General features: G+C 45.5%; 2 protein-coding genes and 1 non-coding gene across 3 annotated transcripts; 1 reads left to right on the top strand and 2 right to left on the bottom strand.

Annotated features, from left to right (window-relative positions):
* The first annotated feature begins 3,248 nt into the window (after positions 1 to 3,248).
* AHCY (adenosylhomocysteinase) lies at positions 3,249 to 19,032 on the top strand. The gene is made up of 10 exons (XM_052650649.1): positions 3,249 to 3,358; positions 8,745 to 8,935; positions 10,055 to 10,130; positions 11,817 to 11,966; positions 12,764 to 12,876; positions 13,299 to 13,506; positions 13,598 to 13,685; positions 13,792 to 13,909; positions 14,949 to 15,143; positions 18,174 to 19,032. Exons 1-10 carry the CDS (start codon positions 3,331 to 3,333, stop codon positions 18,303 to 18,305), a joined length of 1,299 nt encoding a protein of 432 aa, XP_052506609.1. The 5' UTR covers positions 3,249 to 3,330; the 3' UTR covers positions 18,306 to 19,032.
* A 14,396-nt stretch (positions 19,033 to 33,428) lies between these two features.
* Positions 33,429 to 38,641, bottom strand: ASIP (agouti signaling protein). Its single transcript, XM_052651243.1, has 3 exons — positions 38,479 to 38,641; positions 37,093 to 37,157; positions 33,429 to 33,605 (listed from the first exon to the last, which is right to left on the bottom strand). Exons 1-3 carry the CDS (start codon positions 38,636 to 38,638, stop codon positions 33,429 to 33,431), a joined length of 402 nt encoding a protein of 133 aa, XP_052507203.1. The 5' UTR covers positions 38,639 to 38,641.
* A 7,416-nt stretch (positions 38,642 to 46,057) lies between these two features.
* On the bottom strand, positions 46,058 to 46,257 carry LOC128058981 (small nucleolar RNA SNORA73 family). The gene has a single exon (XR_008200569.1). It is a non-coding gene; the product is annotated as a small nucleolar RNA SNORA73 family (small nucleolar RNA).
* Positions 46,258 to 70,954: the final 24,697 nt, after the last annotated feature.

The following is a 70,954-nucleotide window of genomic DNA, read 5'->3' as shown; positions in this document are numbered from 1 at the left end:
CAACAGACTGATTCCAAATAGGAAAAGGAGTACATCAAGGCTATATATTGTCACCCTGCTTATCTAATTTCTATGCAGAGTATATCACGAGAAACGTTGGACTGGAAGAAGTACAAGCTGGAATCAAGATTGCCGGGAGAAATATCAATAACCTCAGATATGCAGATGACACTACCCTTATGGCAGAAAGTGAAGAGGAACTAAAAAGCCTGTTGATAAAAGTGAAAGAGGAGAGTGAAAAAGCTGGCTTAAAGGCTCAACATTCAGAAACTAATGTTAGGTAGTTAGAATAGGGAAAAGGAGTCCAAAATGGTGGTGGCTAAAAGACAAGGAAGAGAAAAGCCCATGAAAATAGAACAGAGGAAAGTCAAAGGAAGGTCCGAGGACCAGAGTGAGGACTTCAGGTAGAACAGCACTCCTGACTAAGCCCAATTTGCATAGGGCAGGCCCAGGGGGGAAAAAAAAACATATAAAAAGAGGAGCCAAAGGGCTCCCCCCCACCCATCCCCCCCACCCCACCATGTGCGCTGGGGCGCTCTTCTCTTTGCATCTTTGGATCGACGTGCCCTCACGCCTCGAAGATGGATTTTCCTGCTATCTTCTAAATAAAATAGAGCTGTTACACTGAGCTGTAACACTGATTTGTCTAAGAGCTATAACACACTCCGTTCAAGACCTGAGAGCTATAACACACTCTGTCCAAGATCCGAGAGCCGTGACACACCGAGAGGGCTTTAATATCCATCACTCCAAATCTTTGTTGTGATGAGACAAAAACGGAGGAGCATACACTCGCCTGACACTAAGAATTTCTGGAACTTCCCTGACAGTCCAGTGGTTAAGACTCTGCACTTCCACCGCAGGTGTGTGATCCCTGGCTGGGGAACTAAGATGCCACATTCGGAGAAGCACGGCAAAACAAACTCAAAACTCTTAAGATTTTCTAGTTATCAAAAAAACAACAGAGAGAGGGTGAGAACACAAACCACAAATCTGGAGAAGATATCTGCAGCACATATAATTAGCAAAGGACTAATACCCAGAATATGTAAAGAATTTCTATTAGTTGAAAAGAAAAACAAACCACCTAGTTTTAAACAGGCAAAGACATGAACGGAACTTTTACAAAGAAAGACTCTCAGATGGGTTATAACATATGAATAGATGCTCAACCTCATTTGTCATGGTAGTCAAAGAAATGCAAATTAAAACCACAATGAGATATCACTTCATACCTGCCAAATAGGCAAAATAAAAAATAGTAGGCTGATAAGGGTATAAAACAACAGCATTTATCCACTGCTGGTGGGAGTACAGACTGATGCAACCACTTTAGGAAACAGTTTAACATTACTTTGTTAAGTTGAACCTGAGCATATTTGTTTAAGAAATTTGACTCCCAAATTATATCTATATTTATCTACACACACAAGAATATTAAAGCAGTATTCTTTGCAATAGCAAAAAAACTGAAACAACCCAATATCCATCAACAATAGAATGAATAAATAAGTGGATTAAACAGAAATGAAAATAAGTGAACCAGAGCTATAATATCTACATGAATGACCCTCAAAAGCAATGTTGAAAGAGAAAGTAAGTTGCAAAAGAATACACACATTGTATGATTTCATTTATACAAAGACAAAACACAGTCAAAACTAAATAATGTGTTGTTTAGGATAGTCATATAAGTTGTAAAACCCATTTTAAAAAAGCAAGAGAATGATAAAGACATTAATCACTGCGGTGGTGACTCCAGGGATGGGGAGAAAGGGCATTGATAATGGAGAAGGGTAACAGGCCACTTTTGGGGTAAGGCAGTGTTTTATTCCATGTATACTTGGATTACCTGGATAAGGGTGGTCACAACAAGTTAAGTGTGGGTGAGATGGGGCTGGAAGATGGAGCCAAATAAGAGAAAAAAGGAACATTAATACTTGGAGAAAAGGAGAGGAAGTTGCTTAGACCAGAGAAGGCACCCTGCGGAAAGTGAGTGTGGAGTCAGGAAAGTGAAAGCCAAGGGCACATTGTGTGCAGCAAGGAGGTGGGTTGGGATGCAGGCTGAGGCACGTTGGTCTGGCTTCCCTACTGACCTGGCTGGAGCAGTTTCAGCAGAGACCTGGGGGTGGAGACCAGACAACTGAGGACTGAGTGGGAGGTGAGAAAGCACAGACTCAGAATGGGTCAATTCTGAAAAAAGTATGAGAGAGCAGCTGGGTGGAAGTTGGGGAAGGGGGTTCCTATAAAGATGATAAGGGGTCTTCACATGGCCATTAAATCCACAAGGAGAGTTTCACAGCCCTCAATTTGATAAAAATTTTTGTCAGTCTGACAAGTGGTGACAGGGATGTGACAAGCCCTGTCAGACACTGTGGTGAGGGGATAAATTACTTTACAAAACAGTTTGGCAAGACCCAGGAAAGTTAAAAACATGCCTTTAACTCAGAAACTTCATCCCTAAGTACATTTATGACTCAGACACCTACTCAGGTACACTAAAAGACAATGTTTATTTTTCCATTTATGCAATAATGGCAAAATGGCACACAAACTGAATGTCAGCAAATAGGAGAACAGATAAATTAATCATGGGATGTAGACAAAGAAATACTATGCAACAGCAAAAATGAATACATTCTAAGTCTATGCATTACTCTTACAAATATAATATCAACAGAAAAAAGCAAATTGCTGAAGGGTAAGTCCAGTACGTTACCATTTACATGAAGGTTTTAAACACAGGAACAATTCTAAGAAGCATTTAATGATTTCTACATATGTAGTAAAAGTATAAATACATATACAAATTTAACTAAATTCAGGATAGCGGCAGGAGGGTGGAAGGCCTACGATGTGCTAGAAATTTGACATGTTGCAGCTTTACTTATAATCTGTATGGCAGGTATCATTCTGCCCAGTTTACAGAAGAAACTGAGGTTCAGGAAAGAGAGCTGGTTGGAATTTCAGTTTCATCCGGTTTTGACATGGGTTTCACTGGTTGAACGAAGGAAAGAATGGAGTTTGTTCTTAGGCCTCTCTCCGAGATCCCTTTGCTACCCAGTGCGGGAGGTGGAAGGACCGCTTGGAATAAAAACTGCTCTCAGCAGGGACCAAAGTCCATTCCGGTCCCGCCCCTGTGCGTTAGACCCCGCCCCGACGGCTCAGCTCGCTCGGGACTCATGAATATGCAAGACCGGGGGAGATATTTAAAGGCGTCGGCGCCAGGCGCAGGTCCCTACCCGGCGCCGCCCAGCCCGCGCCTCTTCCCATCCCTAGGCCCGGCCCCTTTCGCCTGCGTGCATCAGTCCGTGCGGAAACGCTGCCAGCATGTCGGACAAGCTGCCTTACAAAGTCGGTGAGTTACAAGACGTGCAGCCAGCCGCATCTGCTCCGCACCTGCTGGGGACCTGTTGGGGCTGCGGCCGCGGGGCCGACCTGGGGCGCTCAGAGGACCCTCTTGAATCACTGGCACAGCGCGGTCTTGGCCCCGCGTGGCCGCCTGGGGGTTGGAGTTCCCCCGCCGCAGCTAGCGTGTCTTGGCGTGAGGCCGCGAACTACAAGTTCCGGCGTGCCCCGCGAGGCAGGGTGCAGTGGCGCGGGCTGCGGAGCGGCGGCGTGGGCTGCGGAGCGGCGGCGTGTTCCGCGCAGAGTCGCCTGGGGCAGGGGTCAGCGCGCACCTGGCCACGGCCTGGGACCAATGGCACCTGCCGGGACCAACGCTAGGGAGCCTGGATCCTGCCTCCTGGGCCTGGACCGGCTCCTTGACCAACTGGATGGCCCCGGGCAAGTGCCCACCCCTCGTTGAGCCTCCTACGGGGAAGGCGAGGGTACTGGGGCCCCGAAGGGCGCGTGGGGGAGAGGCCTGGAGACTGAGCCTGAGGCCAGGCAGGTCCACTCACCGGGGACCTTCGGCTTGTTACTCAACCTCGGGTCACTCACTTGCCCAGCAAGAACAGTCCTACATAGACTCTCGAACTTTTGGGGTGGTTAGAAAAATCCTTCCTGCTGTCCTATGTATTGAAGCTGATACACTGATCCTTAACGTTTACTGCGCGTTTACTGTGGCATGGGCACCACTTCTTACCTTTCTTATAGATTAATTCATTTTATTCTAATGACTTTTTAGGGTAGGGACTGTTACTTTCTCATTTTATGGATTTACTGAGACAAGGAAAAAAAGGTAACTTGCCCACACTCTTACAACTGGGAGGTGCTGGAGTAGATGCACCCAGGCCGTGCTCATCTTTTCACCACTGTGTATAAGTGAACACATTTGGAGTAATCTAATGACCTTTCAGCAGAAACCGGTTCAGGCTGGCTAGCAATTTTGAAAGTAAATCCAGCACACCATTCAACCTGAAGAAAAGCATCAACATTTATGGAGCACTTCCTATGTATCTGGGGATTTGCATTCGTTTACAGAATGATCTTTAGGGGTGGACTTTATCCCATTATACAGAGGAAGAAACTGAAGCCCTAAAAGGAAATAACTTCCAAAAACTCTCTGGAAAATAGTAACTTACCAATAGTAGTTTATCATGTAGCGGGCCAGAGTAGGTTATTGTCCCTGTTGTGTGGATGAAACTGAAGCCCAGAAAGATTAAGCAAGGTCCAGTGGCTGAGCTGGAAAAGAGGCTTGTTATTACTATGGAGAGATGTGTGGGTTAAGGGTTGAGGGCTTTGCGTTGTGTGGGAGGAGATAAGGCTACATTCAGAAGTAGAGGGACTTGGCTAAGCAGGGTTGAAAGGAAACCTCCATCAGGGAGGGCTGTGCCAGACATTGCCCATATGGCATCTTTAATCCTTGGGCTCAAGGAAGGTTAGGATTATTCCCACTTCACAGATGAAGAAACAGACTCAGGGTTTTGCTGCTTTTCTTGGCTTGTCCTAGGACAGGTGTTTCTGCAGCCTCTGCAAGTCCTCAGCTCTCTGGGCACCAAAACCCCCAGAGCTTAGAGTGCCAGACCCTCCTGTGTTCCTGGAGTTGAGGGACCCGTGAAAACACCAGGGCTGGCACAGCTGTATCCCGAGGGCAGGGAAAGAGTTCTTTTCGCTAGAGGGACGGGGTGGCAGAGGGAGTGGAGCTTAGGATAGTACAGGAACCACTGTCCACTACTGGGCCCCTCCCAGGAGCCTCTGGCTCTACCAGCTCTGCCTGGCCACCAGTCCCACCCCTACTCTTGACTGGCTGTCAAGCCTGGGGCAAACACTTCTCTGAGCCTTTCCGCATTGGTAAATATTGAGAGTTGGGCTAGGTTCAGATTTTTTTTTTTTTGGTGACCCGTCTACTGCCCGCCCCTTTCGTGGACCTTCTCTCATTCAGTCTTAACAAGGATGATCAGTAAACATGGCCGACCCCTACTCTGTGCCCAACCCAGCTGAGTACTAGAGATACAATCTGTTCTGTAAGTGAGGAGACCTGCCCACTTCTCTGACTCCACAGCCACCACCCCAGTCCTGGGCTCCCTCCTCACAGGTCTCCATGAGTCTCTTGCTTCGTAGATACTTGCAGCAACCAAAGAAGCCTTCTCAAAAGACAAGTCTGGTCATGGGACTCCCCTTAAAACTCTACAGGAATAAAAGGCTGACTCATCATCTTACTCCCTCTACTAGTCACCCTGGCATGCTCTCAGTTCCTCCAGCAGCAGTATACCAAGTTATTCATTCTTTCCGAAGCACCTACTGTGTGCCAGGTACTGTATCAGGTGCTGGGGAGGAGCCTTCCAGGCTGAGAGAGCTGCCTAGGTTAAAGCCCTGAGGCTGGAATATGAAGACAGTAAGGAGGTTCGCATGGTTGAGCAACTAGTGAGGGGGAGAAAAGGGTGGAGAGGTGGGCAAGAAGGGTGAGCAGACACCTGGGTACGGCACTGTGGCCATATGAAGAGTTGGTTAGGGGAAGCCATTGGAGGCTGGGATGCTTTTACACTTTAGCAGAAGAATGGAGGTGATACATTTTAAAATTTAAATTTGTTTCTCTGACTTTTGTGGGGTATTGTTTGGTTTTTTAAAGATCTAACTCTTATTAGGTGATTCTTGAATCAGGCAGCATCCCAACTAGCCACTTGAAGAGCTCGCCTGTGGGGTGTTTTACTTTAAAATTTTAGGTTCAAAGGATTCATTAACAAAAAAATCCACTTGTTATACACAAACAATTAGACAGTTGTTAAAAGCAAAGAAATAGAAACAATAGAGAGGGGTAATACCAACATCACCAAATTGGGCTGACAACCTACATCCAAACTTGAACAGTGCTGGGACATCCCGAGTACCAGCAATCTGGACTCTCAGTTGGGAAAAGGGTCCTGGGCAGTGGTCCACCCCACGGGTGAGACTTGAGATTGCAGTTTTGGGGGCTCCTGCTGGTAATCCCAGGCTGCAAGCTTCATATCGTCAGTTTGCATGCAAAAATGCAGCTCTTGTTTTCCCTTAACTTTTACAATGCTCCTTGTTACCGCTTGTGAAACAAGGGCCCCGGGGTGGGAGTCGGGGTTTGGCCAGGCCTCCAGGGGCTCAGGAAATTCCAAGACCCACTCCTTCTCTTAACCTAAGGTGTGGCTTGACTTGCTGGTAACCAAAGCAGGCACATAGTCCACACAGGGTCAGAAGTCAGTCAGAGGGCTGCTCTCCTGCTTCTGAAGCCTGAACAAGACGACCTCCATCTTCATTTCCCTAACATGGGGAGAATAGCAGGGAGACCAGTGAGGCGGCTGCCTCAGTGATCCAAGGTGGTGAGATGCTGTTGGATTGCTCATATTTGGGATGTTGAGACAACAGTGCTGATGGGTAGGAAGAGGGTGAAAGGGGAAAAGAGGAATCAAGAAATCATAAGTTTAAAAAAAAAAAAAAGAAATCATAAGTTTTTGGCTAGAGCAGCTGGTTGAATGGTGGTTTCACTTCCTAAAATGAGGAGACTGGGGGTGTAACAAGTTTGGGGGTGAGAAAAAGGAGTCGTGAGGGCTCAAACTTGACACATTATCTAGATGGGCAACCAAGATGCTGAGTAGGCAGTTGAATTGAGTTGAACCTGAGTCTCAGGTTCAGGGGAGAAGTTTGGGCTGGAGATGAACAGGTGGGAGACACTGCTGTAGAAAAGGTATTTCAAGCCATAAAGTGGGATGAGCTCATCTGGTAGGAAAGACGAGGGAGATGATGGAGCCGTGAGGGCCTCCAAACTTTGAGAGTCTGTTACAGGAAGAGGAACCAGGAAGGTGGAAGAGAAACCACAGAAAGACAGGCCAAGCAAAAAAAGGGATTCAGAAGAAGAGCGCTGTTGGTGCTGCAGGGAGAAACATAAACATAGATAATTGACCAATAGCTATGGGGCCTTACGGAGACCTTAGGGAGAGCAGTTTCAGTGGAGTAGTGAAGTCATCAAAGAGGTAAGAGGATATGGGATACTGAGTAATTTCATGGAGCATATAGGATTCCCTGGTGGCTCAGCAGTAAAGAATCCACCTGCCAATGCAGGAGATGTGGGTTTGACCCCTGGGATGGGAAGATCCTGGAGAAGGCAATGGCAACCTACTCTAGTATTCTTGCCTGGGAAATCCCATGGACAGAGGAGCCTAGTGGGCTACAGTCCATGGGGTCGCAAGAGTTGGACACGACTTAGTGACTGAACCACCACCACCATGCCATTTTATATAAGGCAATTGAGCATCTGAGAATTTTGGTATCCATAGAGGTTCCCAGAACCAGTCCCCTGTAGGTATCAAGGGATAACTAATAGCATCCATTGAAGCCTGAAGATACAGACTAGTGTCAAAATCCAATGATCATGCTAACCAAACCCCCAAATTGAGCAGTTAACCTGCCAGTTAGAGGCAAGGTGGGTTTGGGTAGATCTCTGTGGAAGAATGTGCTCCCTGCAGGCAGGTTGTTTGTTGCTTGCTTGTGAAAGAGGGGAGACCTGACCTGTGCATGCCCAGTTTTTTCCTTCTAAGTTTACTAATTAAACAGGTCACTCCACCTCCCATGGGGCAGACAGAGACCAAAAGCTGTTAGTTACACAGATGAGTTCCCTCCAGGTGGGAAGAAATGACAGGGGTGGAGAAACATTTCTCTGTCTTTGAGGAGATCAAAGAATGGTGCTGAGTCCAAGGTGTTAGCTTGAGTGTTGAAGTCACCAAGAGTGGTGATTAGGAAGATGGAGAACCAGGAGCTAAAATCTTTAGGGAATGAGGAGGTTGGTAGGTGGCAAGCAGAAAGGGTAGTGAGAGGCATGTATAAGCTGACAGCTATTTATCTTTCAAGGGAGCACTTACCTGTGTTGTAATCGTGTTCCTCTGTGTTTGTCTTAGTCACTCCATTGTGTCCGACTCTTTGCCACGCCATGGACTGTAACCAGCCAGGCTCCTCTATCCATGGGATTCTCCAGGCAAGAATACTGGAGTGGATTGCCATTCCCTTCTCCAGGAGATCTTCCCAACCCAGGGATTGACCTGGGTCTCCTGCATTGCAGGCAGATTATTTACCACCTGAGTCACCAGAGAGGTCCTTATGTTCCTGTGGGATTCTTTAATTAAATGTGTTCTCCCACAAGGCTATAAGTAGGCTGCGGTTAGGCGGGGACCATGTCTTTCTTTTTTGACTGCCCTGGATCCAGGAAATCCTTGTGGAATCAGTGAGACTGCAGCCAGCCTAGTGTTTCGAGTCCACAGGGGATGAGTGTGGAGTGGCGGGTGCTTCATGGTTCATGGGATGAGGTAGCTCATAAACTTCCGTCCATCTTGCCCCTGCAGCTGACATCAGCCTGGCCGCTTGGGGACGCAAGGCCCTGGACCTGGCAGAGAATGAGATGCCGGGCCTGATGCACATGCGAGAAATGTACTCGGCCTCCAAGCCTCTGAAGGGCGCCCGCATTGCCGGCTGCCTGCACATGACCGTGGAGACCGCCGTCCTCATTGAGACCCTCGTTGCCCTGGGTGCTGAGGTGAGGCCTGAAGCAGTTCTTGCGGAGCCTGGAACTCTATAGTCTTGTGTCCCCTCAGGCCCAGGAGGGGCTCCAGCTCCAGCCTTGTCACTGGCGCCCCTCACTGCCATTTGTGGTGACTGTTCTGCTGATTTGCTCTCACTGGGAAGATAGCGTCTGGTTACCCTCACATTCTGCTGACTGGGGAAGCTCTAGCAGGAAAGACTCAAGCCCAGAGCCCTATTGAATCATCTAAGGGTCTGGCTCCCATAGGCCCTCATGGGGTCACGTGCCTGCCCTTGGCCAATCATGGCTGCTGGAAAGATGGTGCTCTCTGATTGGTTCAGCCTGGGTCATGTGTACCAATGATTGCAGTTCTTCCAAGTTCTCTGAAGATGTTTTACAGTGGGCGGGGTTGGTGGTGGTGCAGGGCAGCCAGAACCAACTAGTGAGTCCAACAGGGCTCAGTCCTTGGCCTACTTCTTTCTTTTCTACACTCCCTCTCTTCAGTGGTCTGATTTTATGGTTTTAAATATTGTTTATGTGGTTATGTCATAACATAAACGATATATGATATGGTACATCGTATCCAGCAACTGATGTACCATCTCCACTTGGAGATCTGATTGACATTGCAACCTCAACATGTCTAAAGAAACTCATGATTTCCTACACTTCTTGGTGTCTTTCCCATGTAAGTAATTACAGGCTTCAGCCTTAGAGATTCTCTCTGTTCAAAAACCTGGGGTCATCCCCGACTTCTCTTTTTCTCTCTTACTTCAACAAACTAATCCTCCCAACAAATCCTGTCAGCTCAGCCTTCAGAATAATATTTATCCCCTCCACTGCTATAGCTGCATATCTTGTCTTAACACTAACAACAGCTTCTTCACTTGTCTCCTTGCTTCCTTGTGGAGCCCTTCCCCTTCCACAGGGCAGAGCCATGTTTTCACATAAGTTAGGCCTTGTCACTGCTCTGGCTCCCATCTACTCACCAGGGTCCCCAGCCTGTGGTTGCAGAACCAGTTGGATGTAGATCCCAGGCCTCTCATCACTAGATTCAGGGCCTTTTCTTACCCATCTAGTGACCCTGGTCTTCCCACCTGGCTGTGACCAGCCCTCTCTTGCTGGCTCTTTCAGGTGCGGTGGTCCAGCTGCAACATCTTCTCCACCCAGGACCATGCAGCAGCTGCCATTGCCAAGGCTGGCATTCCAGGTGAGTCCTTCTTGGGGGATACAGGAATTCAGGAAGGGGCTCGATTTTCTCCGTTTTCTCTGTTTGCTTCACTTCACTTTTACTGCTGCAGACCTCCCTACAGCATGGGAGAGGAGTCATGGCCACAGAATCCTAGCCAAGAGACCCATTGGAAAGAGTCGTTTTGTCCAGCCGTCATCTCAGATCCTATTGAAAGCACTTACTTGCGCTAGTCAAGTCAGTGATTGGGAATCACATGGTGTTGAAGAGGGGGAAGTTCCTTAAAAGGAGGATGTGGATCTGTTTCCGAAAGAATCAGGGAGGGCTACTGGGCAGAAAGAGTCCCAGAGACCCACTGTGTAGTATCTGGTAGTCTAGGGTACTGGGGAAGGACCACAGCCAAAGAGGAAGGACTTTCTCACACGCTGCTGGAGAAACAGAAACAAATCTGCTCGGGCTTGGGGAGGGAAGTGGTTCGGTCTGACGATGATAAAATAGGACATTCATTCACAGTTCCTTCTAACCAGCTGCGGGTGGAAGGTAAAGAATTGGGAAAGACCTGTCCAGCGACTGACCAAGGGTCGGCATGTCCCCAACTCCTCAGCCTAGTTTGGACTCCATGGCCCCTTTCTGGAAAGGCCTTGTTTTCAAGGCCATTATCTGCCCCAGTTTGAGGGAGGGGAAGCTGGCCTTGCTTGGCAGGTGTCCTTTGCTCACAGGAGGTTCCTGGGAGCCCCGCACCTGTGTCGCAGTTGTACCAAATGATGGGAGGAGCCTGGGCTGGCAGTCAGGAGCACTGGACTCTGTTGCTTGCTCAGCAGTGCTGTGCTGGGGCTTCTCTGGTGGCCCACTGGTTAAGACTTGGGGCTTCTAGTGCAGGGGGCATGGATTTGATCCCTGGTTGGGGAACTAGGATCCCACATGCTGTGCGGCCAAAAACAGCAACAGCAGAGTGTCATGATGAGTGACCTGGGCACATCTCAGCCCCTCTCTGGGCACATCTCAGCCGCTTCTCTGGGCATCTGTAGGTGATGATGATGGTAATGCCAGCCTCACAAGGTTTCTGTGAGGACAAATGAGATGGGGGCAAAAAGCAGTTAGAGTAATGCCTGACACAGAGAAAGTGCTCCATATACGGTAGCTGCTGTTAATAGATTTTGGCCAGACGTTGCCTAGGATAATGTACTACGGAGACTGTGGGCCCATCAGGTCCTTTCAGTGCAGGATGAACCCTGGATCTTGTCTCTTGAGTCCACCTAATGTGGCTCCCTTCTCCCATCACACCTCCCTCCCAGTAGTAGGCACTGTGGGAAGGATCCCCGGTCACTGTGAGCTGGGGGCCCAGACAGACGAGGGTAGGAAAAGAAAGAAAAGAGTAAGAAAGGAAAGAATTTTTTCCAGATACTTATATATAGGGGTCTATGTTTGGCTTCTGTCTCACTTAATCTATACTACTATCCACAATGAAAGTGAGACTCAGAGGTGAAGTGATTTGCCGAAAGTCACACAGCTGGTCAGTGCAGAACCAGGATTCACACTGATACCTCTGGCTCCAAGTTGTGTCCTTAGCACTGCTGAGCCCTCAGAGAGGCTGGAGGTGGCTGGGGATGGAAATTAGGAAGGAGATAGTCTTGAGTCTCCCTAGGTGGGTCCCTGGAGCAGGTGCCACAGTGGAGGGCCAGCCCTGACATGCCGCTCACTCTCCAGTGTACGCCTGGAAGGGCGAAACGGACGAGGAGTACCTGTGGTGCATTGAACAGACGCTGTACTTCAAGGACGGGCCCCTCAACATGATTCTGGACGACGGTGGTGACCTCACCAACCTCATCCACACCAAGTACCCGCAGCTCCTGTCAGGTGAGTAGGGCAGGTCGGTGGGCTGGGTGCTGGTGGTCTAAATGGGTCTTGCTTGTCCACATGAGAGTGGCAGGCCTGGCAGGACTCCTGGTGCCTCAGACAGCAGATTTTGTGGAAGATGGGATATCCGCAGGCTCCTGTAAGCGTGCTGGGGCTCATCTTCTGGGCTGGGGAAGGCTGGCTGAGATGATGGCCCGAGGGCAAGCATGAGGCCAGGGCTGAGAACAGCTGGGAAGCTTTGTTAAAAGCAGGGTGGGCAGGGAAGTAGGGAATGTTATAGTGAGTGCAAAGGCCCTGAGGTAGGAAAGGATGACCTTTCAGGAAACAGAAAGTTAGCCAGCATGGCAGCTTCCTTCACTGGAGCCTTAGTGAAGATCAGATGTGTAAAGACTTTATAATAAACTCGGCAAGAGTTGGGCTTGATGTTGAGGGCAAAGGGAAGTAATTGAATGTATTGAAAAGACGTCTCTGAAAATATACATGTTAAGTGTGGCTGTTGTGTAGAGGATGTGCTGTGGCAGGGATGCGGGCAGTGGGGACGGACAGTCTGTGAGTTGTTGGGAGGTAGAATCATGAGGCCTAGTGAAGGTGGCGACTCCTCCCTCGTGTTGGCCCAGGTGATTAGGTGGACTGTGGTATAGGTTCCAGAGATGGGAACCCTGAAAGAGGAGCATCTTTAGAAGGCAAAGGTGAGGCATTCAGGTGAGTTCAGCTGTGGGCTCTCTCAGGCTCTTGGAGTCCCATCCCAGAGGCCACTGCTTCCTGGCCTGAAATCTGTCCCCTCCCCTCTCGTTCAGGCATCCGAGGCATCTCTGAAGAGACCACAACAGGGGTCCACAACCTGTACAAGATGATGGCCAACGGGATCCTGAAGGTGCCGGCCATCAACGTCAACGACTCTGTCACCAAGGTGAGCCTGGGGAGCAGCTCAGGAGCAGGCCCTGAGGAAGGCCCCCGGGGAGGCTGCCAATGAGGAATTTAGCCCTCACTTGGTGGGGAAAGGGGATGTAGGCAGAGTGATGAGTGCATTAAAGAGACAAAGGATTACGCAGTGATCCTCAGAGCTGGGCATCGGGAGGTTTAAAGTGAAGCAGATGCTTTGGGTGGTTTCTCATAGTTGATCCTCAGGAAGCCTTCTGGACTGGCTGAGAAAGACTGGGGAGAAAGTCGTGGGGCCGAGCAGGGGCAAGGGGCACATGAACACACTAGCTGGTGGGGAGAAGTCCCAGGAGGTGATCAGCACAAGGCCCAGCAGGCTGAGATATTGAGAGTGGGTCTGAGGCTCCGGGGCTTTGCCCGCCCCCATCTCCACCTTGCCCCCTCTCCTCACAGAGCAAGTTTGACAACCTCTATGGCTGCCGGGAGTCCCTCATAGATGGCATCAAACGGGCCACAGACGTCATGATTGCGGGCAAGGTGGCAGTGGTTGCGGGCTATGGCGACGTGGGCAAGGGCTGTGCCCAGGCCTTGAGGGGATTCGGGGCCCGCGTCATCATCACGGAGATTGACCCCATCAACGCACTTCAGGCTGCCATGGAGGGTATGATAGAGTGGGGGTTGGCCGTCAGCTGCTGGGGCCAGAGGAGGGGCGTGGCCACACTGGCTGACCCGCGGGGGCTGTCTCTACACAGGCTATGAGGTGACCACCATGGATGAGGCCTGTCAGGAGGGCAACATCTTTGTCACCACCACGGGCTGTATCGACATCATCGTTGGCGAGTAGGTGCCGGTGTGGTGGTGGGGGTCCTAGGGAGTGAAGGAGGGGGCAGGCGTGGGGCTGCCCTTGGTCGCTGACCCTCTCTCACGGACTGAGGCTCCCCCACAGGCACTTTGAACAGATGAAAGATGATGCCATCGTGTGTAACATCGGGCACTTTGACGTGGAGATCGATGTCAAGTGGCTGAACGAGAACGCTGTGGAGAAGGTGAACATCAAGCCCCAGGTGAGGAGCCCCAGCCCTGCCAGCAGGCTCGGCAGATGGAGCGCCGAGGAGGGCATGCCCATGGGCTGGCCGCCGAGGAGGACAGATGACGAGGCTCTGGCGACCTGGGCAGTGGGATGGGAGGAAGAGGTTTCAGGCTGTTAAATTGGAATCTTGGAGGGAGGCCACGGGTCCTCCTTTTTTAAAGCTCCCTGGAGGATTCTGATGTGCATCCGAGGCTGAGTACCACCACATCTGTCTTGCTGATTGATTTTATTTTTGGCTACTCTGTACACAGGCTTCTCGTGGTGGTGGCTTCTCTTGTGGACCATGGCCTCTCGAGCGCAGGCTCAGTAGTTGTGGCATGCACGCTTAGCTGCTCTGAGGCATGTGGGATCTTCCTGGACCAGGGATCAAACCCGTGTCCCCTGCATTGACAGGCAGATTCTTACCTACTGGACCACCAGGGAAATTCCACATTTAGCTTTTTACTAAGTATGGTGATTGAGAGCCTGGGATCTGTCCTCAGACTGTCCAGGCTCAAATTACAGCCACTTTGTAATATCTGGCTCTGGGCAAGGAACTTAACCCTTTAAACTGCAGTTTCTGTATCTGTGAAATGGGGATAATACCAGTACTTAATTTAAAGGATTGTTAGTAGAATTAAATGTAATTTTTATATATTGTATACACACACACACACACAGTTACGTGTGTGTTCTTAGCCCAGGTCCTGTGCCAGTAATAATATTAACAATACCATTAGCTAATATGTAGTACTTAAACTAAGTGCCTTGCACATGTGAGCTCTTTAAATTCTCACAGTAGATGTATGAGATCTGTAGCTCAGAGTTGTTTAATAAATACTGGCTTTTATTATTAACTGTGTGTCCTAGTCCCTATGCTGGAGGTTGTTTTAGGGCAGTCTAGGCCCTTTGTGGGCACTGCTGGAAGCAGGGAGGCCTGCTGGGCAGGAGGATGGGATGAGGATGGGATGAGGATGGGGTGGACACTGGGAGCAGCGCCTGCCAGTCCTTACCACTGCTCTGCCCGCTTGCAGGTGGACCGCTACTTGTTGAAGAACGGGCGCCGCATCATCCTGCTGGCCGAGGGCCGTCTGGTCAACCTGGGCTGTGCCATGGGCCACCCTAGCTTTGTGATGAGCAACTCCTTCACCAACCAGGTGCTGGCGCAGATCGAGCTCTGGACCCACCCGGACAAGTACCCCGTCGGGGTCCACTTCTTGCCCAAGAAGGTGGGTTCCTACCTGCACCCCTGGCCAAGGGTCACGTGACCTGGGCTCCCCAAGCAGGGCTTGCCTGAGTTCATACAGTGCTTGCCTCCACTCTTGAGGATCTTAACAGGGTCCCCCTCAGGGCAGAAGTCATTCTCTCCATTTAACAGAGGAGGAAAGTGAGGCTCAACGCAGGGAATAACTCTTGAGTAGCCAGGCTAGGTGGTGAGAAGAGCATGGGCTTTGGAGAGAGACACATCCAGGTTTGAATCTCAGCTTGTGTAACCAGGTTACTTAACTTCTGAGCCTCCATTTCCTTCTCTGTAACGTGAAGTACCTCTGTAAGGATTATGAGTGCTTCCTTGGGTCACAGGTCACAAACACATGTGGCCACTAAGGATGAATGGGCTGGCGGGGACCTGAGCAAGGAACATGGGCCCAGTGGAGGGGGCTGGCTGCCTGTTATCAACCTGGGCCCTTTGGGTCAGGGCTCCTGACATTTCAGAGGAAGCCAGATACCAATATTTTTGTGTGAAATATTCAATTTTAAATATAACCAGGTGGGTTAAGTGGGACTTGTTTGTAAGCCAAATGCAGCCTAGAGGCTGCACGATTGTGGCCTTGGAAGAGGATGATGCTGCTAACACACTGAGCATGGCCCGTGACATTCTGCGAGCGTGTGGTCAGGGTAACCATGACGATGAGGTCATCTGACATCAAATGCAGTGCTTATCCTAATACCCCACGCGCTGCCCTCCCTCAGGGGTCAGAATGCTGTGTCTTAGTGCTGACTCTTTAGCATCATGGGCAAACTTGGTTTTGCTACTTAGCCTGATTGGGCCTCAGTGTCCTTCTCAGCTAAGTGGTAAGAGTAGTTCTTGCTTCCAACCTTTGACTACTGGTGAGGCTGTGATAGAGTCTTCATATCTCTCCTCCCACCCTTTGAGAAGCTGGTTCTGCCAACTAATGAGAAGTAGGAAGAGGCCGGGGTGTCTGTCCCCTGAGCCAGCCAACTCCTCTCCCCTTAGTCTTCCTCAGGTACTGTCTTGTCTGACAGATGTTTCACCTGTGAGGGCCTCAAGGGGCTGTCCTGTCCTGTGCAGCCTGCCGGGTCCTCATGCTTGTTGTAGGGTTTAAAAAGCCTCATTTGAACCCTCATCTGATCTCAATTGGAGGAAACAGGGCTGTAGTGAGAAAAGGGGCAGGCCTCTGAGATGAGACCAGGGTTGGAAGTGAAAAGGTAAAGAGCTCACCTCCTACCCCAGCACCTGGCCCCATCCTCCTCTCCTTTCTCCATCACTGTCATGGCATGGGTTGGGGACATGCTTCACACACGTGCAGTGTGTGGGGCAAGGGATTATATATCTTGGTTAACCATAATGACAGCATGAGCAGCCCCCTCATTTATTAAGGTGCCTGCACCATGCCCTCTTGAATATCACTGATGTTTGTAAGAACTGTGAGAGATCCGGCCTACAGATGAGCGAACTTAAGGTTCAGAGAGTGACTTGCCCCCACAGCTGTAAAGTACTGGACCAAGAGTAGATCAGCCCTGTCTGTCCGGGCTGTTAACCATTACGACACGCTGCCCTCTGGGTGTAGGGTGCCCTTCAGTGTGGGGTGCAGGCCAGGCCAAGCGAAGGGAGGATTCATTGTGTCCTCGGGTCATTGGAGACCTTCATTCTGCCTCCAGAACTGCCATGGCCTTAGGGCTAGACTCTGCTCCTGCCTTTGCCTCCCTCTCCCCAGTTTCTTCATTTGTTCAATAGAAAAATAAACCCTGGCCTCCTCCTTAGGGATGTTTGCCTCTAATGAAACAGTGAATGTGAAACCACTTGGGAAATAAAGTTCTCTGGGCTGTGAAGTGAAAGTTGCTCAGTCGTGTCCGACTCTTTGCAACACCATGGACTCTACAGTCCACGGAATTCTCCAGGCCAGAATACTGGAGGGTAGCCATTCCCTTCTCCAGGGAAACTTCCCAACCCAGGGATCGAACCTGGGTCTCCCACACTGCAGGCGGATTCTTTACTAGCTGAGCTACCAGGGAAGCCACCATGCATTTGGGTGTGGTTAAAGGTGATTGTGCCATTATGGGATGGTGGGATAGGACTTGAGTCAAGAAGTCACCCAGGCAGGGCTGCGGTCATCTGAAGGCTTGACTGGAGCTGGAAGAGCTACTTCACATCCTCGTGGGTGGGAGGTTCCTTGCCACGTGAGTGTCTTCTCCATAGAGCTGCTTAAGTTTCCTCGTGAGATGGCAGCTGGCTTCCCCCAAATCCAGGGGGAGAGCAAAGGAGGAAGCTGAAGTACCTTTTAGCTCCCAGTTTTCAAGTCACGCATCATCATTTCTGCTTCATTCTGTTTATTAGAAATAAGCCACTTGAGGGGTGAGGACGTAGGCTCCACCTCTTGAAGGAGGAAGGTGTTTTATGAACTTATAGACATTTTTAAGGATATATTTGGAAGATGGCTGTGGTCACCACTGCTCAGGAAGTACATTAAAACAACCACAACCAGTGTAATCCAAAAAGGAATGCTATTGGTTCTGTAATGGCAGAGCGTCAGATTCAGACACCGGATCCAGGGATTCATGGGCATCAGAGCTCTGTCTTTCTCTGTTTCTTGGCTCTTTTGTTCTCCCTGCATTCACTTCACTTGTCAAATAAACTTGCTGTTGGTGAGCTGAGACTGATGGCCTCCTTGTTTAGGAATCCTGAGAGTCCCTGTCATGAAAGTATGTCCTGTTCATTGATAAATTGCAGGAAGCATTTTGGTTAGCTGCTTAGGTTGATGGAGGGTGAAGGAGGAGATGTAACTGATGGTCCCACCAGGGCTGCCTGGAGGGGAAGATGTAATTTGATTCCCCCTTGAAGAAGAGCTGAGCAGCCCAAACCCACACACATCCACTGTGAGGACAGGATGAAGTAATACGCTTGACACGCAGCAGATGTCACAATAGAACCATTCCCACCTCTTTGGGCAGCGAAAAGATGGAGGTTAGGGGTCCCAGAGCATGGCACTGATTTCAGCTTTTCCTGTGTTTCTCCCCAGCTGGATGAAGCAGTGGCTGAAGCCCACCTGGGCAAGCTGAATGTGAAGCTGACCAAGCTGACTGAGAAGCAGGCCCAGTACCTGGGCATGCCCCGTGAAGGCCCGTTCAAGCCTGATCACTACCGCTACTGAGAACCGGGCCTGCCCTTTGCCTTGCAGCGGCTGTCCTTGCCTGGGTCCCACCTCTCCTCCCCAAGAGCAAATGGCACCACCTTTGAGATTGGTCTGATAATGTCCCCCATCGACTCCCTGGGGCTCGCCACTCAGTCTTGGGCCTCTGCTGCATCCCTCACACTGTTCCAAGTGTGGCAGGGGGAGTTGAGAAGTCCCGCCTCTAGCCCGGGCCATAGTGGAGGTGCATGGGGATTACCCACAGGGAACCATGAGCTCAGGGGTTCAGCAACTGCTCACTCAGTCCTTCCTTAGGCTGGAAGTTGGCAGTGGTGGTCAGAAAGCCCATGCACTTTACCATCCAGGCCTTCACTTGGCCTGTGGACTTTAGACTTATGTTCTTGGTTTACAGGTTCATTGGTTCCTCAGCCCATGACAGATGAGAAGGAGCTACGTCAAAGGGTGTGGAGGAACTGTGGGAGTTTGAATGCTCCGGAGAGCCTGGCTTAGTGCTTAGCATTCTCTTAAACCTCAGAACAATGAGGTTGGTACTTTTAGTCCCTATTTTACAGGGGTTGGAATATATTGTTCAGCAAGAAAAGACGAGGAAAGACAGCCAGCGGTTAAGAGGGGCCAGAGAAACGTAAAAGCACATTGATGGTTCCCATCAGAGCTCTGGGTCAAAAAGAGGTTAATTTGGTTTATAATATTAAAAGAGAGCAAGAAGGTGGGTTAATAAAAATTTGGGTGCCTAAAAGAATTTTGAGCCTTTATTTTATAGAAAATCCATTGCCAACAGTGTGTGGTGTAAGCCATGGGGTGTGATGTGCTGTAATAGTCTGCTGTGTTGCAGTGTGGGGTGATAAGAGCTGCAGGCAAACCCTTGGGCTTGAAAGAATGGGTAAAATGAGAGAACTCTTACATCTTAGGGTGTGTCTTTTGCAAACAGCCTGCTTTTTTTACCCAATCTAAGACTCATGGCTCAGAGGTTAAAGCGCCTGCCTCCAATGTGGGAGACCCAGGTTCAATCCCTGGGTCGGGAAGATCCCCTGGAGAAGGAAATGGTAACCCACTCCAGTATTCTTGCCTGGAAAATCCCATGGACGGAGAAGCCTGGTAGGCTACAGTCCATGGAGTCGCAGAGTTGGACACAACTGAGCGACTTCACTTCTTCACTTAAGACTCATGTAATAGGTGAGTTTTGCCTATTTATATTTATTGTAATCTCGGTATTTATTTCTTCTACCTTATTTTTTTCTGTTCCAATTTATATTTTCTTTTTCTCCTCGTTTCCGCTTAGGATTGATCCAGTACTCCGTCGGGGACTGTTGTTTATTGAGCACCTGCCATTAGGTGTTTTGTAGTTTATTTTCACTATCCTCACAAAGAGCTTAGTAATATTATTCTAATTTTATAGATGAGAATGAAGACTTACAGGGGTTAAGTGTCTTTCCTAAAGTCCACAATTACAAGTGGCCTCCTCAGGACTCAAATCATAGGAAGGGGAGTGGGAAATTGGTCTGTCCTGTTTGCCTAAATGGTCATTTCAGTCAGTCAGTTCAGTCGCTCAGTCGTGTCCAACTCTTTGTGACCCCATGAATCACAGCATGCCAGGCCTCCCTGTCCATCACCAGCTCCCGGAGTTCACTCAGACTCACGTCCAGCAAGTGATGCCATCCAGCCATCTCATCCTCTGTCGTCCCCTTCTCCTCCTGCCCCCAATCCCTCCCAGCATCAGAGTCTTCCAATGAGTCAACTCTTCGCATGAGGTGGCCAAAGTACTAGAGTTTCAGCTTTAGCATCATTCCTTCCAAAGAAATCCCAGGGTTGATCTCCTTCAGAATGGACTGGTTGGATCTCCTTGCAGCCAAGGGACCCTCAAGAGTCTTCTCCAACACCACAGTTCAAAAGCATCAATTCTTTGGCGCTCAGCCTTCTTCACAGTCCAACTCTCACATCCATACATGACCACTGGAAAAACCATAGCCTTGACTAGACAGACCTTAGTTGGCAAAGTCATGTCTCTGCTTTTGAATATGCTATCTAGGTTGGTCATAACTTTTCTTCCAAGGAGTAAGCGTCTTTTAATTTCATAGCTGCAATCACCATCTGCAGTGATTTTGGAGCCCCAAAAAATAGAGTCTGACACTGTTTCCATTGTTTCCCCATCTATTTCCCATGAAGTGATGGGACCGGATGCCAGGATCTTTGTTTTCTGAATGTTGAGCTTTAAGCCAACTTTTTCACTCTCCACTTTGACTTTCATCAAGAGGCTTTTTAGTTCCTCTTCACTTTCTGCCATAAGGGTTAGGGCCCAGAAGTCAGAGAGAAACAAGAACCCACCTGGGAAGGGTAATTAGAGCCAGGGGTCATCGACTGCATGGAAGGCTTTTGGGATATTTGAGACCTAACCCCCGCATGTGGGAATCTCCAGCTAGAAGGAGAAGGTGGGCATGCAAAGAACTTTGCCATCTCTTGGGCACTTCCCTTCTACCCAGCTTTAGAGTTCAGTGCCTGGCAGCACTGAAGGGCAGGAGAGAAAAGATGATGCTTGAAATGGATTTTGAAAGAACTAAAGATTTGTTATAGGAATTGAAAGCAAGAGCATTTTGGGCAGCAGGACAACTTAACGAGTTAAGGGGCAGTGGGTGTGGCTGCAAAATAGGGGCAGCTAGGAGATAGAGGGCTAGACAGGTGGCCTGGGAGACAGGGAAAACCTTGAACACTAGGATGAAACTCTGGTTTTAATCATTGAGCTGCACAGATCCCTGAAAGTGACCCCATTTGACTGAACATTCATACTTGTGACTTGTTTTTTTTTTTACTCTCAGCCTCTGGCTATGAAGTGGTATTAATTAGTAGAGAAATTCAAGAGGCCAAATGGCCTGACCCACGATCACACAGTAAGTAATGCTTCCTGGACTCCACCTTGGGGTGGTCTGAGTCCTGGGCCAGGCACTTGGGTGAGACAAATGGGGAGTGTTTAAGTGAAGGTTGCTCCACCCAAGGCATGACATTTTGACAGAAGGTAGTGGTTGGGGTTGGAGCTGTCTCTAGTATTTCTTCCTTCAGAAGTGAGAGTTGAATACACAGAAGAACATGAGGCGATGGAGATTGAGGCCAATCCTGCCTCACAAATCAGCTTTCCCAACCATATGTACATAGCATTATGCTTGGCATGCCCTTGGCTGTATCTGGCATTGTAATTCCACCTCTTCTACTATTTGAGTGCAAATGCATCTGAGTGATAGAAAGAAAGCCTGCTGCTGCTGCTAAGTTGCTTCAGTCGTGTCCGACTCTGTGCGACCCCAGAGACGGCAGCCCACCAGGCATCCCTGGGATTCTCCAGGCAAGAACACTGGAGTGGGTTGCCATTTCCTTCTGCAGTGCGTGAAAAGTGAAAGTGAAGTCATTCAGTCATGTCCAACTCTTAGCAACCCCACGGACTGCAGCCCACCAGGCTCCTCCGTCCATAGGATTTTCCAGGCAAGAGTACTGGAGTGGAGTGCCATTGCCTTCTCCAAGAAAGAAAGTCTAGTTTGCCCTAGTTTTTTAAAAGCATATGGTGTCAAGCAAAACCCTTGAGTCATACTCAGTGGCCTGTGGTTTGACAGACCATGCTGAAAACTAGAGGACCAATAGACCTTGCTCATGCTTACTTGAGTTTAGCTGCTCAAGGTGTCCTGCCCAGTTCTCACTTCTTTTTTTAACTCCATATGTGTAGTTGATGTTGCATTGTTGTTCAGTTGATAAGTTGTGTCTGACTGTGCAACCCCATGGACTGCAGCACGCCAAGCTTCCCTGTCCTTCACTATCTCCAGGAGTTTGCTCAAATTCATTTGAGTCCATTCATTCATGTCCATTGAGTCAGTGATACTATCTAAGCATCTCATCTGCTGCCCTCCCTCTTTTTCTGCCTTCAGTCTTTGCCAGCATCAGGGTCTTTTCCAGTGAGTTGGCTCTTTGCATCAGGTGGCCAAAGTATTGGAGCTTCAGCTTCAGCATCAGTCCTTCCAATGAATATTCAGGGTCAGTTTCCTTTAGAATTGACTGGTTTGATCTCTCCTTGCAGTCCAAGGGACTCTTAAGAAGTCTTCCAGCACCACAATTCAAAAGCATCAATTCTTTGCACTCAGATTTCTTTATGGTCCAACTCTGACATCCATACATGATTAGTGGAAAAATCATAGCTTTGACTACACAGACCTTTGTTGGCAAAGTGCTATCTCTGCTTTTTATGCTGTCTAGGTTTGTGATAGCTTTCCTTCCAAGGAGCAAGCGTCTTAATTTCATGACTGAGTCACTGTCCAGTGATTTTGGAGCCCAAGAAAATGAAGTTTGTCACTGTTTCCACTTTTTTTCCTTCTGTTTGCCATGAAGTGATGGGGCCGGATGCCATGATCTTAGTTTTTTCAAATTTAGTTTTTAAAAACATTTTAAGTTTTTTAAAACGTTGCATTAGCTGTGACTATTAGCATAGCTATGACTCTGCTGTAAATAATTTTAAAATTTTGGTACTTCAACTATTAGCAAGAAATGACACAGGAACCACCTCTCAAGTGATCATGGCATCAATGGTCAAAACTGACCTAGAACCACTACTGCCTTCTGCCATTTCTTTTATACCTAGTTGTGTACCAGCCATTGCTTTAAGTAAGCACTTATTTATTCCTCATTATAACCTTGTAGAGACTTGAATTCCCGTTTTACAGTTCAGGAAACAGGCTTTAAGAGGGTGAGCTGGCTTTTGTACTCAGTAGGACCAGAATCCAAGCTCTTAGTAGAAAAGAGAGGGCACCCCACTCCAGTCCTCTTGCCTGGAGGATCCCATGGACGGAGGAGCCTGGTGGGCTGCAGTCCATGGAGTCGCACAGAGTCGGACAGGACTGAGTGACGTCACTTTCACTTTTCACTTTCCTGCATTGGAGAAGGAAATGGCAACCCACTCCAGTGTTCTTGCCTGGAGAATCCCAGGGACGGGGGAGCCTGGTGGGCTGCCATCTCTGGGGTCGCACAGAGTCGGACACGACTGAAGCGACACAGCAGCAGCAGCTGTTCATCTGACCTAGAGAGGTTCAGCACCTTAAATCCTCCACAGAGCTCCTGCCTGTGTGTAGACATGCTCCCTTCCCTAGAGCCTGTCTGAACCCAGGCTGGAGATATATTGATACCTTTCAAGATGTTCCCTCCTGTGGGATCCCATGCAGTCCCCTACATCTGGTCTTCTAGGGGTTCTGGTTTCTGTTATCCTGGCCTTTTTCTTTCCTCTTTGGAGGTGTCCCTGCCAGTTCTCAGAAACCGCTTAAACAAACAGCCCTCCCCTTTCACATCTGGTCTCAACCCTACCTCTGATCTCAGGTCTGCTAATCTGTCACCTGTGTGAAACTGACCAGATACTCACAATGAAAGTTGATGGGTGTCTTACTGCCCCCCGCCCCCATCTCCACTCCTGAGGCTTCTTGGGGAGATGAGGAATTGGTCAAGGGTCCTATTGGAGAAGGAAATGGCACCCCACTCCAGTACTCTTGCCTGGAGAATCACAGGGATGGGGGAGCCTAGTGGGCTGCCGTCTGTGGGGTCGCACAGAGTCAGACACGACTGAAGCGACTTAGCAGCAGCAGCAAGGGTCCTATAGTATCTGGTCTGACCGCTGCCCTGCCACAAAAAAGTGTGAAGGGAGATTAAGACCTAGCAGATTTTGTGCAAATTTTGAAGGGAGGAGACCTGGGTCTGCTGTTAACTTATCATGTGACTCTGGGCAGGAACAGAAATAACTATCTCAGATGGTTGTTTTGAAGGTCAAGGATAACATGTATATACAGAGTTTCTTTTTTTTGGCCAGGGCCAGGCAGCATGTGGGATCTTGGTTCCCTGACCAGGAATCAAGTACCTCTTCATGGGGAGTGTGGAGTTTTAAGCACTGGACCATCAAGAAGTCCCCTAGAGTTTTCTGTCAAGTTTTCAGGGCTGTGTCAGGTACCAGTGAGTGAGGAAGGAGCTGTTTTGAAAGCAGGAAATTTAGACTGTTTGGAGAATTAGCTACTTTAGGAAAATCATAGGATCTTTAAACAGCAGGACTTTAGGGCATCTACGGAGCCCAATCCAGCATCTGTAAATGGAGAAATGCAGGCCCCGAGGGCCTAAGTGACATCCAGCCTTCGCCTGCAGGCCTCGGTGTCCTGTTTGCCTCTCTGCCAGAGCTCTTTCCTGCATACCAAGCCCCTTACCCACATCCATGTGGCAGGTTGTGGTGGGAGGGGCTTGCTAGGCTAGAAGGGCAGGGATCCCTTTTCAAGTCCTGCTGGGGACAAGTAACGAGCTTGGAGGGCTTGAGGTAGCACAGACTAAAACAACCGGAGGGGTTGTGCAGGTTGGCTTGTGCCAGGTGTAGGGAGAGCAAGTTAGCCAAGATGGCGGTGGTCAGGCACTCTTGGCCCAGGGCCTTTTGCTGTCCACGTTTTGTAAAGACATAGTTACGTAACAGCTGAGACCACTAACAGCACTGCTCATGCATGTTATGATGTACCTGCTTGGCCATGGGCCACTTTTGTTCTGCAAACTTACATACAAGCTCCACCTGAACAGCCCTTGTGGCTACATTAGGGCTGCGTTATGGCTTTGTCTACCACGAGAGGAGAGAATACAATGTGTCTGCTGCTATGGCTGCTGTGTCAGTAAGGAGAGAATAAACGTGTCTGTAGTTCTTAGGACTCCTTAAGTTTTCTCCAGCTTCCCTGCTTGCGCCTTGCCTACCTTGGGTTCAGCCAATAGTGAGATACAGCAAGACAACTGGTGTAGTTGGCAGGATCAGCAATACACCAGGAGAACTCTAAGAGGTAGCAGGCAAGGGCCAGCTCCACTTTGGGGCCCCGAGGTTTCAGGAAACCTCAGGAATCCAGATTCTCATCCCCGATACCTGCTCAGGACTACCCCAGAAGACAAAGCTAGGAGATCTGCTTGAAGTGATGGAGGCAGCCAGGTGTACTTATATAATTAGGTCTCGTCAGTCAGCTTCAGTTAAGTACCTCATCAATACACTCTCCAAATGGGCTCGGGGATAGGCACATAGCTCAAGTTGGTCCAGACTCAACTGCAGGATTTCAGGATTTTTACTGGAAATCTGGTGTGGTGCAATACAGAAAACTGTCCAACAGTGAGTGACCCAAGGAGGTTACCCTGGGCTGCTTGGAGCCAGATTCCTTGTGGTCTGCAGGCTTCCTCCCTGGTTGGAGGAGTTACACCCTCTCAGGTGGTCCCAAAAGTCCCCAGGTGCTGGGCAGTGGGCTTTTCCTGACAACTACCATAAATAGTTGGTACTTGAATGATTGCCCCCACCCACAGTTCTCATACTTACCCTACTACAAGGGAGAAAAACAGAGAAGTAGGTGGGAACATACCCCCACAGTGCGTCCAATGGAATGTCCTGCTTCAGCAAGTCTGTCTCTGGGGAACATGCTGGCTCTTCTACTAACTGCTGGCTCGCATGGATCCTCACTAATCCGGTAGTTTAGCGCCTTAGAACCACCTGGAGGGCTGAATAAAACACAGATTGCTGGCCCCACCTTGAGCTTCTGATTCAAGGAGATGGGGACCTATAATTTGCATTGCTAACAAGTTCCCGGGGGATGCCTATCGGCTAGTCCACAGTACCAGGCATTGTAGGATTTTCAGCCCCTCCCGCCTAGTGCCTGTTGCAGAGTGGAGGCTACTGTAATGGCGCGGAGGCGCTGTCTTCAGGAGCGCTGCCAGGCTTGGCAGGAATGCGAATCTAGAGTTGCTACTTTGCCCCCGTGAGGGGAAGCCTGCCTGAGGGTGACACCAGCACAGAATTGAGACACAGTGACACTTTCCAGAGGACATGAGTCTAGCCATGCTTGATACCGACCTGATCCACCCTCTGGACGTTTCAGTGCTGTGACAACAGTTTCCTTTTTTGCCTTTAGCCCATTTGAACAGGGGTGCTATCTAGCAATTCCAAGAGTCTTGCTGAGGTGGAGAAGACAGAGATGCACCAGGGGAGAAAATGGAAAAACACTTGGGGCTGAAGCTCCTGCGAGGGGCTGTCTCTAGGCAGACAGAATCTCCTGCCTGGCTTTCAATGGCCTGGTGGTTAAGGTCGTAGGCCTTGGAATGAGGTGGGCTGAGATGTTAGGTCTAGGCAGAGTACCTAGCCTCTTGGAGCCCCAGTCACCTTATTTATTACAATTACTTACCTCAAGGAGCAAATTAGGGACCTTGGCGATCATCCTGGCATGAAGTAGCTGCTCAGTCGATAGACTTATTAGGATGATATTATGATAGTGTGACGTGTGTGTACTCAGTCGTGTCCAGCTTTTTGCAACTCCATGGACTGTGACCCATCAGGCTCCTCTGCCCATGGGATTCCCCAGGCAAGAATACTGCAGTGGGTTGCCGTTTCCTTCTCCACTCCATCTTCCTGATGTTATGCCCAGAGTCTGAGTCCCCAAAACTGAGAGAATAAGACGTCCACAGCAATGCAAAAGCATAAAGGGGTTTATTGCTAGCTCGAGTTAGGGCCCAGGTCTCATCCAGCACAGTGGAATCGGACAAGAGCCCCGAGCTCTGAATCACATCTACTTTTATACAGACGGTTCTTTGTTTCTGTAACAGCATAGCTGATTGGCTAAACCATACTTGCCCGCGGGACTTTTAAACCTCGCATCCGTATCTGGATTGGCTCGGGTCTGGCGCCGGCGCGGGGCTACGGGGATTTTTCTGATTGGTCGAGCTACACTGCCTGCGGGAGTTCCCAGTGCCTCAGCATTCCTAGAGACTAAACCTCAGGCCTAGCCTGCCCCTTAGAGCCTGTCCTGGCTCCAGTTTGGTCCTAATACCTGACTCAAGGATCTTACGTCTCTTACATAACAATCTGGTGGGAAGGACTACCTGGGAAGCCCCTATAATAGTTACAGATCACAATAGGAGGCCTCAGGCTATGAGTAGCAACCCTGGGTCCCTGGCAAAGGGCAGGAAGCCACCTCAGAGGCCTCCTGGAGAGGGGGAGTATCTCAGAACCCTCCAGAGGCTTTGTGTGCATCTCAGGGCCAGTGCAGGGGCTCCAGGATTCTGGTTTGGGTGAAATTACTGAGGACTACTTGAGAAGTTCCACTACAGTTGGGCCTTCCTGGGGTGGGGGCAGGGGAGCTCCGTTAGACAAGGATCAATTAATTTCAAGATCATGTCAGACTGGGAAATCAAGACTGCTTTGGGATTTTAAAGGGAGTAACCCTTGGCTGATCACTGAAGGGTCGCCTTCCCCTTATTCTGTTCCCTCCAGGCCCCTTCTCTACTTTTCTTTTGCAACATCTGGCAAGTCATACTTTATGCAGAATTCTAGGTGTTGGTAGACATTGGGATAAATAATGAGAGAAAAAAAGAAACCAAAAGAACTAAACTTTTTCCCAGTCATAATGCTCTACTTTTTGACTTGGGGAGGAATCAGTTCTGGCTCAGACAGTAGAGAATCTGCCTGCCAATGCGGGAGATGTGGATTCGATCCCTGGATCAGGAAGATCCCTTGGAGAAGGAAAACGCAACCCACTCCAGTATTGCCTGCAAAATTCCACGGACAGAGAAGCCTGGCGGGCTACAGTCCATGGGGTTTCATAACTTAGTGACTAAACCACCACCACCACCACCACCACCACAGCTGACTCAGTGGCTTGTAAATGTGATCTCATCAAATTAGGTAATTTAAAGAAGGTTATTTTTGTAATCATCACCATGATCATTAAATTTTCTTTAGTAGTTGTGTTTTTATTATTGCTCTGGTAGTCTGTGCAGCTGTTGGGCCCAGGAATTCTAAAGAGGAACTCTAAAGAAAAGAAAAAGGAGCTCTGAAAGATGTGAAAACCTTCAGGAGCCAAGGGAATGAAGCTATTTCCTGGGCTTCCCAGATAACAAGAAGGCACAATCATCATCGTTGTCATCACCATTTGGTGGTGCCACCTCCCAGACTCTACAACTCCCATAGCCAACTGGGAGAGCTGACAATAGCTACTATCTCTCTGCAAGCCATCCGTATAAAACTCCTTTCTGGAGTGAACAGAAACATAAATTTGATGATTTTACTGAGAAAATAAATGACATTCCTGCCCCATCCCTAGCCCCCCAACACACACCTGCTATGCCTATGTGCATATAGATATACTTTGTGCATGGAAGAAAAAAGAAGAACAAGTGTATTCTAGACTAATCTGAAATTCACTACAGATGGTTTGGCTAATTCAGTTAAAATCAAATTCTTTTCTTTACCTATCCTGTCGCCTTCACACATGGGAATTGGTTTTTGGAGTTAAATTCCTGTATAAAGTTCCTGTTGTATGATGGGGTAATTTCCTGACAGTGGGTGATGATACTGGATCTCTGGTTCTTCAAACAGGTGGAGGAACTTAGAGTAAGGATCAAAAGATTGCCAATTAGGTTGGCCTGTGGTCCACAATCCCAGAAGGGATTGAGGTCCTGAGGATTGGCTACCCCTCAGGGTAGTGGTTTTGAAGTATATTGCTTCTGTAGAACCATAAACATCAATTTCTACTTTAAAAACTTTGAAGCCATTTAAAACACCTCATGCGAAGAGTTGAGTCATTGGAAAAGACCCTGAGGCTGGGAGGGATTGGGGGCAGGAGGAGAAGGGGACGACAGAGGATGAGATGGCTGGATGGCATCACCGACTCGATGGACATGGGTTTGGGTGAACTCCGGGAGTTGGTGATGGACAGGGAGGCCTGGTATGCTGCAATTCGTGGGGTCGCAAAGAGTAGGACATGACTGAGTGACTGAACTGAACTGAACTGAAAAGATATAGTAAAAATACACATGTTTAAACATGCTAGGCACCAAATTTAACATGTTAGGGACCACCTGGATTCGAGTTTGAAGTTAACCTTTTGCTGTTTCTGTTTAACATAAGACTGTTTAGAGGTCGCAAGGTGAGCTGTTCAAACCTTTCTGCAACAACTTCTCTGTGTGAATTAGACCTTTTTTGGGCTTACGCAACCAAAACAAAAGATGGAAGTAAACTGGTTGCAAAAGCTGATATTAGGAGGGCAACTGTTAGTCTCTAATGTCTGATTTCAAGTTTTTATAATATTAATTTATAACTTCTAATGTCTCACATAATGGGCTCCCCCTTAAGAATTCAACTGAGGAAATGATATGCTCCTAAACAAGACAAAACATGAAAACAGTTGCTTCAGACTTTGTTGCAGCATTTCTGGCGCTGAAAGTGTCCTCAGAATAAATCCAGAGTCCAGCTCTCACAGTGGCCAGTTGTGGATTTTCCCCTTCAGTAATTTTTTTTTAACTGGAGAATTACCCCTCCCGTGTTCAGGACAGATCTTGTGCAACTGTCTATCAAGATGGGCCACCCTTCCCTGGGTACTGCTTCAGGTCAATCAGAGCCCCACTCATGGGAATTTGAATTTTGAGTGGTCCCATGCAAGAACTGAAGTGGTTGGAGGTGACATCCCATAGCTTTGCCCTGAAAACACTGTCCATTGGTTTCTTTGACCTGGCTCCTTTTACATCCTCAGGGCGCTATCCTTTCTAAGGCTTGTTGTTTGGCTTTTCCTTTGATTCTTTGAAGAATCCAGACCTCTCCAGTAGAGTATCACCCCACTTTGTTTCTTAGGCTAGCCAGAATCAGTTCTGTTGTTTGCAACCAAAACATTCTGACTGACTTACTCCAAATTTTGCAAAGGGAAAATGGTAGTAGCATCAAGAGGTCAGTGACTTGTTCAAGCCCACGTTGTTAGAACTTTGGGCACAAGTTTAAGGCCATGCTCTCCAGGAAGAAATGATCCTAAATCAATATTTACAACAGGAGAACAAACACATCTAGGACAGAACTCACCTTTGTACTGTGCATATGCGAGAGACAGGAAGAGAAATGTGAATAATGGCTGGGAAATAGGGGGCATGTATCCCAGATCTTCACAACTTTCAATTCTGGTCACTCAGGCAGGGTTTTGCAGAGACCCAGAACCGTTCTCTCTGGACCCTAAGGCTTGAGAAGGAGTTTCTGAAAAGGTGGAAGAATCTTAGGATCTCAACTGAGGGGGAACTTGGGCAGATAAATACCTAACCAGGGATCTGAGCCAACAGAAGCAAAACTGAAGGTCTGTGGGAACAGACCACATATGCTAACAATAGTAGTGGCAGTGTTAGTCGCTCAGTTGTGTCCGACTCTTTGTGACCCCATGGATTGTGGCTTGCCAGGCTCCTCTGTCCATGGGATTCTCCAGGCAAGAATACTGGAGTGGGTTGTCATTCCCTTCTCCAATGCTAACAACAGTTCTGACTTTTAACAAGGGATGATGGTCATTGTTCACTAAACCGTAAGCTCTGTAAGAAGAGGACTGGACTTGTTCACCACAATATTCACAACACCTGGCACAAGGCCTTGTGCCTGGTAGGTGCTCAATACACATTTGCTGAAGGGCTGAATGGGTTGGGCTTCCATGTGGTTGTCTGGACCCAGCAGCCTAGTGATTTTGTCACTAATGGACTGGGTCTTTGGCTTTGCATTTCTGGCCTCACTCGGGGGGAGAATGGTGCCTGGCTGGTGAGAAATGTCTGGAAAACACAGGAGCAGTGGCTGCAACGTGTTCCCAATATTCTAATTACTGATGACATTTACTCAGCAGCAATTGTGGTACAGGGAACAAAAAGTTCTGTGGGCTTGCAGCCTAAATGACAGAACACAAAAGAGCAACTGGGAGCTTCTCTCTCTCTTGCTTTGTTAATGTATAAGAAGCAATACTATTTCAAATTTACAATAAGAACAGCAGGAGTGATGATCTCCCATTTTATAGAGAAATGCAGACTTTTCCCAATGTGCAGAATCGTGTCCCTAGCCTAGCCTGGAGGACCCATCATTTTTCTGCGTGTGTGTTCTCTGCCCGGATAGTTCCAGCTCTGTCCAGTCTCGGGTCTGATGTTTGCGTCCTTCATTCCATGCTGGTTGTGTCACTGCAGGCGCAATGTGGGTCTTCAGTGGAGAAAGTTCCTTGGAAAGGAGTTTTGAGACATTTGAAAGACGGAAGATTGTAAGTAGACAAGCGGGTTGGGGTAGGGGGCGGCCCCACCTGTGCTGGCCCTTGAGCCCCACTGTCCTCATCTCCAAGGACAGAGATAAATGGTGGTTATCAGGGCTAAGGAAACTGCTTCCCATTGTTTAGTCACATAACCTCTCTCTAGACTCTCTTGTGTACAACAGGCCTTGTTATTATTTTTTTTTAAATTATCTTCTTGTACCACTACTGTTTGCAGTTTCTTCTTTCTTGTTTATGGTAATTCCTTTGGGAAGAGCTCTAGTTCTGGGGGACACTGGCAGGTGAAACCTCAGCTTGTCTATCTTTTCTACTGGCAGGGATGCCCTCGGCCAAGCAGGGCAAGTAGGTGCTATCACTGAGAGCCCTTGCCTTTCAAAGTGCTGGGAGTTTTCATGTGACCGCCCCCACCCTGGCTGGTCCTTTTTCACAGACCCTGTTTACACCTTTAGTGCTTCTCTCCCCAAAACAGCACCTCCCAGGGTCCTTTCAAAGATAAGATGCTTCATCTCAGTTTTCCATAGACTCAGAATCTCTAAGGATGGGGCTGTAGGTGACAGTTTGGGACACTTGAGGAGACAGGCCCCTGATAACCCAGGACAAAAATTGCTGCCTAGTTACCATGCCAGGCTCACTGCCCCCTTCCTAGTTGACAGAGCTAGGGTAAGGAGTGAGGAAAAGTCCAGGTTTTCAGAATTAAAAATGGCTGGAACCACTGGTTGGAGTCCTTTTAGCCTGGGAGTGGGAGAAACATATTTTCTCTTTCTTGGGAACTTGAATTATGAGTGGTCCCACGCAAGAACTGAAGTGTCTGGAGGTAACTTGCCCTGAAAACACTGTCCATTGGTTTCTTTGATCTGGCTCCTTTCATGTCCTTCAGGGTCCTATCCTTTCTGAGGCTTGTCACATGGCTTATCTTTTGATTCTCTGAGGCCCCCAGAAATCTCTAGTAGACTGCCCTCTATCTCCCCCACTCCTTTGTTTCTGAGGCTAACCTTTTTGGTGGAGCCTCCTAAGGCTGTAGGATCCTCAGGCCAGAGCCTTCTGGCGGCTGGACCCACAGCAAAATCCAGTCACAATCAGCCACCCCAGCTTGTATTCACAGACCCAGACCCCTTAGGGCAGACAGCACAGTGAGACTGGGTATGGAGTTGTAGTCATTTTGTTTTTGTGGAGGTGAGTGGAGATCCTTAGAAGGGGCGTAGGGTGAAAGACTGAATGTGTGCTCAGTTGTGTCCGACTCTTTGTGACCCCCATGGACTGTCGCCTGCCTTTATATACCAGACAAGAATACTGGAGCGGGCTGCCATTTCCTACTCCTACTTCAGGGAATCATCTTCCCTACCAGGGACCATCAAATCGACGTCTCTTGTGCCTCCTGCATTGGCAGGGGAGCTCTTCACCACAGCGCCGCCTGGGAGGCCCAGCAGTTCCTTAACGGTTGCTTTCTCCCTCCCTGGTTTTGGAGGCAGCTTCGGGTGTCCTGGGTCAGACGGTAAAGCGTCTGTCTGCAATGCAGGAGAGCCGGGTTCGATTCCTGGGTTGGGAAGATCCCCTGGAGAAGGAAATGGCAGCCCACTCCAGTATTCTTGCCTGGAAAATCCCATGGATGGCGGAGCCTGGTAGGCTACTGTCCATGGGGTCACAAAGAGTCGGACACGACTGAGCGACTTCACTTCGGGTGTCCCTAGGGTTAAAGGTAGGGGGCAGCACTGTCTCTGGCGGCCAGATCCAGAAAAGCGCTTACCAGGAGTGCAGCCTCAGGGCTAAGCAACCGCGTTTCCCCAGGCCCGGGAGACAGCAGTTGCGCAGCTCGAGGAACTTGTGTGGTGCAGGGGACTAGGCGAAGGGGAAAGAACGGTTCGGGTTTCTTAAAGAAACAGCCACACATTTTCGAGAAGACTACATGTATTTGGATTTTAGCCCAACCCTAGCTGAGACTTCCTGAAGCCCCGCCCCAACGTCAATAGCCGCGCCCACTCCGTTCTCGGAAGCCCCTCCTACCAGAGCTCTCCCGCGGCAGAAAGGCCCCAGGGTCCCGGGAGCCCCGCCCCGCCACCCTGAGGCGCGCTCAGCAGGTGGGGTTGAGCACGCGGCAGGAGCAGGCGCTGCGGAAGAAGCGGCACTGGCAGAAGGCGCACGGGTCGCAGCAGGCGGGCGCTGGTGGCTTGCAGCTGTCGCGGGTGGCCACGCAGGGGGTAGGCGGCGGGGGCCGGGTCCGTGCCACGTTCTTCATCGGAGCCTTTCTCTGTGGGGAAACGCCGAGGCTGCCCGAGCCATCCACGTCCGCCCCACTCGTCTTCACCCCCGCCTGGGAACTCCTCGGACTAGACGTCCCCACCTGCTGTCCACCGCCCGCTCGACTCATGTCCACAGAGCACCCTAGCTGGTCCTCGCCTGCTCCGCCATCAACACTTAACTGACTCGGGCCTGGCCTCTTCTCTCCCTACGGGATCCCACTCAGCTGCACGGTTTTTAACTCCCGTCTCTGTTGTCTTCCGCTTCCAGTGTATCCGCAATCCCTGTTGGTTCTGCCTTCACGTAGGTTCGGAGTCTAGCCACTTCTTCACTACCAATGAAACCCTGGGCTTGGCCGCTGTCTGCTGCCCTTGCCCCCTTACTGTCCAGTCTCCAGCGCACAAGGGACTAAGCACATCCTCCTTCCCCTTACTGGGATCCCTGACGCCCTCTGTGGTTTGGCCCGCCTACCACTCCCACTGGTCTTAAACACATTGCTCCACCCGCCCGCCCTCTGAGCACCGAACACAGCAAATGAGTTGTTGTTGCAGGCGCTTTGTTTTGGGGCTTCCTTTCCTGGGGACATTCTTTGCTATGCACTCCAGTGCAGGCAGCCACCCACCATCTGTGGCTGATGAGTACTTTAAATGTGTCTAGTGCAACTGAAGAACCGAGTTTTCAATTTTTATTTAATTTTAATTAAAATTTAAAGATGAAGTAAAATGTTTCCCATTAAAGACAACTACGTCAAGGCTGTATATTGTCACCCTGCTTATTTAACTTATATGCAGAGTACATCATTGCAGATGACACCACCCTTACGGCAGAAAGTGAAGAACTAAAAAGCCTCTTGATGAAAGTGAAAGAGGAGAGTGAAAAAGTTGGCTTAAAGCTCAACATTCAGAAAACAAAGATCATGGCATCTGGTCCCATCACCTCATGGGAAATAGATGGGGAAACAGTGGAAAAAGTGTCAGACTATTTTTGGGGGCTCCAAAATCACTGCAGATGGTGATTGCAGCCATGAAATTAAAAGATGCTTACTCCTTGGAAGGAAAGTTATGACCAATCTAGATAGCATGTTCAAAAGCAGAGACATTACTTTGCCAACAAATGTCCATCTAGTCAAGGCTATGGTTTTTCCTGTGGTCATGTATGGATGTGAGAGTTGGACTGTGAAGAAAGCTGAGCGCCGAAGAATTGATGCTTTTGAACTGTGGTGTTAGAGAAGACTCTTGAGAGTCCCTTGGACTGCAAGGAGATCCAACCAGTCCATCCTAAAGGAGATCAGTCCTGGGTGTTCTTTGGAAGGACTGATGCTAAAGCTGAAAAACTCCAATACTTCGGCCACCTCATGCGAAGAGTTGACTCATTGGAAAAGACTCTGATGCTGGGAGGGATTGGGGGCAGGAGGAGAAGGGGACAACAGAGGATGAGATGGCTGGATGGCATCACCGACTTGATGGACATGAGTTTGGGTGAACTCCGGGAGTTGGTGATGGACAAGGAGGCCTGGAGTGCTGCAATTCATGGAGTTGCAAAGAGTCGGACACAACTGAGCAACTGAACTGAACATTGTTTTGTTAGGACTATATTTCACTAGTGTTAAAAACTGGGCATTGGAATTGAGAGTGTAAAAGTAAAAGAGCGCAAAAAAAGTAAAATATTAATAACTTTTTATGTTGGTTACATATTAAAATGATAATATTTGGGATCTACTGGGTTAAACAAAATATTAATATTAATTGCACCTGTTTTTTTTTCTCTTAAAAATCTGGCTACTAGAATTTTAATTTATGTGTGTCTCACGTTGCATTTCCATTGAACACTGTGGCTCAAGATTACAGAGTTTCTCAGTCTTTTAAGTGCTGCCTCCTTCTAGAGAACTTCCCCTGACCACTTTTCCCTTTCTTCTGTCTCACTGCCATGCTTTCATTCCTTCACAGTGTTTATCATTATCTGAACAGCACTGGTTAACGTGCTGTTCTATTTCTCCCAGAAGAGTGTAAACTCCACGAGAGCAGTTATATATCTCTCTTGTTCACTACTATATTCCCAGAATCTAGCATATAAATAGATTTTACAGTTCTGTCAGTCATCTGATCTGCTTGTTCACTTTACAAAGGCTCAATGAGAACAGGGAACTTTATTGTGATCACAGTGCCAGGTCATGCCTTCCAATGCTTGTACAATATTCCTGGCTCTGTTTGCAATGATCTGATCAAATGAGGCACACTAAAATAGGAACACTGTGCATTTCAACAGTGCCTTAATCTAGTATTTCTCGAACCTGTATCATGGTGGTACAATTTTAGGCAGTACATGAATATTAAATGACACTGAATCACACAGTGAGAGAGGATTCCTTTTTCAGTCTCTTTCAAATGGAAAGGCTCAGTTTGATGTCAATATATCCTTAGTGTTTCCCTAACACTTTCTAATCCTTCTTTGTTAATGCAGAGAGCAAGTCTCAGATTTAGAACTTGTGGCAAGCAACACCAACCAGCTAGAATTTGCTAACAAGGTTTTATTTTCGTTTTACTTATTTTCATGGTTACTTCCTATTTATGTCAGTGATACTGGTTTTCTATCATGATTATATAGTTGGTTTTTTTAAATTTATTTTTGGTTTTGGCTGTCCAGAGTCCTTGTTGCTTCAAGGGCTTTTCTCTAGTTGTGGTTAGTGGGGGCTACTCTCTAGTCGCAGTGTTTGGGCCTCTCACTGCAGTGGCTTCTCTTGTTGCCTTGCATGGGCTCTAGGGTGCACAGGCTTCAGTAGTTAGTTGCAGCTCCCCGGCTCTAGAGCATAGGTTCAATAGTTGAGGCGCACAGGCCTAGTTGCTCTGAGGCATGTGGTGGTCTTTCCGACCCAAGGATCCAACCCATGTCTTCTGCATTGGCAGGAGGATTCTTTGCCATAGAGCCACCAGGGAAGTCCTGTTACATAGTATTTTTGTTTTTAAGTTTTAAACAAATATTAAATAAGTGGAATTCAGATGTGGTAAAAGTTGTAGAAATGGTTCTGAAATGACTGAGGTTTGGGAAACATCGCGTTCATCCAAAAGAATGAATGACAGTGAAATTTCAGGCAGGGTTCGAGCTAGTTTAGAAAGTTTGAGCTAGTTATTTTAGGCAGGGTTCAAGCTAGTTTAGTTTGCTGCTGCTGCTAAGTCGCTTCAGTCATGTCCGACTCTGTGCAACCCCATAGACGGTAGCCCACCAGGCTCCTCCGTCCCTGGGATTCTCCAGGCAAGAACACTGGAGTGGGTTGCCATTTCCTTCTCCAGTTTAGTTTAGGTAAGCAATTTTACTCAGCATCCTGGACCTCAGCTCTTGGCGGTCTGCTTCAGGGCTCGAGGTCAGGAAGGTTTTGGTAGCTTTCAGTTTCTCTGGGGCATGCAACCCTGGAAATCTTTCATTTAGTTTCTGGCCAGAGCTTGGATGTCCTCCCCCTTTAAGTCCAGCCCCATCCCGACAATGTGAACTCCCAGGCCTACCTTGGAAGCTCTTTTCTTCTTTTCCGCTTCATTTCTGCTGATCTTTTTGGATTTCTTGTTCAGTGCTTCAAAGAGAGACAGAAGGAACAAAGCCATTTTCTGAGGGTCCTTAACTGCAGTGAAGAGGGAGGAGCAGAGAGCGCTCTAGGAAGCCCCAGGGTGGGGGAGAGGATGAAGGTTTGGTTGGATAGATCATATCTTGGGACTTAGGCCAGCAGCTTCTGCAGCCTGGCTGCAGACCTGGAGCCAGAGACTGACAGCAAAGAGTCCTCTGAAGGAAAGTGAAAGGGAAAATCCAAGAAGGCCCTGGAAAATGGACTCAGTGTCTCTACAAGGATGGTCTTGTGTTTCCGGTATTCCTATTTCCTATTTCTCAGAGCTTTGGAGCCAGGCAGACCTGATTTGAATCCTGACTCTTCCACATAACAGCTTTGTGGTCTTGGACAACCTACTTAATCTCCTTTTGACTCAGTTTTCTCATATGCAAGTAGGTACTGTTATACTTCCCTTGAAGAGTTGTGAGGATAAATGAGGTATGTTTATATAGTGGAAAATCTGACACAGATCAATGTTAATGTGTTCCAGGCCTTCCCATATTTCTAGAATATCCTCTTTTTGAAGTGAGAGGCAAGTCAGTAAGGAATATTAGTTCTGAGCTTAGATTCTGGAGTTAAACAGAACCTAACCCAGAACCTGGGTGTGTATTCAGTTCAGTCAGTTCAGTTCAGTTCAGTCGCTCAGTCATGTCTTACTCTTTGCGACTCATGGACCATCTCTGCCAATCACAAACTGTATGTTAGTTACTTAACTTTTCTAACTTTTAATTTACTTAGCTGTGAAATAAGATAGGAATAAAAATAGTATTCACTTCAGAGTACCTATCAGAAAATAAGTATATATGTTATTATAATTATTGTCAGATGAATTTGAACCAGAAATTCTCCAATGCTAGGCTCTAATACCCCTGATATTTTCCTCTGAGCAGTCATTTTCAATTCTCAACCCTGGCATGAAAGAACTAGTTTGTCCCAGACTTGGTTATATTCTGCAGCATTTTCTAAAAATTTTACCATTGATAGGAGTTATGTGATTTAGTAAGTTTCAGAAACACGAAGTTAAACCAAATTCACCAAGTGTCTTGACTTTATGGTTTCTCAGAGCCTCTATCATGCTAAGCTGCATATTAGATTGGTGAGAGGCAGAGCTTTCTTAACCAAACAAGTTAAGGGACACTTGATTCCTCCAGAATTGTTCTGAGGAATGAGCACAAAGGAGCTCTGACTGATAGCAATGGATCCTGATATCGGCTTGGGGAGTGTTTGACCCCCTGCAGCCCCTTCTCATGGGCCAGAGCCCAGAGGCTGGGCCCCAGGCCAGGCTACTTACCCATGATAGAGACAGAAGGGAAATCCAACAGGTTCATGGAAGAGTTGTTCTTCAGGTTCCTTTCATCTCTGGGCTTTTCCTCAGGTGCAAGGTGGCTGTAGGCACTGAGGAAGCATAGGCAGACCAGCAAGGTAGCCAGGAGGAGGCGGCTGACATCCATCCCAGGAGGCTTGAGAGCGACAGAGAAGGCAGTCAGGAAGGCCAGGGGTCTGGCAAATGCATGTGCCCTCCTGCTTTCTTTGTTTCTTTGGGCTGGTGCTCTGACCCCCATCCCACAGCCCAGTGTCCCAGTGGAGCTGGAGGACCAGCAAGGCTTAGGACATGGAAGGAGAACTCATGAAGGAAAAAGAGAGGAAAGGAGAGATGGGAGGGGAAGAAAGACAAGGAAGGGAGGGAGATTGCAAAGAGAAAAAGAATGCATTGCAATTGGTCTCTGCCTTCCAGAGGGTGGGGTGCTGTTTTTCTTTCATTTTATGTCGGTAGCTCCAGGAGATCCAAGGCCTAAGCAGAATTGTTGATAGGTCCCCAGTAATGCCTCACGGTGGCAGAGGTCTTACTAAAGTACCGAGAATAAAGCTCATGAGTTAAGACTCAAGAGAAGGTGCATGGATAAATGGCTCCTTTGGACAAATGTGTATGTCATTGCATATGCTATATTCTGACATCCAGAGGAAATGAATGCAGGTATGTTTTGTGTCAGAAGGATAGGATGGACCTGTTCACATAGGCTAGCTAGATTTATTGATTTATTGCTAGCTGGGTTTTGATGAAGAAGACAGATCCCAGAGTGGATTTCTTCCCACAAATGTCTGTCTGTCTCAATCGGGGCTCACAGTTTCAGCATCATCTTATCGTCTCCGAATGTGGGATCCCCACTCCTCACCCACCCTGTGCATGTTCTTGCTATCGTATCTGGACTTATTAGTTAGGTGGCGCTAGAGGTGAAGAACCTGCCTGCCAAGGTAGGAGATGTAGGAGACTTGGGTTGGGAAGATCCCCTGAAGGAGGGCATGGCAACCCACCCCAGTATTCTTGCCTGGAGAATCCCATGGAAAGAGGAGCCTGGAGGGCTCCAGTCCATAGGGTTTCAAACAGTTAGACACAACTGAAGTGACTTAGCATGCACTCGAGCCAATATATTCCCTTTATTTTCTTAAGATTTTTTTTGTGTGAACTATTTTTAAAGCCTTTATTTGTAATAATATTGCTTCTGTTTTATGTTTTGGTTTTGGGCTGGGAGCATGTCAGATCTTAGCTCAAACTCACACCCCTTGCATTGGAAGGGGGAGTCTCAACCACTGGACCACCAGGGAAGTCCCCCCCTTTATTGTCTTAAACTAGTATGAGTGGAGTTTTCTGTTACTCTCAACTCAGGACATTCTAAAGGATATTTTCCCTTGCAAATAGTCCTGTTGTTACATTTTCAGGTGCAACGTTAGACTCTAAGGCAAAAATCGCAGAGTACAGTTTCTCCAGCTGGCAAATGATGGAATTTTTTTTTTTTTAATTTCACACTGGAATAAGTAATTGGCTGGCCTTTAGGGATCATATTGTATGAAAAAAATCTTTTTCTTTGAACACCAGGATCACCATCAGCATAGTGAAATGTTCATACTATGAGAGGTGTACAGGAACTGAGACCAGCTGAGGGAAAAGCATATCCGCAGCTCCCAATTCTGGAGTGGCTGTCTCCTTATCGCACAGCAGGGGCTCTCTGGAGAGGAGACTGATCAGAATCGCCTGCATATTTATTTATTTTTAAAATGCATTTATTTTGGCTGTGCTGGGTTTTCGTTGCCGCACACAGGCTTTCTCTAATTTCGTGAGCAGGGGCTATTCTTCCATGTGGTGTGCAGGCTTCTCGTTGCAGTGGCTTCTCTTGTTGCAGAACACATGCTCTAGGCATGTGGGCTCAGTGGTGGTGGTGCAAGGGCTTAGTGGCTCCATGGCATGTAGAATCTTCCTGGACCAGGGATCAAACCCATGTCTCCTGCATTGGCAGGTGGCTTCTTATCCACTGTGCCAGAAGGGAAGTCCTCACCTCGCCTCACCTGCATATTTAAATTGATTCTCTCCCCTCTCTCACCCACTCACGAAGTACATATGGTTGACATTGTGTAAGTTAACTGCGAGCATGATCTGGCTTCACTGTGCCTCCCATCTTTGTCCAATCACCACCCTCCACAGTCAAGAATGTTGGTTTTAATTTCTGACTCTTTCTTCCCTGATCTTTACATCTGATCTCTTACCAAATTTTACTTTATGCTCTCTTTAAATAATCTCATATTTTCCACTTCCTCTTCACTCCAGCCCATCCCTTCTTCTCAGTGGAACCGGTTACACTACTCCTCCATTAGGAGGCCTTCGCTCTGGCTTCAACAACATTATCCACTCTGAGCTCCCTCGATCACATTTTATCCTTCCTTCAGGGCCCAGCTCAATGCCAGCATTGGCACATTTCTCTCTCAGTGTCAGGTAAGCCCCAATAGTTCTCTCCTTTTTCTGAACTCTTCCAGGTCTTAAACTTAATACCATATCGCTTAGTACTTCATTGTTCTTTGAAGTGTTCGTGTGGCTCATCTCATCAGTTAGACTTGGTTCTTTGTTTCAAGAGCCTCACGGTTGCCTTCCAGCTGCCGTAGCTCTGCTGTCATACCCACCTATACCAGTTTGCCTCTCTGCCTGTTGTATTTTTTTTTTTCTGCCTGTTTTAGATGCCACTTGAATTCTAAATTCTTGACCAACCAAAAGGTTCTTCTAGCCCAGTTCAGTCTAACTAGAGCCGTCAGCGTTGCCTGGGATGGCTAGTTGGTTAGGACTGAGGGAAACTATATTTGAACGATTTCCTCCATTCCTTCCTTCTCATCTCCTGGGCCGTCTCTTCCTCGTAGGACTGCCTTCTCTCTCTGATGCTGCTGCTGGGCTCTTAACTTGGAAAGCAGTTTCCTTCTCTCTTGTTCCCCACATCCAATCAATCAATCATTTGAGTTCTAGTGATTTTCATTCCTCCCATTTCTCACAACCATTTCTCCCTCCCTTTCCATTCCTTCTGTCCCTAGTGGTCTAGTTCCTCCCACTTGGTCTTCCATAAGAGCCTCCTCATTGGCCTTGACTCTAGAACATATAACCAGATTAAGCTTCCCTTTTAAATAAAGTCCCATTTCCATTCATTCATTCATTCATACATACATATTCATTCATCTCATTGATAGGGACAGATAAAGGGACAAAAGGCTTCCCTGGTAGCTCAGCTGATAAAGAATCTGCCTACAATGCAGGAGACCCCAGTTTGATTCCTGGGTTGGGAATATCCACTAGAGAAGGGATAGTCCACCCACTCCAGTATTCTTGGGGTTCCCTGGTGGCTCAGCTGGTAAAGAATCCACCTGCAATGCAGGAGACCTGGGTTTGATCCCTGGATTGGGAAGATCTCCTGGAAAAGGGAATGTCTACCTACTCGGGTATTCTGACTTGGAAAATCCCAAGCACTGTATAGTCCATGGGGTCACAAAGAGTCAGACACGACTGAGCAGCTTTCACAAAGGGACAAAACAGGTCATTAAATAGTTAATCCCACTAGGGGATTGTAACTAGAAAAAATATGGGAGACCCTTGTATTACTCAGATTAAAAAAATCAATTACTCAGATTAAAAAAATCAGGTTTGCTTAACCACAAAACCAAGCAGGCTTGCTTAGCAACAAAACCATACAACAGAAGTATGAGACATGCCCACAAACAGTGAAACAATGGTGGCATGAGACATCTTGTCCAGTGAGCTCATAAGTTAATGATTCCCTAGGACATACTCTCTGCATACATAAGAAACAATAATTTGTGGACCTAGATTGACCATGTAGAACAAGAAAATTCTCTTATTCAACCTAGAGGAGGAGCTGATGATGGAAGGATGACGTCTATTCAAGAAAAAGACATTTCTTCTCCCCCTCTCTACTTTTACTTTGATTATAAAACTGCAACCCACTAAATTCTTGGGGTATGGCACCCTGTCACTCCCTGGCTTATAAGCCTCATAAACTTCCTATTCAAATAAATAATTTCTTAATCTATCACTTTTCCTCTTCCCGAATTCTTTCTGCACTGAAACATAAAGGACTGTGGTACCAGAGCTCTTCAGAACCCGCCCCCCCTCACCGCCAATGACCCCAGATGCTTTCATAGTGAAAATTATTAGTTAAGTACCTACTATAAACCAGTGCTATGCTAGATTTTTGGGTTACAATAGTGATCAAGATACAAAATGATGCCTGTCCTTACAGAGCTTAGATTCTATCAGGGATGGCTGACAAGTTAAGTAAGTTATTCTAATAAAGCTTTTGCCACAGGAAACCTCAGCTAGTGCATAGACTTGGGGAAGTTCTCAGAGCCAGCTGCATTGAAGCTGAGAACAGAGGGCTGATTTGGATTTATCCATGCTGGAGAAGAGAGTGAAGGTGGTGAGGGCAGTGTTGCAGACACTGAGAGTTGTGTACAAGCATGAAAATCTAAAGGCAAGAGAGGATGGTGCATTTAAGGAACTAGAAAAGATCAGTAAATAAATAAATATAAATATAACAGAAGGTGGAGGCAGGGGCCAGATCATGACAGGACTTTTAAACCATGGTGAAGAATTTGGACAATATCTTCAAGACAATGGAAAATGAATGAAGAGTTTTGAATAGGAGAAGAGACTTAATCAGATTTGCATTGTAGAAAGATTCCTTGGACTGGGGTGTGAAGATGGAGGGGACAAGACTGAGAGGAGGAAAACCAATTAAGAGGCTGCTGCTGGATTCCAGGCAATTTCATTCCTCTAGAGGGGTCACCCTGATTACCAAATGAAATACATACTACATAGCCTCAGAAAAGGACCAGAGCCCTCCCCAAGCTACCTTCCACATTCCTTTCCAGTTTTATCTTTTCTAATAGGAAGTATATACCTTAGCCAAGCTTAGCTACCTCCTGGTCCCAATACAAAGCTCCCCCTTTACCATTTCTTTCGCCTGACCACTTCTGACCTAAGCATAGTACTTAGCTTGTTACACAAGCATTTATTTACTTATCACTGAAGCTGAATCTGTGGCCTCTAGTGACTGCAGTATTCATTTGGTCTTTCCATATTTTGTGTAGCATTTGTGTGGTCTTCAAGCTAAGAATAGTTTTGACATTTGTAAAGTGTTCTATTAAAAAAGAAAAAACAACAGGGAATTCTGTGACAGTCCAGTGGTTAGGACTCTGTGATTTCACTGCTGAAGGCCAGGGTTAAGTCCCTGGTTGGGGAACTAAGATCCTGCAAGCTTTGAGGAGTGGCCAAACAACAACTAGAGACCCTGTGTGGTCCATAAAGCATAGAACATTTAGTATCTCGCCTTTCACAGAAAAAGTTTGCTGACCCTATCTAGAATGTGAGACTCACAAGGGGCTGTTAAGCAAGCATGAAAAATCTCTCATGACGCAAAGAAGATCCCATGTGCTGCAACTAAGACCTGACACAGACAAATAAACAAATAAACATTAAAAAAATAATACTGAGAATTTCTGCATTGAAGTGAAAGGAGAGTTGGGAAATGTGAGTTAGAAAAGAAGTGACTGGACTTTGGGGGAGATTAACTGAGACCCAATGTGCATCACTTCCTCTGAACACCTGATAATGCAGGAATTATCACCAGCACAGCAACCAGCAGTTCTAATATACTAGCCACTGCAAACAGGCAGGAAGGACTAGTCACCAGGTACCATCTCTAGACTAATTTAGGTTACAGTGAATTCCAAGGCTCAATTTTTTTAAGTTTCCTTTGTTGTATAAGCAACTCTTTAGGAATAAACAGAAAATACAGTTTCTTTTATAGTTACGGAATCTATAAAACTAGACTGAGCCTGGGAAGGGTGAAGCCTCAGTGAAATTAATCTTATTTGTGTATTGGGAGAGGGTAAGAACCAATATTTCTTAAGCCAATCCTGTAAGAGACTGTATATTCTAAATATAATATACATCCACAATACCTAGATGTATTATGATCCTTGCGGTCAGATTTTCTTTTTTTTTTTAATTCAGGATTTTGTGGATTTTAGAAAAACAGTATCTTCTGTATACCATATTAAACCACATATATGGGGTCTAGAAGCACCCATTACAAACATATTGATGCTTCTGAAGCAGAAAGGTGTGGATATACAAAGGATAAACAAAGACTGAGAATTGATTTGCATCAGTTCAGGACAGATTTTGTTGCCAAATGAGTCAGCAAAGGGAAAAAAAAAACAGTTTTCAGAGTTGGGGGACTTTGCCATTTCAGGTAATGGGTTGGGAACCTATACAAAGCCTTGGTGCTATTACTCCTCAGCAGGGACACACACTCCATCTGCTACTACAGGATCATAACGCTGACAGCAGCTGCTGCTGCTGCTAAGTCGCTTCAGTCGTGTCCGACCCTGTGCGACCCCAGAGATGGCAGCCCAGCAGGCTCCGCCATCCCTGGGATTCTCCAGGCAAGAACACTGGAGTGGGTTGCCATTTCCTTCTCCAGCAGTGACCTGTGTAATTGCGTTTTTAAGAGTAATCTGTCCTCCCACTCCATAGTAGTGAAGAATGTTCTCTGATCGGTGGTATCACTGATGGCAATTCTTCCTCTTAAACTCATCATCTGCTTTAAGTTACTGCTTAGGACTTAAGATGAGTGTGTCTTCAGTATGTGGATATAAAGAATCCAGAAAGGGGAGTGAGGTTTCACGGATATACCTGCCATTTAAGAGACTGTGTGCACCCTCAGCTCACCTGGGCCTCTGCTTTCTCATCTGTGAAATGAGAGGAGAGAACTATACAACCCGGTACACATTACAAGGCACAGAGTACAACTTGAATACAGATTTGTTTAATGGATGAAAGAATGGAAAGACCTATTTTAACATTCTATGAATCCATAATTTCTGATTCCCGCTTCCTGAACTTTGGGGAGGTGAAGTAGTCGCACAAAGAAGGATTTTGTAAAGAAGGATTTTGTGTACCCTTAAGAGCTGAGGCATTTATAAATGTATTAGTGTGACTGAATCTGATTAAAGTCTAAAAAAGAGGGCATGAAAAGTCATGGCTAAATGTGAGTGGTTTATACACCTCAGGAGTGTTGATCTGTGTTTGCGCATGTGTGTGTGCACGCACTTGAGTACTAATGCATAAGGGTTGATTGAGGGGCTATGGGAGACAGCAGTGTCCAGAGCACCTCTGTAAGGTAGAGAGATGGTGTATCAGTATTCAGTGGGCACTGAGTGTACGCCACAGACATCCCCTTAGCTATGACACTGGGGATAAGCTGACACCTTCATCCTTTAGGTCAAGGCCTTGGTCCCCAAAGGAAAGGAAAGAATTGTAATGTCCCAGTGATGGGGGATGGCTACCCACCTATTGGGACAGAGGTACAGTGAAAGATGAGAAATGAAGAAGAGGTGAAGGCAGCAGAATCTTCTTGAAGACTGCAAACAATATTAGCTGCTGACCTAACTAGGTGTTTATGAGCTGAAATCCTGACAGCCTGCTCTGGGCTGTGCTGGTGGCACCTGGCAGGGGAGCCAGGATTTTTTTTTTTAGATGCTTCCTGCATGGTTTGTCTTCTCAGTCATTGTCCATAGGACTCTGAGAAGCTATAGGAATATGCAGGTGCAGATGCAATGCCCAGCTTCACCTCCAACATTGTGGAAAGGGATTGCACGTCACGGGACAGAGCCCTGCACTCCCATACACCACTTAGAGCCTGGGGAGAGTGACCTCCTGGGGTATCCACACTGGATGTATTTGAATTTTTTTACAAGCATGTTATCACTTTGTAATAAGAAACACTTTGATGCTTTCACACTGTGGTGTTGGAGAAGGCTGTTGAGAGTCCTGTGGACAGCAAGGAGATCAAACCAGTTAATCCTAAATGAAATCAATCCTGAATATTCATTGGAAGGACTGATGCTGAAGCTCCAATAATTTGGCCACCTGATGCAAAGAACTGATTCACTGGAAAAGACCCTGATGTTGGGAAAGACTGAAGGCAAAAGGAGAAGGGGGTGACAGAGGATGAGATGGTTGGATGGCATCATCAACTCAATGGACATGAATTTGAGCAAACTTTGGGAGATGGTGAAGGACAGGGAAGCTTGGAGTGCTGCAGCCCATGGTTGCAAAGAAGTGAACACAATTGAATGACTGAACAACAACAACAAGAAACAGTAAAGGAGGATAGAAATAAAATATTAGAAGCTGTTTGACACACCACCAAAGGATTTTAATAAGCTGGACAGAGAATTATATTTGTTGTGTGATAGTGAGCCTGGGGAATTTTCAAGACCCTCCTCCCCTTTTGTACCTTAAATTCAGCATGCAATTTGCTCTCAGTACCTACTGCTGCTGTCAGTAAAATGTGGGGCTTTCTCATGGCATATCTTCCTATTACCTGGGGCTCTTGCTCTGCCCTGGAACGCTCTCAAAGCCTGTTACTCTTCTGGCTCATAGCCACAGTTTCTGACGTGCCAAAAGCTGGGAGAAGCAACACTTAATTTTTGTTGTGGTTTAGTTTCTCAGCCAAACTAGCTGTACCAAATACTGAGGGTCTGGACCAGAGGAGTAATATCTCTCGTTCATAGTTACCTAGATTCCTCACACCAGATGTTCAGCAGCTGCAGAAGGATCCCGCTGCCTTACACATGTCATCCACCTGGGCGGTTGGTGATATGCCTGGCTGGGCTGAGCATGGGAGTTTCCAATGGGGCTACTGACCCATTCCTTAATGTTCACCCAGGCTTATTAGTGATGAAAATTTCTGGGGTAGCAGGAGAGTGACAATATGCTTTACCTACATAGTTAACAAGAAGAACAGCCAATCAAGCTACAAATACTTTTTGAATGCCATGGGACTTGACGTGAATCCCTGTCACTTCTCTCCAGGGAAGTTAAGTAGTGTCTCCTCCCTAGACACACTGTATTGTAATAATTTGTTTATTTGTCTGTCTCGTCTAGGCTGAAGACTCATTAAGGGCAGAGCCTTTGCCTTACTCATCTCCATCCCCATTGCCTCCCTATTACCCCTAGCCCTAATGCCTAAGCTCAGCACAAAATAAGCCCTCAATAAATGTTTCTCTCAATTGAGTCAATTTACTATATGGTCAATATAAATGAATATGGGAATTCCCTGTGAGTTCAGTGGTTAAGACTCAGTGCTTTCACTGCCATAGGCCCCTGGGTTTGATCCCTGGTAAGGGGAACTAGGATCCTGAAAGCTTGCATGGTGAAGCCAAAAAAAGATGAATAAAGGGTCCCTAGAAAAACAAGTCCCTGACTTTAGATGGCAAACAAACAAATAACTAACAAAAAAAGGAGGAGAGAAGTGCTAGAGTTGAGGTACAAGTGAAATAAATGCCTCAGGTAGGCAGAAAAAAAGAGTGTGGTTAAACTGCTCAGGGTCTTGGGTGATTTCATGGATTATTGTTGGCCTCTGCTTTCCTCAGCCTCCTTCCAATTTTGGGCTGTAGCTCCTGGAGTGCTCAGACATTCTGTGCTGTTCTTGCCAGTTCTTCCCTCTTTCTCATGGTTCTATTTAGCAAACAGCCTCTGCTGTCCTTTCCCTTTGGCAGTCTCCTTGAATTTCCTGCCCTAGAGGGAGGCTTCCTTTTATAGCCATCAGGCCACTGGTAGCCAAATATGCACTGCCAAAGCCAATTACTGAGATTTACATCTTATTTTAATCAATTATTTGGCTAGAGCTTTAAAAAAAAAATCCTTATTAGAGTACAGTTGCTTTACAATGTTGTGTTATTTAGGTTGGTGCAAAGTAACTGCAGTTTTGCATTGTTGAACTGTGCTGTTTTAATATTGGAATACATTCTTAAATAAATGTGATTATGTTACATATCACTTTAATGTACATTTCTTGCTTTGTTTTGGCTAATGACTTATTACTTGCTGTTTATTTTATTTTTATTTTAGACTAGGGAAATGATGTCTAGATAGAAAGTAAGTTCAAGTAATGTTCTTATTCGAGTTCAAAATGGTGTGTAAAGCAGCAGAGACAACTTGCAACATCAACAGTGCTTCTGGCACAGGAACGGTTGGCGAACGTACAGTGCAGTGGTGGTTCAAGAAGTTTTGCAAAGGAGACAAGAGCCTTGAAGATGAGGAATACAGTGGCTGGCCATCAGAAGTTGACAACAACAAGTGAGAGCCATCATTGAAGCTGATCCTCTTACTGCAGGAGAAGTTGCCAAAGAACTCAACATCAACTGTTTTACGGTCATTCAGAATTTGAAGCAAATTGGAAATGTGAAAAACTGCGATAAGTGGGTGCCTCATGAACTGACTGAAAATTTTAAAAATCATCATTTTGAAGTGTCATCTTCTCTTATTTTATGCAACAATAATGAACCATTTATTGATTGGGTTGTGATGTGTGACAAAAAATGGATTTGACATGACAACTGGCAATGACCAGTTCAGTGGCTGGACTGAGGAGAAGCTCCAAAGCGCTTCCCAAAGCCAAGCTTCCACCAAAAAAAGGTCATGCCCACTGTTTGGAGATCTGCTGCCTGTCCGATCCACTACAGCTTTCTGAATCCCAGCAAAGTCATTACATCTGAGAAACATACTCAGCAAATCGATGAGACGTATGGAAAACTGCAATGCCTGCAGCCAGCATGGTACAGAAAGGGCCCAATTCTCCACCACAACGCCCCACCACACATTGCACAACCAATGCTTCAAAAGTTGAATGAATTTTGGTTTCTTCCAGGTTTAGGCCTAGTAGTGGGATTGCAGGGTCATACGGTGGTTTAATCCCTAGCTTTTTTAAGGAAACTCAATCCAGGTCTCTGTAACAACCTAGAGGGGTGAGATGGGGAGGAAGGTGGGAGGGAGATTCAAAAAGGAGGGAACATATGTATACCTATGGCTGATTCATGTTAACATTTGGTAGAAACCAACACAATTCTGTAAAGCAATTATCCTTCAATTAAAAAATAAGTAAATATTTTAAAAATTAAAAAAAAAACATTGAATACATTGGGTTACAAGTTTTGCCTCATCAGCCATATTCTGACCTCTTGCCAACTGACTATCACTTCTTCAAGTATCTGGACAACTTTTTGCAGGGAAAAGGCTTCTACAACCAGCAGGAAGCAGAAAATGTTTTCTAAGAGTTTGTCGAACCCCCAAAGTTAGATTTTTTATGGTACAAGAATAAACTTTCTCATTGACAAAACTGTGTTACTTGTAATCATCCTGATTTTGATTAATAAAGATGTGTTTGAGCCTAGTTATAATGATTTAAAATTCATGGTTCAAAACTGAAATTGCTTTCTCACCAACATAAATGGTTTCTACTGTACAGCAAATGGAAGCAGCCCTCCATATACATATATCCCCTCTTTTTTGGATTTCCTTCCTACTCAGGTCATCACAGAGCACTCAGTAGGGTTCTCTGAGTTATACAGTAGGTTCTCATTAGTTATCTATTTTATACATAGTCAAAATATATATCATATATATCAATCATATATATATCATATATATCAATCAATCATATCTATATCATATATATCAATCATATATATATCATATGTATCAATCCCAATCTCCCAATTCATCCTACTCCCCCTTCCTCCCCTTGTTGTACATGTGTTTGTTCTCCATGTCTGTGCCTCTATTTCTGTTTTGCAAATAAGATCATCTATACCATTTTTCTAGATTCAACATATATGCATTAATATGTGATGTTTGGTTTTCTCTTTTTGACTTACTTCACTCTGTATGACAGTCTCTAGGTTTATCCATGTCTCTACAAATGACCCAATTTTGTTCCTTTTATAGGGCTGAGTAATATTCCATTGTATATATGTCCTGCATCTACTTTATCCATTCCTCTGCTGATGGACATTTAGGTTGCTTAGAGCTTTTCTTAAGCCAAATCACGTAGTGAGAAGATCATTAGGTCCTGCACATCCAAACTAGGTTGGTGGCCTGGGGTTGTGGGAAGTAGTCAGTGATCTGAGTCAGGAGTACAGGTGCCAAGTTCCTGATCCTCTTCCAAGGGATAGTTTTAGGCGTTTCATTACAATCTCCTAACAAAATGGGGAGACCATTTTCTTTCTCATTTCTATCTCATGAGGTGTAAGTTACCAGCATGCTGCCTAATTTGTGGGGTTCTGTGCAAAATGCAAATGTGGAACCACTTGCTAAAAAGTTAAGAATTTCAAGGAACACCTTAAACTAAGCATGAGGCCCTAAGCAACTGCTCACATGAATACTCATGAAGCCATTTCTGGTTATAAGAATGAGAAAGCTGATACTAATAGTGTGACATGGTGGCTATAAAGAAGTTTCTGAGAAAAAAATAAAGTTTGTGGATTAGGGGAAACATTAAATTACACTCAATAGTTTCAACAATAAGTTATATAAGGATAAGATTGCTTCTAGACATTCCCTGCAGCTGTCTGTGCTCCAGGCATGAGACATCTTAATGGAGCAGAGGCCAAAATGGACCTAGGTTCTAGGCCTGGCCCTGCCAGGAATTCACTGTGGGACTTCTAGAAAGTTACTTTCTCTCTATGGGCACTTTTTCTTCACCTGTACAAAAAAGGATTTGAATTAGATGGTCAAGGTCTCTTCTAACTCTAACTGTAAGCATCTATGGAGGAAGCCCCTTTTGTCTTGTCACTTTAGCAAACCTATACTGTAACTAACCTTAAGCCAGGCACCACCACCACCACGCTCTACTCATCTCCTGCCCAAGCACACTTTTCACATCTTTTGATCACATAATATCTTGCCTAATCTGTTGGTTCTTTCTGTAGATCAAAACACTAGAAATGAAGAATAAGTAATTAACAGATGACCAGATCTCTTCCCTAGTCTTCCCTTCAGTAATCTCACAAACAAATTATATGAACAAGATATTATCTAAAGAAAGATAACAAGTAGTCAACAAGCCTGCACACAAGGAATATGGCAATAAGTGTGGTCCCCTATCTCAATGATTAACAGATTATGTCCTCTTTTCCCTTAAAAAACTTCCATGGCCTAGCAGAATCTTCAGAGTTGGTTTTTGGGGACATGAGTCCACCTTCTCCCTAGAAAGCTGGCTTTCTGATTAAAAGCAACATTTTCTATTTCTACCAACACTTGCCTCTCAAATAATTTTTGAGCAACAAGCAACCAGACCTGAGTTCAGTAACATAACCTGCTGTGATTCCATATGAGCAGCATCCCCTTCAGAGAGGCTGCAATACACTCTGTTGAATATTCCTTTTGATGGTAAGAATTTGCCCTCTGAAAATAAATCTGATTTCAGGAAGCGGACAATGATTTATAGCCAAGTCTAGTAAGGATAGTTATAGGGGAATTTATAATTAGGAGAATTTATAATTAAATCAGGAGAATTTATAATTAAAAAATAATTTTCATTTTAAGCTGACACATTGGAAGGACTGATGCTGAAGCAGAAACTCCAATATTTGGCCACCTGATGCGAAGAACTGACTCATTGGAAAAGACCCTGATGCTAGGAAAGGTTGAAGGCAGGAGAAGGGGACGACAGAGGATGAGATGGTTCGATGGCATCACTGATTTAATGGACATGAGTTTGAGGCCTGGAGTGCAGCAGTCCATGGGGTTGCAAAGAGTCAGACACAACTGAGCTACTGAACTGAAGTTGACACAACCAGAATTAAGATAGCCTGTTAAGTGTTTTTACTCAAAATTGCAATTCTGAGAGGCCATAAATTCATTCTAATGCTGCAAGTTGCTTAAAATATCTTTAGAATTACAGACATTCTAAAGGCAATTTAAAAGTTACACAAGAAAAAGCACCATATAATTTAATAATCATAACTTTTATCTTGGAATGGAAACCTGTTTCAAATAAGGACCAGATATGCAACTGAAAAGTAATCAAGATCCTTAAAGAAGTCTCCTTTTTAAATTGGTCTTCTATTTTGAAAAACATATTTAGAAGAGTGTATAAAATATTAAACTCACTAGGTTTTAGAATTAATGAGAAGAGGGAAATTCCCTGGTGGTCCAGTGGCTAGGACTCTGTGCTATCACTGATGAATGTAGGGGTTCAATCCCTGGTTGGGGAACTGAAAGCCCACAAGCTGCGTGGCATGGTGAAAAAAGAAAAAAAAAAAAAAAAAAGAAATAATGAGAAGAAAATTAAACAGGTGGGGCTTTCCAGGTGGCGCTAGTGCTAAAGAACCCACCTGCCAATGCAGGAGACTCAGCAGACTTGGGTTTGATCCCTGGGTTGGGAAGATCCCCTGGAAGAAGACGTGGCAACCCACTCCAGTATTCTTGCCTGGAGAATCCCATGGACAGACAAACCTGGCAGACTGCAGTCCATAAGGTTGAAAAGAGTCAGACTCGACTGAAGTGACTTAGCATGCAGCACACGCAAAATAGTCAGAAAAGGAAAGTACAGAAGAGAAAGTGAAGTAGGGAGGAAAAGTTGAAGAAATATAAAAATTATGGGGATTGGAACAAGAGGGTAAGTGAAACTCTAACTTTATCTGTAATTTTTTTTGGAAGGATGGAGTGCTAAACACTAGACCTCCAGGGATTTCCCTCTGTAATTTGTTTTAAATAAAAAAGACTTGAAGCAAATATAGTAATAAATATGGATGACTCTGGGTGGAGGTTACATGAAATTCTCCATGTTTAAAAATATTCTCACAATACTGAAAAAAAAAAGGAAGAGATAAATTGTACTGTGGTCTGGTCTCTCTCTGTATATGGTAGATCACAGCCCTTTGAGACACTGATTAGATTCAGAGCTCTTAGGTCTTAGACTTTCTAAAGAGTGGGGCAATTATTTATAGCCAAGCCGAGATGTTGATTTTGTTTCTCTCTGAATGGGCTGTTTCTCTTTAAAAAGAATAAACCATGGCTCATCCAACTCACAAGACCAGGGTTGTGACTTAGTGTTGCCTATCCCTAAGAGGACTCCAACTTGCCCAGGTCGGGAGAGAAGAGAAGGAAGGAAAAGTTAGCACCATCAGCATCAGTGAGAATCAGTCATTGTCAGATATGGGTTTACGCTTGACCTCCAGCTTTTCTCTCTACAACCTTGGGTGAAAAATAGGGAGCAAGTTATGGGCAGAGTTGTGGACTTGTACCTTCTAATGTGAGAACAAGGGCTTCATTCCCCTTGTTTATTTTATGCTATTTCTTTCATTTTTGGCTACACCACATGGCTTGAGGGATTTTTAGTTTCCCGACCAGGGATTGAACCCAAGCCCTCTGGAGTGACAGCACAGATTCCTAACCACTGAATTGCCAGGGAATTCCCCCATTCACCTGTTTAGAATGTCATGGCCATTCATCATCTCCTTCTGCAAATCCTACACTTCCTTTCGGAAGCCTGTTTAAGTCTTGCCTCCTCCAGGCCCATTGCACTGGCCTCTTTCTGGGTTCTTGCCTTCAGCCAAGTAAGATGGCGCCCTCTACTTGGGGACTGCCTGGATTGCCCTCTCTTAAGATTTCTATGGAAAGCCAGTCCCACCCTATGTTGCTCTGAATCCCTCTACCTGCTGATCCAGGCCTCAGGGTCCACAATCAATGGTGTCTCCAGTTAATGTTTTCCTTCAAACAACCTCTGTCAGCTAGTCTGAATTCCGTGTGAAAACAGAGAGGGATAATTCACAAAACAGAATTTAAGCCACATTCTTCCTCAAAATATCTTCTCTTAACTAGTCAGATTCCATAGCATGTCTTATGGGCTATAAGGATCAAGTGCAAATGCTCTCGGTCATGGTTAAGTTGGTAGCAATTAGTACTACTGGATTAGTTTTCTACTTTCCTATCTAAGGGCAGACCTCTGAAGAAAGGAAAGAAGAAGCAAAGAAAGAAGGGTTCGAGAGAGTTTTGGGGCACTGTGTTAGGAGGGTAGATTCTGCTGAGGGTGAGTGTGACACCCTAAAAGAGAAAAAGAAAGTTATGAAAAGCACCTGGAGAGCCTTGGTCACAAATTTTGGCTCACTTCTCAAGATTGCCTCTTGTGAGTGAGTTTGAAGAAAGGTACTTTAGGGACTGAGCCCCACCTTCTGAGGGATCCTTTAAATCAGCCTCATCTAGACATGTGGGCAAAATATTAGAAAGACAAGGCCAACTGAGCATGAGGAATTCACTAACTTCTGAAGTTGTTTACTCTTGTTCTCTGTCTTTGGTTAACCGAGTTACTAAAGCTAGAGTAGCTTTGATTAGCAATTCAGCAGATTCTGAACCTCTGGGACTGTTGCCTGGACAACTGTAATTAACATCCTGTCTTCATTCTTGTCCTGTTTCATCCATTTCCAAAATAGTAAAGAGATTTTTTTTTGAGGGGTAGGGAGAGGGGGAATTAAAATCACATATCATCCCCTGCTTAAAGACTTTAATAGTTTCCCACAGCTCTTTAAATAAAATCACAAATTCTTATAAGGCCCTGTTGTTACTCACTCTGCCCTCATCTGATAGACTCTCCCACTCAATTACTAGGTTTTAGACATATTGTACTTCTTCTACTTTGGCCCTAATGTTCATTCCCTGGTCCTGAACTTGATTCTTTTAGTTCTTCACCTGGCTGGATCATTGGCAATCTTTGGATCTCTGTATAAATATTGTTTGTACAAATGGTGGCCCTCCTTTGACCACTCTATCTAAAAAGCATCCTTCCTTGGTATTTATCTGTCTCATCATCCTATTTATTTCATAGCACTTACCCACAATGTAACAATTAATAATTGTTAATAATAAATATTTATTTTGTATGGGCTTTCCTTTTCTTGTAGAATTTAAACTTCCTGAGGGCAGGGACCTTGCTATCATATTCGTTTTGTTGCTCCCACTACCCAGCAGTACTTGGCACAAAGCAAGGCACTCAATAAATATTTGGTAAATGAATGAAGAGAAAAGAAAACCAGCAACAGAAAATCCTCAGATTTGTTGGTCCCTTTGGGCCAACAAGACTGGAGAGATGTCAGATTTCATATTATAGCAGATTTCAGTCAGATGGTGGTTTCATATTTTTTCCCTTGGCCTTTGTTCTGTCGTACTGGGGCTTAGACAACTCTTAAATTGCAGCAGCATCCCTTATCTGAGTGCTAAGATATATTCAGGACTATGGCTTTTCTTAGGGCTCCCCTGGTGGCGCAGACAGTAAAGAATCTGCCTGCAATACAGGAAACCTGGATTCAACCCCTGGGTTGGGAAGACCCCCTGGAGAAGGGAATGGCTGCCCACTCCAGTATTCTTGCCTGGAGAATCCCATAGACAGAGGAGCCTGGCAGGCTACAGAATATAGGGTCACAAAGAGTCAGACGTGACTGAGAGAATAACACTAACACACTATGGCTTTTCTTAATATCTTTGATCTTGCATTTAATCAAGAAAGGTAAAAGAGGGATTTCCTGGCTGTCCGGTGGTAAAGAATCCACCTGCCAAAGCAGGGGACAGTGGTTCGATCCCTGGTCTGTCATGATCCCATGTGCCGCGGAACAACTAAACCTGTGTGCCACAACGAAAGAAGCCACTACAATAAGAAGCTGTGCACCACAACCAGAGAAAGCCCGTGCACAGCAACCAAGACCTAGCACTGCCAAAAGTAAAATAAATAAATAAAAAATTTAAAAAGAAAGGTAAAAGAAATAATCTAATTTGTGGATAAAAATGACTAAGTGAAAAGTGAAGTCGCTCAGTCGTGTCCGACTCTTTGTGACCCCACGGACTATAGCCTACCAGGCTCTTCAGTCCATGGAATTTTCCAGGCAAGAGTACTAAGGGGACCTGAAATGAGGATATTAAGAACCACAGAGCTTTAGCACTGAAGGAGATCTTAGGAATAATCTTGTCCAAGAAACTTAAACCTGGATGTGCATTAGGGTTGTCAGGAGAACATTTTGCTCCTTTGCTAACAGTACTTTGTTAAGATATTATTATTTCTATACAATAAAATGCACCAATTTTATGTATCAAGGTTGATGAATTCTAACTTTATATACTTGTGTAACCACCACTCAGATCAAGGCATAGAATATTTCTTCCATTCCTAAAAGTTCCACTGTGCCTCTTTCCAGGCAATATCCATTTTCACCCATCAGGGGTAATGTCTATTCTGACTCCTACCACCATAGATTGATTTTGCTGGTTTTTATACTCACATAAATGGAATCACAGGGGGTCCTAGGTGGCTCAGTGGTAAAGAATATACCTGCCAAGCAGGAGATGGAGGTTTGATCCCTGGGTTGGGAAAATCACCTGGAATAGGAAATGGCAACCCACACCGATATTCTTGCCTAGAGAATTCCACAGATTGAGGAGCCTGGTGGGCTACAGTCCACAGGGTCACAAAAGAGTAGGACATGATTGAATGACTGAGCACGCAAATGGAATCATACTGAATGATGATTCAGCTTTTGTATCTGACTTCTTTTGCTCAATATAATGTCTTTGAGGCTTCATTCATTTTTTTGTATGTTTAAGTAGTTTGTTCTTTTTTTCAACAGCTGATTAGTATTCCACTGTAAATATACCACATTTGTTCATCCATTTTCTCGTGGAATTTTACAAAATGTAAATGCCAAAGCCTGTCCTCGGCCCACTGAATCTAAACTTCCAGGGATGGAGTTTGGGAGACATACTTTCAATAAGTTTCCAGGCAATTGTGATGTACAGCCATGTGTGAAAATACTGATTCTGTCCATTCACTCTGGTTCTATAGATAAGAAAACTGACAGCAGGAAAGAGATTTCCCAAACAGACACTTGAATCCGCTGAGTCAAGCTTAGAACATTTTCTACTGTGCTACTCTTTTCCTTGGAAGATAAGTCAAGTTGCTAATTACTGACAAGGGCAGAGACGTGAGTCATAAGACCTTCCATTTATCAAGTACCTGTTATACATTAGGCTCTGCTCTAGGTATGTGAGTCCAACATGAGTTTGAGTGAACTCTGGGAGTTGGTGATGGACAGGGAGGCCTGGTGTGCTGCAATTCACGGGGTTGCAAAGAGTCGGACACGACTGAGCAACTGAAATGAACTGAACTGAACTGATATTATATTATTATTAGAGAATATTCTAATAATATTCTGGTCTGGGTTTTATGTGGACAGCCTGCTTCAGGACTCTTCTTCTGAGACCAGGAACCATGTGGTAGGCCCAGGCTCTGCCCAAGAGGCTCTGCATTAGAATTCTAAGAAGGCTTCATGCTGTGCTCCTCCTCAAGAAGCAAAAGGACATAAAGCATCCTGGCAGCTGCATGTCGATGTGAAGTCTGTCTGCTGTTCTACTGAAACAGGATTCAAGAGTCCCAATTCCCAGATACACATTCCCACAGTGTGTAAGGAATGCAATGCTGGTAGGAGCTGCTAAAATGATTAATCTCCTGACATCATTCCCTTTGGCTTGATTGAGTTCTTATCACTCAACAAAGATCACTGTGGGGAGTTTACTGATTATGGTTTTACTCTCCAGAAACTACTTCTCTCTTTTCTCTGGCCCAGTAATCATACTGTCTTCTAGTGTTCTGAAGTCCTTTCGCTTGGGTATTCTTTACTTGTTGAGTGTGGCCTGAAGTTGGGTGGATGGTCTTCTACAGCTCTCAACAACTTTTCAGCAGAAGGAAGGGAAGAGGCTTTGATGTCATAGAAATTTTCTGCAGAAAAGGATCAAGGCAGACCAAAGGGAATATAGCCGAGCAAATCTTAAGACCATGTGTGAATTAGAGAAACTTTGTGTTTAGACAAAGTAGAAAAGGTTTTGAGACAGACAGACACCTGTGAAATTGTGTTTTAGAATGGGTCAAGATCTCTCACTCTCACAAAAGCCCCTAAAATAGCCAAAGAAAATCCAAAGTGACTCCAATGTTTCATCTCTTAAGCCTCCTGGAGCCTCTCCAATGAAAATGGCAGAACAAAGGTCCAGTGTTGCTGAAACAGAACAAATGCATCCACAATTGAAAATATTAATCCAAGCTTTCCTCTAGGGGGTATTAAAATGTGCTGAAATGGGCATCCACCCTGAAAAACCAAACACTTGGGAAGGAAAAGGAAGATTTCCAACAAATGGAAGCTTGGTTGTCTGGTTTTGTTCTAATAAACATGAAATGAACCAATTCTTCACATGAAGACTGATCTGAAATCCCAAAATCTACTCTCTGAAAGCCATTAGAAATCTGATACTACTGGTGACCTCCTGAAGACATTAAAGAAGCGCTAAAATGTGATTCTGGCATCAGGGCTGAGATTTTAAAGTCTGTCTTTCTAAGTAATTTTTTTCTTTTGCTGCTGGAAAGTGGAAAAAGCAGGGTATAGAGTAATAAGAAGCTACTAGCCCACAAAAGGTAGACTGCTTTCTTTGTGCTAAACTACTCTGATCCACAAAAGTGAAAAAAATAAATCCGTTTAGCTTTCCTGAAAATGAAGAAATGAAGGATGACCCACAAAATTCTTTAAACTTTCAAAAGTAACAGTAGCTTTATCACCCACCCTTCTCCCTGAAAGCATATTTAAATTGATAATGCTTCCCCTCAAAAAGTGGAGGCCAAAGGAATCTGGTTCTCACCTTGTAACAGAGCAGGCTGGGGCTAGCTCAACCCTCATTTCAAGGACAAGAACAAGAAAACAACCCTACTGCAAAAATTATTTTAAACTTCACTCCATCTCACAGGCAGGAAGAGTCTCACTGATCCACAATGCAAAGAAAAAAATGTTTCATCATCAGCAAAGCAGCAGTAAATGGAACAGCAGAGCAGGTTTTTGTTTTTTTTTTTTTAACAAAAGTACAAAAAGTAAAGGGCAGTGCTTATGGCTAGAGGGGCTCTCTAGCCATTCGAAACTTAAACACAGAGGAGGAGATAGGATCTCTGTAGGCAGCAGAAGAAAAGAAAAATTTTTTTCCTACTTACAGTGTCTTTTATCTCTAAGGGAAGCCAGAGCTGAGCGTCTTCCCTGTCCTTATGCAACAGAGGCAAGATGTGTTGCTGTGAGATTTTTAAAAGACCCCGGAAACTCCCAGTAGCTGGCTTCCTCATTGCATTTCTGCCTTCAGCCAAGTGAAGACTGCCTTCATACTCATTCTGATGGCCATAAGCCTTGTGGTCTGGTCTCCCTGTGTTTCTCTCCAGCATTAGAATTGGTGTTGACACTGAGGGTGTAAAGGGTTGGAAAGGAAGTGGCTGCACTGAGGATACCCATTGGCAGGATTTAATGAGACTTTAATTCAGAATCAACCCCAGGAGAGAGAATGGAACTTTGCCGTAATGAGTTAACCTGGAAAAACACATCCTGCCAAAGAAGGGTTTAATTTAGCTTCTTTCAGAAATTCTGGGTGGGCTAAGGAGCACTCAGTGGAGAAGTTAAACTCTACGTAGGCATATTGCTGAGGCCTAGCCTGCTTTATTCGGAGAAGGCAATGGCACCCCACTTCAGTACTCTTGCCTGGAAAATCCCATGGTCGGAGGAGCCTGGTAGGCTGCAGTCCATGGGGTCTCGAAGAGTTGGACACGACTGAGCGACTTCACTTTCACTTTTCACTTTCATGCATTGGAGAAGGAAATGGAAACCCACTCCAGTGTTCTTGCCTGGAGAATCCCAGGGATGGGGGAGCCTGGTAGGCTGCCGTCTATGGGGTCACACAGAGTCCAACACAACTGAAGCAACTTAGCAGCAGCAGCAGCAGCCTGCTTTATTAGTAAAATCTCTGGGAACTTTCAATGTTGGTCTCATAATTTTAAAAATTTCTACATAAATTTCAACAGTTGAAGGGTTGCCCTTCTGCTGACATGATAAGTGATTAGTCTGTGGTTTTCCTCTTCTTGCTCACTTGAGCTTTATTCGAACAAACTGGAATTTACAAGGTCACAACTTATGACCCCTGGGTGATGTGAAGTTTTGAAGTTCTGCAGAGAAGAGCAGCTTAATATAAGGCCATGCAGCAAGTATTATCTGTTTTGCTGGTGATGGTGGTGAAAGAATGTGATAGGCAGTGATGATCCCTAGTCCTTCATTGATTTAGCCTTATTTGTAGGGACCAACTTCTTTTTCGTGGTTTATGGATACAGGGACAATTGGAAAGAGAAGTGAATACAAAGTCAGAAGATGTGGATCCTGTTCAGGTTTTGTTACTTTCTTTCTGCAATCTTGGGTAAGTCATAGAAACTGTCTGAACCCGCTATCTCATCTGCTCCCCACCCTGGGCCAAAAAGATCAAATGAAACCATGTAGACACCTTGAAAACTGTGGGGCACTCCAAAAATGCGATGGTTTTCTAAATTTTCATTCATTGTATGACCCACCAAGTAAGCTCTTCAGATAAATCAAGAGTTCAAATACGAAATCGGGAGGAGACAACATCTTGAGTCTGCTGGATACTAGATGATGGGACTTGAGGGCTATGGAAGATAGAGCTAAGGGAAAAAAATAAGAAGAAGGAGTTAAAAAGGAGAAAAGGCATAAAATTCCTAGAGAAAGGCTTGACTCTGGTGCTGATTGGGCCTTATAACTCTAAAGTAAAAGTGAAAGTAGCTCAATCATGTTCAACTCTTTGCAACCCCATGGACTATCAGTTCAGTTCAGTCGCTCAGTTGTGTCCGACTCTTTGCAACCCCATGAATTGCAGCACGCCAGGCCTCCCTGTCCATCACCATCTCCCGGAGTTCACTCAGACTCAAGTCCATCGAGTCCGTGATGCCATCCAGCCATCTCATCCTGGGTCGTCCCCTTCTCCTCCTGCCCCCAATCTCTCCCAGCATCAGAGTCTTTTCCAATGAGTCGACTCTTTGTATGAGGTGTCCAAAGTACTGGAGCTTCAGCTTTAGCATCATTCCTTCCGAAGAAATCCCAGGGCTGATCTCCTTCAGAATGGACTGGTTGGATCTCCTTGCAGTCCAAGGGACTCTCAAGAGTCTTCTCCAACACCACAGTTCAAACACATAAATTCTTCAGCGCTCAGCCTTCTTCACAGTCCAACTCTCACATCCATACATGACCATAGGAAAAACCATAGCCTTGACTAGCCATGAAATTCTCCAAGCCAGAATACTGGAGTGGATAGCTGTTCCCTTCTCCAGGGGATCTTCCGAACCCCGGTCTCTCATATTGCAGGCGGATTCTTCACCAGCTGAGCCACAAGGGAAGCCCTATGACTCTAAAATATAATCCTATTTGAATATGGAGCAATGGAATATAAGTGAGCAATCAAAAATTATTTCTTTAAAAGAAATTAACTAACAGGACAAATACAAGTTTTGTCCAGCAGGAAAAAAAAAAACACGAAACTTTGGGGGTAAATCAGGAGGTAAAACAGAATGTAGGATGTAGGAAAGAATGGCAGGATATAGGAAAGGGTGGTGGTGAGAGTGAAAAGTGCTCTGAGGTCTAGGGACTTGTTTTCTGCCACTGACTTGCAGTAGGCCCTTGAACAGATTACTATCTGGTTGGTTTCCTAATCTATACAGACTGTTCTCAAATCCTAAATGGGAGAATGAGACTCAGTGATCTATTAAAAAAATTCCACCTTGGGACTTACTGTATGGGCCAGTGGTTAAGAATCCGCCTTCCAGTGCAGGGAATACAGGTTAGATCCCTGGTCGGGGAACTAAGATCCCACAGCAGGGCAATGAAGCCTGCGTGCCTCAACTGGAGAGCCTGCATGCTCTAGAGTCCATGCTCCACAACAACAACAACAACATTAGCACAGCAACAAGAAGCCCGTGTGCCACAGACAGAGAAGCCCCAGTGTGCTACAGCTAGGGAAAGCCCATGGGCCACAACAAAGACCTCAGTTCAGTTCAGTTCAGTTGCTCAGTTGTGTCTGACTCTTTGCGACCCCATGAATTGCAGCACGCCAGACCTCCCTGTCCAACACCAACTCCCAGAGTTCACTCAAACTCATGTCCATCGAGTTGGTGATGCCATCCAGCCATCTCATCCTCTGTCATCCCCTTCTCCTGCCCCCAATCCCTCCCAGCATCAGAGTGTTTTCCAATGAGTTAACTCTTCGCATGAGGTGGCCAAAGTACTGGAGTTTCAGCTTTAGCATCATTCCTTCCAAAGAACACCCAGGACTGATCTCCTTTAGAATGGACTGGTTGGTCTAGTGAAGACAAAAAAAAAAAAAATGTTACTTTTATGTGACTTCGGACAAGTCACATAAACTGTTAAATTCACCCACGAGCATGCTCAGTTGCTAAGTTGTAGCCGATTCTTTGTGACCCCATGGACTGTAGACAGCCAGGCTCCTCTGTCCATGGGATTTCCCAGGCAAGAATACTGGAGTGGGTTGCCATGCCCTCCTCCAGGGAATATTCCCAATGTAGGGATCAAACAAGGATTCTTTACCACTGAGCCACCTGGGAAACCCATATTCAACCATGTGTTAACCCCCATTTGCTTCAGAGTTTTAAACAAAGAAATAGAATGTTATAATATGGCTCCCCATTCATTTCTCCTTCTTCTCCCAGAAGTAAACACAATCCAGCCTGAGTTGGTGAGTACCAGTCTCATGAATATTTTTGTACTTCTAGATACATGATTTTGTAAAAAAGACAACAACAACAACAAAAAAACCCACAGAAATGTTTTGAGGGTTTTAAACATTTACATAAATGGTTTCTACTATATGTATCCTACATTTTGATTTTCAGCAATATCATACTACTGAGAAGTAGTATAGCCTGATGGTCAAACACTAAGATTCCAGGGCAGATAGCCTGGGCTCCTATCCTCTTTCTACCATGCTATCTCTGTGATCTTGGGTAGGTGGCTTAACCTCTCTGAACCTCAGTTTCCCATATGTAAAATAGGGATAGTAACTGTACAAACCTCATAGGACTTCTGTGAGAATTAAAGAAGTTAAAATATGTAAAGCTCTTACTATATACACAGTGCATATAGTAAGCACTATGTGTTCGCTATTATTACTTGAGATTTATCTATGTAGATAATTAAATCTTTAGAAGTATAGATAATTACTATGTGTGTAATGCACTGTGTATATAGTAAGTGAAAAACTTATTAGTACATATACTAATAAATATTTAAGACCATTTGGAAATACTATGATTCTTGATTCTGACTACAAGCTATGAACATTCTTTTCTAGAGGAAACATTCTATTTTCTCTCTGTATGATTCCAACTCTTCAAAAGCAGTGGGGTATGTTGAAAGATGGGCACAATAAATGGCAGAAATGGTATGGACCTAACAGAAGCAGAAGATATTAAGAAGAGGTGGCAAGAATACACAGAAGAACTGTACAAAAGAGATCTTCATGACCCAGATAATCACAATGGTGTGATCACTCACCTAGAGCCAGACATCCTGGAATGTAAAGTCAAGTGGGCCTTAGAAAGCATCACTACGAACAAAGCTAGTGGAGGTGATGGAATTCCAGTTGACCTATTTCAAATCCTAAAAGATGATGCTATGAAAGTGCTGCACTCAATATGCCAGCAACATTGGAAAACTCAGCAGTGGCTATAGGACTGGAAAACGTCAGTTTTCATTCCAATCTCAAAGAAAGACAATGCCAAAGAATGTTCAAACTACTGCGCAATTGACTCATCTCACACACTAGTAAAGTAATGCTCAAAATTCTCCAAGCCAGGCTTCAGCAATACACGGACTGTGAACTTCCAGATGTCCAAGCTGGTTTTAGAAAAGGCAGAGAAACCAGAGATCAAATTGCCAACATGTGCTGGATCATTGAAAAAGCAAGGGAGTTCCAGAAAAACATCTATTTCTGCTTTATTGACTATACCAAAGCCTTTGACTGCATGGATCATAATAAACTGAAAAACTCTTAAAGAGATGGGAATACCAGACCACCTGACCTGCCTCTTGAGAAATCTGTATGCAGGTCAGGAAGCAACAGTTAGAACTGGACATGGAACAACAGACTGGTTTCAAATAGGAAAAGGAGTATGTCAAGGCTGTATATTGTCACCCTGCTTATTTAACTTATATGCAGAGTACATCATGAGAAACGCTGGGCTGGAGGAAGCACAAGCTGGAATCAAGATTGCCAGGAGAAATATCAATAACCTCAGATATGCAGATAACACCAACCTTATGGCAAAAAGAGGAACCAAACAGCCTCTTGATGAGGGTGAAAGAGGAGAGTGAAAAAGTTGGCTTAAAGCTCAACATTCAGAAAATGGAATCCAGTCCAATCGCTTCATGGGAAATAGATGGGGAAACAGGGGAAACAGTGGCTGACTTTATTTTTCTGGGCTCCAAAATCACTGCAGATGGTGACTGCAGCCATGAAATTAAAAGATGCTTGCTCCTTGGAAAAAAAAGTTATGACCAACCTAGACAGCATATTTGGAGAAGGCAATGGCACCCCACTCCAGTACTCTTGCCTGGAAAATCCCATGGATGGAGGAGTCTGGTGGGTTGCAGTCCATGGGGTTGCTGAGAGTCGGACATAACAGAGTGACTTCACTTTCACTTTTCACTTTCATGCATTGGAGAAGGAAATGGCAACCCACTCCAGTGTTCTTGCCTGGAGAATCCCAGGGACGGGGGAGCCTGGTGGGCTGCCATCTATGGGGTCGCACAGAGTCGGACACGACTGAAGTGACTTAGCCAACAGCATATTAAAAAGCAGAGACACTACTTTGCCAACAAAAGTCCATCTAGTCAAGGCTATGGTTTTTCCAGCAGTTATGTGTGGATGTGAGTGTTGGACTGTAAAGAAGGCTGAGCACCAGAGAGTTGATGCTTTTGAACTGTGGTGTTGGAGAAGACTCTTGGGAGTCCCTTGGACTGCAAGGAGATCCAACCAATCCATCCTAAAAGACATCAGTCCTGAATATTCATTGGAAAGACCGATGTTAAAGCTGAAACTCCAGTCCTTCGGTCATCTGATGCGAAGAGCTGACTCATTTGAAAAGACCCTGATGCTGGGAAAGATTGAGGGCACGAGGAGAAGGGGATGACAGAGGATGAGATGGTTGGATGGCATCACTGACTCAATGGACATGAGTTTGAATAAACTCTGGGAGTTGGTGATGGACAGGGAGGCCTAGTGTGCTGCAGTCCATGGGGTCACAAAGAGTTGGACATGACTGAGCAACTGAACTGAACTGAACTGATGTTGAAAGAAGAGCATATGCCAGAAAACCTGGGTTTGATATCGAGCTCTGCGATTAATTAGCTAGCTGTGTAATTTTGAACCTAAATCTCTCTGAATCCCTCATCTGAAAGGTCGTTATCTCACAGTGTTGTTGTGAGAAATTCATTCATTTGACAAACACTTATTCAGTTCAGTTCAGTTCATTTCAGTCTCTCAGTTGTGTCCGACTCTTTGCAACCCCATGAATCGCAGCACGCCAGGCCTCCCTGTCCATCACCATCTCCCGGAGTTCACTCAGACTCACGTCCATTGAGTCAGTGATGCCATCCAGCCATCTCATCCTCTGTCATCCCCTTCTCCTCCTGCCCCCAATCCCTCCCAGCATCAGAGTCTTTTCCAATGAGACAACTCTTCGCATGAGGTGGCCAAAGTATTGGAGTTTCAGCTTTAGCATCGGTCCTTCCATAGAACACCCAGGCCTAATCTCCTTTAGGATGGACTGGTTGGATCTTCTTGCAGTCCAAGGGACTCTCAAGAATCTTCTCCAACACCACACTTCAAAAGCATCAATTCTTCGGCGCTCAGCCTTCTTCACAGTCAACTCTCACATCCATACATGACCACTGGAAAAATCATAGCCTTGACTAGACGGACCTTAGTAGGCAAAGTAATATCTCTGCTTTTGAATATGCTATCTAGGTTGGTGATAACTTGTCTTCCAAGGAGTAAGCGTCTTTTAATTTCATGGCTGCAGTCACCATCTGCAGTGATTTTGGAGCCCCCAAAAATAAAGTCTGACACTGTTTCCACTGTTTCCCCATCTATTTCCCATGAAGTGATGGGACCAGATGCCATGATCTTTGTTTTCTGAATGTTGAGCTTTAAGCCAACTTTTTCACTCTCCTCTTTCACACTTATTAAGTACCCATAAAGAGGACTTCTATGGTGGCTCAGGGTAGAGTCCGCCTGCCAATGCAGCAGACATGGGTTCAATTCTCAGGACAGGAAGATCCTCCAGAAGAGGAAATGGCAACCCACTCCAGTATTCTAGCCTGGGAAAACACATGGACAGAGGAGCCTGGCAGGTTACAGTTCATGGGGTCACAAGAGTCGGAAACAACTTAGTGACTAACCAACAACAACCCATAAACAGCTCCAAACACAGTGCCAGGTACATAATAGCTGCTTAATGTTAATTTCCTGTTTCTCAAAGTTGGCTCAGTTCAGTTCAGTCGCTCAGTTGTGTCTGACTCTTTGCGACCCCATGAATTGCAGCACACCAGGCCTCCCTGTCCACCACCAACTCCCAGAGTTTACCCAAACTCACGTCCATCGAGTCAGTGATGCCATCCAGCCATCTCATCCTCTGTCATCCCCTTTCTCCTTCTGCCCCCAATCTCTCCCAGCATCAGGGTCTTTTCCAATGACTCAACTCTTCGCATGAGGTGGCCAAAGTATTGGAGTTTCTGCTTCAGCATCAGTCCTTCCAATGAACACCCAGGACTGATCTCCTTTAGGATGGACTGGTTGGATCTTCTTGCAGTCCAAGGGACTCTCAAGAGTCTTCTCCAACACCACAGTTCAAAAGCATCAATTCTTCGGCGCTCAGCCTTCTTCACAGTCCAACTCTCACATCCATACATGACCACTGGAAAAACCATAGCCTTGACTAGACGGACCTTTGTTGGCAAAGTAATGTCTCTGCTTTTTAATATTTTTGAATTTAAAAATTTAATATTTTTAAAAGTTGGCTAGGTCTTATGAATAGCTTCTAATGAATTCCAAGTACAGATAATTAAGATCTCTTTCCAAGAATATTGACATTTTTGTTAGTTTTGCAGACCCACAGGGTTTTCCCACATTGGGTAAAGTTGAGTAACTGACCTCTCAAGAGCCCTTTGGCTGCTTTTCATAAATGGGTTATAATATAGCGAGCAGGGCTATAATATGGGCTTCTCTGGTAGCTCAGTTGGTAAAGAATCCACCTGGAATGTGGGAGGCCTGGATTCGATCCCTTGGTTGGGAAGATCCCCTGGAGAAGGGAACGGCTACCCACTCCAGTATTCTGGCCTGAAGAATACAGTCCATGGGGTTGCAGAGTCAGACATGAGTGAGTGACTTGAGTGAGTGACTTCACTTCACTTCACTTCAGTGCTATAATATAGGTACTTTGAAGTGTGGGATTTGGGAAGTTTTCCAAGGTCAAGGGGCAGGTCACAGGGTTGTGATGATCTGATGAGAAGATGCTTGTGAACTATGTCTAAAAACTGTAATACTGACCTAGTACATGCTATTTCCAGGAAGGAGTCTGAATAGGCCATTGGGCTCAGGTTTCAATTTCCTGCGTGGGGTGAGCTGGGCAGGGGGGTCATGTGGTTTGCCTGGAGTGGTGATGGCACACTTTCTGCATCACATCTGGAACTTATTAGAATAGTTTTTCTGAGCACAGAACTGCCTCTCAGGGCTGTACGCATCTCTGCTGATTGGAAGAAAGTGACTTTGAGGGACCTCCCTGGCAGTCCAGTGGTTAAAACTTCATCTTCCAATGCAGGATGTACGGGTTCAATCCCTGGTCAGGGAGCTAAGTTCCCACAAGCCTCTTGACCAAAAACCCCAAACATAAAACAGAAGCAATGCTGTAACAAATTCAATAAAGACTTTAAAAATGGTCTACATAAACAAAAAGAAAAAGAAAGTGGTTTCGAGAGGTGGGGCCTGAACCACACTTTTAGAGACAAGAGCCTAACTCCCTCTGGTGTTATTTGAAAAAAATTAAACGTGCTAGTTGCTCAGTCACGTCTGGCTCTTTTCAACCCCATGGACTGATGAACCCAGAAATTAACCCACCTTAGCCCTCCTTAGAATTCCTGTCCATGGAATTCTCCAGGCAAGAGTACTGGAGTGGGTAGCCATTCCTTTCTCCAGGGGATCTTCCTGACCCAGGGACTGAACCCAGGTCTCCCTCATTATAGGCAAATTCTTTACTGTCTGAGCCACCAGGGTGCTATCTAAGAGGCTTCAAATCCTTCTATCCAAAAATATCTTCCTTAATGAAATCTCACTTCTTCTGCACTCAGCACCACTCTTTAAGAGTCTTCCAGAGACTGGAAATTATTGCCTTGAATGTCAGCTGAATAATGCCCCTGGCTTGCTTTCATGTTTTACCACATCAGTTGTTGCTCAGTTGCTCAATCACTCAGTCGTGTCCGACTCTTTTGAGACCCCATGGACTGCAGCAAGCCAAGCTTCCCTGTCCATTACCAACTTCTGGAGCTTACTCAAACTCATGTCCAATGAGTTGGTGATGCCATCCAACCATCTCATTCTCTGTCATCCCCTTCTCCTCCTGCCTTCAATCTTTCCTAGCATCAGAGTCTTTTTTTTTTTATATAAATTTATGTATTTTTGGGAGGTTAATTACTTTACAATATTGTATTGGTTTTGCCATACATCAACATGAATCCGCCACAGGTGTATATGTGTTCCCCATCCTGAACCCCCCTCCCTCCTCCCTCATCAGAGTCTTTTAAAATGAGTCAGTTCTTTGCATCAGGTGGCCAAAGTATTGGAGCTGCAGCCTCAGTATCAGTCCCTCCAATGAATATTAAGATTGATTTCTTTTAGAATTGACTGGTTTGATCTCCTTGTAGTCCAAGGGACTCCCAAAAGTCTTCTCCAACACCACAGTTCAAAAGCATTAATTCTTCGGTACTCAGCCTTTTTTATGGTCCAACTCTCACATTCATACATGACTACTAGAAAAACCATAGTTTTGACTATACGGACCTTTGTTGGCAAAGTAATGTCTCTGCTTTTTAATACACTGTCTAGGTTTAATCTCTAAACAATAAATAGTCTAATTTAGCCTGATTTTGAACTATTTTAAATAAAATAGATTCCCTAGCTTATGTGACTTGCTTCTTTTGTTTTACCTTTTAATGTGTGAAGTTGTGGTTTACTTTTCCTGCTATTATGGTGTTCAACTGTGTGACTATCCCACAATTTATTTATCCATATTTTACCGGGATGATCATGTGAGTTGCTCCCAGTATGGACAATTAATAACAGTGGGGTTCTGAATATTTTTTTTCTCTGAGTGTTATTGAGTAAGTCTCCTTGGCACACACAGTGGTTACTCTACATACTCACTTAGAAATGGAACTGATTGGTTCTAAAGATATATGCATGCTCAACTTAATTAGATAATGCCAAACTGTTTTGTACCATGATTTTACCAATTTAACACTCCAGTCAGGAGTGAATATGAACTGTTCTTGCCCCCATTATGTTACCTTTGGTTATTTTTTCACTTCAAAAAATTTGCCCATTCTGTATAAAACAGTACTTCATTACAATGTGAATTTACATTTTCTTGATTGCCAAAGAGATTGAGCATTCCCTTCATGTTCTTATGGGCATTTGAATTTTCTTCTTTATTAAATTCCAGTTCATGTCTTCTCCCCACTGTTCCATTCATTGTTTTTTTCTTATTGACTCATAAGTATCTTGTGTACTAATCCTTTGTTGGTTATATGTATTGCAAATATTTTCTTTCAATTTGTGGCCTGTCCCTTTACTCTCTTTATGGTATTTTAGATGAATAAATTCTTAAGTCTAATATAGTAAAACGTATTTTTCTTTCTATACTTTTAAGAAATCTTAATCTTTTCCTTCCCATGGTCATAAAGATATTTTTCTATATTGTCTTCTAAAAGTTTTATAGTTTTACCTTTTACATTAAAATCTCTTTAACTTTTTATAGTGGATAATTTTAAATATATGCAAAACTAGGACTTCTCTGGTAGCTCGGTGGATAGGAATCTGCCTGCCAATGCAGGGGACACTGGTTCCATCCCTGCTCTGGGAAGATTCCACATGCCTCGGAGCCACTATGACCATGCACCACATCTACTAGCCTGCATACTGCAACTACTGAAGCCCAAAAGCCCTAACGCCTGTGCTCTGCAACAAGAGGAGCCACTGCAATGAGACGCCCACGCCACAGCTGGCGAGTAGCCCTCACTCACTGCAACTAGAGAAAGCCCACACAAAAGCAAGGAAGATCCAGCATAAAATAAATAAAATTTAAAACACATGCAAAAAATAGAGAAAATAGTGTATTAAACCTTTTATTCCCTTTGCCTAGCATCAAAAATGTACACACTGGGGACAATCTTGTTTTATCCATACTCCCATCCTCTACATTCACTTGTTCTCGTTCAGTCGCTCAGTCATGTCCAACTCTTTGAGATCCCGTGGACTGCAGCACGCCAGGCTTTCCGGTCCTTCACCATCTCCCAGAGTTTGCTCAAAGTCATGTCCATCTCAGCCTCTGTTGTTCCCTTCTCCTACTGCCCTCAATCTTTCCCAGTATCAAGGTCTAATATTTATTTATTTTTTA

Source organism: Budorcas taxicolor, chromosome 13 (genome assembly GCF_023091745.1).
Source record: "Budorcas taxicolor isolate Tak-1 chromosome 13, Takin1.1, whole genome shotgun sequence".
NCBI classification, from domain to species: Eukaryota; Metazoa; Chordata; class Mammalia; order Artiodactyla; family Bovidae; genus Budorcas; species Budorcas taxicolor.
The sequence above is the reverse complement of the archived record's forward strand: the minus strand, read 5'-3'. Positions and strand labels throughout refer to the sequence as shown.

What these genes read in the sequence shown, in the direction of transcription:
- AHCY (XM_052650649.1), top strand. Translation starts at nt 3,331, where the DNA reads ATGTCGGACAAGCTGCCTTACAAAGTCG. An exon ending in GTACCCGCAGCTCCTGTCAG is followed by an intron (nt 11,967 to 12,763) that starts GTGAGTAGGGCA and finishes CCTCTCGTTCAG; the next exon opens with GCATCCGAGGCATCTCTGAA. An exon ending in ACTTCAGGCTGCCATGGAGG is followed by an intron (nt 13,507 to 13,597) that starts GTATGATAGAGT and finishes GTCTCTACACAG; the next exon opens with GCTATGAGGTGACCACCATG.
- ASIP (XM_052651243.1), bottom strand. Translation starts at nt 38,638, where the DNA reads ATGGATGTCAGCCGCCTCCTCCTGGCTACCTTGCTGGTCTGCCTATGC. An exon ending in CCCTTCTGTCTCTATCATGG is followed by an intron (nt 37,158 to 38,478) that starts GTAAGTAGCCTG and finishes CTCTCTTTGAAG; the next exon opens with CACTGAACAAGAAATCCAAA. An exon ending in AGAAGAAAAGAGCTTCCAAG is followed by an intron (nt 33,606 to 37,092) that starts GTAGGCCTGGGA and finishes GTTTCCCCACAG; the next exon opens with AGAAAGGCTCCGATGAAGAA.